The sequence below is a fragment of the Barbus barbus genome, assembly GCF_936440315.1.
Source record: "Barbus barbus genome assembly, chromosome: 39".
Lineage (NCBI taxonomy): Eukaryota > Metazoa > Chordata > Actinopteri > Cypriniformes > Cyprinidae > Barbus > Barbus barbus.
In genome coordinates, this window is record NC_136717.1 from 822,264 (window position 1) to 883,211 (window position 60,948).

At 39.7% G+C, this 60,948-nt stretch overlaps 3 protein-coding genes across 7 annotated transcripts; all 3 read left to right on the top strand.

Annotated features, from left to right (window-relative positions):
• Window positions 1-3,872: 3,872 nt before the first annotated feature.
• Window positions 3,873-15,095, top strand: LOC306858594 (uncharacterized protein). Of its 3 annotated transcripts, XM_079399192.1 has the most exons (5): window positions 3,917-3,975; window positions 5,290-5,401; window positions 5,951-6,090; window positions 8,857-9,018; window positions 12,402-15,095. In XM_079399192.1, exons 3-5 carry the CDS (start codon window positions 6,006-6,008, stop codon window positions 12,404-12,406), a joined length of 252 nt encoding a protein of 83 aa, XP_079255318.1. In that variant the 5' UTR covers window positions 3,917-3,975; window positions 5,290-5,401; window positions 5,951-6,005; the 3' UTR covers window positions 12,407-15,095. The 3 variants fall into 3 exon arrangements, with proteins under 3 accessions (XP_079255317.1, XP_079255318.1, XP_079255316.1); XM_079399190.1 differs by lacking the exon at window positions 12,402-15,095 and having other exon boundaries at window positions 3,924-3,975; window positions 8,857-10,579; XM_079399191.1 differs by lacking the exons at window positions 5,290-5,401; window positions 12,402-15,095 and having other exon boundaries at window positions 3,873-3,975; window positions 8,857-10,306.
• A 4,609-nt stretch (window positions 15,096-19,704) lies between these two features.
• LOC306858501 (membrane-spanning 4-domains subfamily A member 4A-like) lies at window positions 19,705-30,816 on the top strand (the record flags this gene model as incomplete). The annotated part of the gene is made up of 6 exons (XM_079399067.1): window positions 19,705-19,869; window positions 21,788-21,898; window positions 21,992-22,060; window positions 28,194-28,337; window positions 29,695-29,811; window positions 30,745-30,816. 6 exons carry the CDS (start codon window positions 19,705-19,707, stop codon window positions 30,814-30,816), a joined length of 678 nt encoding a protein of 225 aa, XP_079255193.1.
• A 6,300-nt stretch (window positions 30,817-37,116) lies between these two features.
• Window positions 37,117-60,576, top strand: LOC306858596 (uncharacterized protein). 3 transcript variants are annotated; one of them, XM_079399196.1, is made up of 5 exons: window positions 37,136-37,164; window positions 44,717-44,876; window positions 52,743-53,152; window positions 59,430-60,136; window positions 60,222-60,576. In XM_079399196.1, exons 3-4 carry the CDS (start codon window positions 52,813-52,815, stop codon window positions 60,134-60,136), a joined length of 1,047 nt encoding a protein of 348 aa, XP_079255322.1. In that variant the 5' UTR covers window positions 37,136-37,164; window positions 44,717-44,876; window positions 52,743-52,812; the 3' UTR covers window positions 60,222-60,576. The 3 variants fall into 3 exon arrangements, with proteins under 3 accessions (XP_079255321.1, XP_079255322.1, XP_079255320.1); XM_079399194.1 differs by lacking the exon at window positions 37,136-37,164 and adding an exon at window positions 43,675-44,315; XM_079399195.1 differs by lacking the exon at window positions 44,717-44,876 and having other exon boundaries at window positions 37,117-37,164.
• The last annotated feature ends 372 nt before the right edge of the window (window positions 60,577-60,948 follow it).

Consider the following 60,948-nt stretch of genomic DNA (forward strand, 5'->3'; position numbering starts at 1 on the left):
ACCATGCTAGAACATTGTAAAACTTTTTCAAACTTTCCGGCTTGGCTTTTTCAAGCCAACTTAGTTTTTCAATTAACTTTACCATCTAGTTCAGAATTGTTGTTGATCATTCTGATTTCAGAACAACAAATAAAGCCTATTTTAAAAGTTACAGCTGTTTTATAAAACGAAGACAAAGTATTGAAATACTAATGTAACTTATATGATAGCAAAATATAATTTAAAATAAAGGTCATTCATGAGACAATGTTCTTTTTTCTTTTACACAGGACTTTAATAAGTTTAATGAATGTTTATGTACATTTAATAAATATACTATATGATTATAGGCAATCATTTATGTATACATTTCATTATTTAACAAACATGTACATTCCTAAGTTATATTTATACATGTACAAATTCATAATTTCAAGTGTAGCTTGATATTTGTTTTTTGTATCATGTCTATGATCTTCGTTACTTGATTTATATTTGATAAATCTTTTTAAATCAAATACAAAATAATAAAAAATTTAAGTGTTTTATTTAAATAAGTACTAAAATTATATATACATTTATATAATAATTGATTTACCTTGCTAAAAGCGGCATCCACCTCCGACTTCCGGTTATTATGAACCCCCTCTCTGAAAAACACATACAAATAATAAAACGTGTGAGAGTTTTATTCTTGGTGAAATACATATTTAAATACATTATGTCTGACTAATATAAGATTCTGTCTAAACTTCAAAACAGGCATGTTTGGTGTGTAGTGCCAAAGCTACTAACCTATCTAAATAAATACACAAACAAACGTTTAAAAAGAGTATTTGTGTATTATATTTTTCCACATATGTGACCCTGGAGCACAAAACCAGTCATAAGGGTTAATTTTTTTAACTTCTATAATATCATCTGAAAGCTGAATAAATAATCTTTCCATTGATGTATGGTTTGTTATGTGCTCCAGGGTCACATATATTAATTAATTAATTAAATTTACTTATTTTCACTTTTATTCATTTCATAATTTTTGTCTGTGTCATCATTTATGTCCCCAGTTACAGTGCATGAAAAGAGCTGTATACGGACCAGTAAACTCCTGCACACACCACAGGGAGTATTACTGACCAGACACGGGAAATACCATGCTTCCTATACTATAGTACATAGTATTGTACAGTATACTTTATTGTCCTCCAGAGGAAGATTGCTGTGGACTACATGTTGTTGCTGCAGACATACAATAAACAGATAATAAAAACAATGATAAAAAGACAAACTCAAAATAAGATCAAGATAAACTCTTGTTATACAAACACACTGATACAGGTACAAAAGAATCCTTATATCGGTTTAACTCACACACTGGGATTTCATATCTTCTACCAGAGGGAAGAAGTGCATACTGTAAATACAAGGAATGAGTCTGATCACCAAGAATCCTCTCGACCTGATTAAGAACACATTCCTCATATAAACGCCCCACAATTCTCCATGCTGTTAATCACATGTGCATCAACTTAGATTTAAGCTGTGCTGACAGGTTACCAAACCATACTGCGATACGGTACCTAACAATACTTTATAAAACAGCAGCATAAGACTCTTGTTCACCTCATAGAGACGTAACCTATATAAGAGCCCTTACCGTATACTTCGTTTATTTTATTCATTATACTTAAAGCTGCAGTCCGTAACGTTTGCCTCTTTGTCGCCCTCTATGTTTGAGAACCTGGAATTGCAGTTTCTTGTGGAATTATCTTCGGTGCGAGGGATTGCGCTCCGGCACGGCTCCAGCGCGGATGAATCTAATGTTTTGAGGGGAATGTGTGGCTGTCAGTCTCCGCACCGGTGTGGATATTTACTGTACTTCACAATCACAGATTCTAGCCTATGTCTTGGAATATATGACCCAAATCAAAATTTTCCACCGAATATTGTCATCTGAACAAGTAACAAGTCTGCCACGTTTGTTCTGACCAACCGAGGGAAAAAGCATTACTATAAATCACGCTACCAACGGTGATTAATTAGCTCATATCACATCTAACTGCAAAGTATTATCATTGTTGTACTTTGTTCTACTTATTATTAATGTTAACAACATCAGCATACCGTGACTATGGGTATAATGTGTATTAGCATGTAGATTTAAACATTTATTTTACAGTATAATATCTAATTGTCATACAATTCAAATTTCAATCCAAAAAGCAAATTAATGTTCCTTCAAACTGGTTCTATTTAAAATACAAATCTTGTGTAATTTCCATGTTGGCTATCTGTAATCAGAAGCACATTTAAAACTGGAATATAATTTAATTTCATTCACATGTCTTTCATAAACTCATAATCCTTTCTGGCTCACAATCTGCCATCAGAAAGATACGTTTAATTATACTAGCTGCTGTGAGAAAAGGCTATAAATGATCGTCCACCTGCAGGATCCTCACATGCGATAGCCTACTAGCCGGGAAAACTTCTTCATGTTTACAGACGTGACGTAATGATGCGGCAGCATGCTCGAATTTCCCACGAAAAGCTACCCGTGCCACTCAAATTAGAAAACATTATTATAAGTTAACCGTTGTGAATCGGGCTAAAGTAAGGTGATAGTTTTGAACACTGGCTGGTATATTTTCAATATACTTGAACTTAAATGGAAGAGGTGTCTTTGGGGTAACCATGAGGTTTGGATAGCGACTGTGTATTTGACATTGTTATGTTTGGCCTGGTAAGGACTAAGTACTTCCCATCCTGCTTCTACCCTGTGTTTGGTATAAGATTAATCCCAATCACTACATTGCACAGTTTAATTATTGCAGATTTCACAGTTCCTCTCTTCTGCGGTGGTGTCCAATGCTTTGTGTGGGACAGACCCACAGTTATAGCAGTTGCTGCATTACACCGTCACCTCTTTTGTACAGCAGGCCTTCTGATCTCAAACCGGTGCTTGTGGCTTGTCCAGAAACCTGCTTCCTTCTGCATTTGGCTGCTATGTCTAAAGGAAAACATTCCCCTCTCTTTACCATATGGACATACATAAATGTGGAAATAAAGAAATGCTGACATAAATACATGCATAATAAATAAATATGACTTTAAAGAAATGTGGAAATAAATAATTGGTTGCATAAATAATGACACAAATACATAAATAAATTCAGAAATGAATAAAAGTGGAAATAAGTATTTAATAAATTAAGTAATTAATTAATATATGTGACCCTGGAGCACAAAACCAGTCTCAAGTCACTGGGGTATATTTGTAGCAATAGCCAACAATACATTGTATGGGTCAAAATTATACATTTCTCTTTTATGACAAAAATCATTAGGATATTAAGATCATGTTCCATGAAGATATTTTGTAAATTTCCTACCGTAAATATATCAAAACTTCATTTTTGATTAGTAATATGCATTGCTAAGAACTTCATTTGAACAACTTTAAAGGAGATTTTCTCAATATTTAGATTTGTTTGCTCCCTCAGATTCCAGATTTTCTAATAGTTGTATCTCAGACAAATATTGTCCTATCATAACAAACCATACATCAATGGTGTAGAAATCTCAATTTTGAAAAAATTAACCCTTATGACTGGTTTTGTGCTCCAGGGTCACATATGTGGAAAAATATAATACACAAATACTCTTTTTAAACGTTTGTTTGTGTATTTATTTAGATAGGTTAGTAGCTTTGGCACTACACACCAAACATGCCTGTTTTGAAGTTTAGACAGAATCTTATATTAGTCAGACATAATGTATTTAAATATGTATTTCACCAAGAATAAAACTCTCACACGTTTTATTATTTGTATGTGTTTTTCATGTGTATATATATATATATATATATATATATATATATATATATATATTTCGGATTGTAGACGCAGCAGGGTGTGAAAAGGACTTTTATTTTGATGTGGTACCATGACGTCATAAGGCTGCGCCGCACGTCTGTTGTGGTTCGGCTGAAGAAAGGTTTGTTTTTATTCATTTAAAGTGTTTAAATAGATTCGAAGCATTCAGTCTATTAATAGTAAAAAGATTCAGTGATTCGAATCACGCCTGCTGCTCAAAACGGAGGCTGTGTTTGAAATGGCATACTAGCTTACTGCATACTACTTACTGCCCAGTACACAGTGCATACTGCCTACTATTTTTTAAAGAATAGTGTGTGAAACAGTATACAATAAGCAACAAATATTTCAGTGTAGTATGCTTGTTTGTCACATGACAAACATAAACATTAATTCAGCACAGCTGTGAAGGTTGTTACCTTACAAACTAATGTGCTAACTATTCTTTTACAAAGGCTTGTTATTAAGGCTTCATATTAATAAACAATATTGAACTCATTTCATAATTGAATAACTTTACAGAGGCTATGGACTGAACTGAATGAGCTGTCTTTAACTGAACAATATGTTTGGCAGTTACACTAAGTGGAAAAAGTGATATAATCTAATTACACTAAGTGCAAATAATGATAAATTAAGTTTACACTAAAATAGCAGCATTTTCTTTAGCAACAGGTGTGTAAATAGTAGTTAGGTGGCAGATATTTATACTGTAGTACATTATAAAACAGTATGCAATAACATATTAGACAATAACATTTTAGAGTAAATTATCATAAATTTTATTTGATGAACGCCACTTTATTGGGACAAACCTACTAACAGCTAAGCACACTGTATTATTAATGTGGTGTTTAATCTCCACTTTTCAAATATTGACTTATTTTTTTATTGAAAATAAATGCCTTTCTGATCTGGTATGTGATGGGAAAGGAGTTGCACGAGTTTGAGAAAAGCCGAAATGGAACTCGTATCAACAGCAGCTGGTATCTGTTACTCTCTCCGCCGCTGATTCTACAGAAATACACGTGTCTTCAGCAGAGCTGTTTATCACAGACAGGCATTGGTGGCCGGAGTTCATGGAAATAGCCTCTGACAACAAATTGGTCTTTAGAGTAAATACACTCTAAGAGCTGTTTGCATCGGAATTTAATTCTGTTTGCTTAATTGAAATATTAATTCTAGTTATATAATTTATTTATATATTATATTACTGCAATATTAATATTATTATGTAATATCTTTGAAACGTATAAAACGCTATAGAGGTAAAGGTGACATCATTTGACTTGATCGGAAAAGTGATTAAAGTACAATTTATGTCCTACAAATGATATTGTTTTTAAATGCACAGCGATAGTTTGTAGTTTACATGTATGTGTATAAATGTGCATATACAAGTGTAACATTTATAATTATTATTCCCCGCCTCCAGTTCACTCACGCGTTTGAAGATGAAAGGTCACATGGAGTGCGTTGCATTCTGGGAAACAGTACCCCACGCAGCGTCTTCAGATGCATACATCAAATTTCAGCAAATATAGCAGGTAATCCGGGCATTCCATGCATACTGAAAATTCACATACTATTCACACAGCATACTGCAGTATAGTAGGAGTTGTATGATAGTATGCCATTCAGAACACAGCTTCTGTACTGACTTCAGTGTACTTGAGTTATATTTAGCAGATTCTGGCAAATATAGTAGGTCATCCGGGTATTTCATGCATACAGCAAATGTGCATACTATGAGCAGCATACATACTGCATGTTGCAGAAATAGTGAGAGTAGTATGATAGTATGGCATTTCGAACACAGCCGGAGTTAAAGAGCAAACAAACACACACCTGTATTAATCAATGACAACTTTAAACAAATGTGTTCATGAAAGTGTCATCTGTACTAATATATTAACCATTAAATGCCTAATATTAATCAAACTAAATATCAAGAGTCTAATTTCTTAATTTGATCTTTATTAATGAATTGGCATAGTTTGTGTGTGTTTCAGCTGAAGGCCATTAGCTCTCAGTTTGACTGACTCCAGTGATCTAGGGAGCTGATCGAGACTGTTAATTATTCTCATCTTAAACAGGACTCAGAAAAACTCCTGAAGAAACAGCTCAGATCCACACAACACTGTTATAAAGATGGAGTTTATTAAAGAGGAGAGAGAAGACATGAAGATCGAAGAAACATTCAGAGTCAAGCATGAAGATACTGAGACACAAACAGGTTGGTTTTTATTCTCAAAGCTGAATTGTTTTGTCCTGTTCATTCATTTGCTATTAACAGGTGTTTCTGTTCCATGACCTGCAGCTTTCTCTCTTATCTTCAGCTTCTTTTAAAGGGGTCATGCATCAGTTATTCTTCAAATGTTCTTATATTGTTATTAGGATTTCTACATCAAAGCTCTCATAATTTAGAAATAAAAGACTATTTTCTGATCTGATTTAAACACTACAGAGTTGTGTCCTATTTAATTAAATGTAAATGGCCACTGCTACAGTAACATCTTTGCATATGAAATAAGAAACTACATGTGGAAGTCTTTTAATAATAATAATAGTTTATTTGTAATGCATCTTTCTCAAGCACAAGGCGCTACAACATGTACAAAATAAACTAACAAATCAAACTAAAATACATATCAAAAATAGAATCACAGTAGTAAATCATAAATTAAAAACTTTACTAAAAAGATTTCTTAAGAAGTTTTGTAAAACAACTTTTACCTTTGCTGCCGTACCATGGGTGCAGCAGGCGCAGTGATATTACGCAGCACCTGAAAGTAGTCCCTAGCTAGGTAACTAGTTATGATACAGCTAGGGACTACTTTCAGGTGCTGTGTAATATCATTGCGCCTGCTGCACTCATGGTACGGCAGCAAAGTTCCTTGATTATTACGCCGGAATGAGAGTATAGTTCCTAGCCATATCGGCCTAGAAAATCACAACTTTTAATTTTCCATCGGTCTTAGTGCACGATGTAACTACAGAAGACTCAAGTTTTAAATGGGAAAATTATCGAAACTCTTTGGTCATTTTTGAGCGAGATGCTAATGGTCTAATCCGATTCAATGATCTATGCTAAGCTAAGCTAAAAGTGGTTGAATGGATTAAAAAAACGGTAAAACTCAACTGTTTAACTCTAGGGGAGTTGGAAAATAAGCCTCTTTTCAAAAAAAGTGGAGTGTTCCTTTAAATGACCCTTGGCCCACAGAACACGACGGTGCTTCTGGACCATGTTCACATATGGCTTCCTTTTTGCATGATAGCGCTTTAGTTGGCATCTGCAGATGGCACGGCGGATTGTGTTTACAGACAGTAGTTTCTGGAAGTATTCCTGGGCCCATTTAGTAATGTTAATGACAGACTCATGCCGATGAGTGATGCAGTATCATCTGAGGGCCCGAAGACCACGGGCATCCAACAAAGGTTTTTGGCCTTGTCCCTTACGCACAGAGATTTCTCCAGTTTCTCTGAATCTTTTGAAGATGTTATGCATTGTAGATGATGAGATTTGCAAAGCCTTTGCAATTTGACGTTGAGGAACATTGTTTTTTAAAGGATTCCACAATCTTTTTACACACTCTTTCACAGATTAGAGAGCCTCTGCCCATCTTTACTTCTGAGAGACTCTGCCTCTCTAAGACATCCCTTTTATAGCTGATCATGTTACAGACCCGATGTAATAATAATAATAATAATTCATTATTTATATAGTGCTTTTCTAGGCACTCAAAGAACTTTACATTGTGAGGGGGTATTTCCTCATTCACCACCAATGTGCAGCATCCACCTGGATGATGGGACGGCAGCCATATTGCGCCAGAAAGCCAAACACACACCAGTTTATTGGTGGAGAGGAGACATAGTGATGAAACCAATCAGTAGATATGGGGATGATTAGGAGGCCATGATGATCAGAGGCCAATGGGCAAATTTGGTCAGGATGCCGAGGTCACACCTCTACTCTTTTCGAAAGACATGCTGGGATTTTTAATGACCACAGAGAGTCAGAACCACGGTTTAACATCTTATCAGAAAGGCGGTGCTTTTTGACAGTATAGTGTCCCCGTCACTATACTGGGGCATTAGGACCCACACAGACCACAGGGTGAGCACCCCCTGCTGGCCTCACTAACACCTCTTCCAGCAGAAACCTAGTTTTCCCAGGAGGTCTCCCATCCATCTACTGACCAGGCTCAACCCTGCTTAGCTTCAGTGGGCAACCGGTCTTGGGCTGCAGGATAATATGGCTGCCAGCTACAGTGTATTGTCAATGAACTTATTTAGTTGCTAGATGTTCTCCCAGTTGAATCTTTTAAAAAAATTTTTTAGCACTTTGTTACCCCATGGCAACTTTTTTGAGACCTGTAGCAGGCATTAAATTTGAAATGAGCTTATTTAGTGGACAAGTGTAAAATTTCTCCATTTAAACATTTGTTATGTTCTCTATGTTCTATTCTAAATAAAATATTGGCTCATGTGATTTGAAAGTCTTTTAGCTTTCATTTTATTCAAATTTAAAAAACGTCCCAACATTTCTGGAATTCGGGTTGTATATGATTAAATTAATTAATTCTTGTCCACAAATACCAAAATAATTCTCGGGTCTGTGTTATCACAGCACAGATCTAATAGCACCTGAAGAAATGTATGTAATCATGATTAAATGATTACATGCACAGAAACATCTGTTTCTGTACTGCAATGGAGCTTAAATACTGACTGAATATGTTCAGAATTACTGAACATGGCTGAGAGGACAAAAATTTGTTTCAAATATTTTAGATGTAATCGGTAAATATGCGTTGTCCATAGTTAACCAGTTTTCCTTAGTCAAGCTGTTTCATACGTGGTTGATAACTGCCAGCTTAAAGTATTTGGGACATTTCCTAAAGAAAGCACAGAGTATCTAAATATCTAAATGTATTGATGTCTGTTGCTTTGTGCCATTAAAATGGGGTTAACTTGTATTGTTTTCTTTTTGCTTTAGACTTGATGTCACATAAAGTGGAGAGTCAAGAACGGAATGAAATGGAAGACAAAGATCAGTATGAGAAACATTGCGACTTCACTGGAGAAACCACCAATTTAAGTTGCTCAAAGACTAAAAAGACTTCTACACGAAAAAGAGCTCAAAAGACAAGAGCTAAAGGTAATTTCAGCTGCCAACAGTGTGGAAAGTTTTTCACTGTAAAAAGAAACCTTGAAGTTCATAATAGAATTCACACTGGAGAAAAGCCTTACAGCTGCCAACAATGTGGGAAATGTTTCATTAAAAAGGGAACCCTTACGGACCACATGAGAACTCACACCGGAGAGAGACCTTACACATGCCCTCAATGTGGAATAAGTTTCACTCAAAAAGGAATCCTTGAAAGGCACATTAGAATTCACACCGGAGAGAAGCCGTTTACCTGCCAGGAGTGTGGAAGAAGTTTCATTCGAAAAGGAAGTCTTAAAGGCCACATGAGAATTCATACTGGAGAGCAGCCTTACACATGTCCTCAATGTGGAAAGAGTTTTACACATAAACAAGCTCTTAATGTCCACATAAAAATTCACAAAGGAGAGAAGCCTTACATATGTGATGAGTGTGGAAGGAGTTTCTATCAACAAGGAGACCTCAAATTCCACATGAAGAGACACACTGGAGAGTGTCTTTTCACCTGCCAACAATGTGGAAAGAGTTTTACTAGAAAAGCAAACCTTGAAATCCACATGAGAATTCACACTGGAGAAAAGCCATTCATATGCCCTCAGTGTGGAAAGAGCTTCGATCAACAAGGAAACCTTAAAGTCCACCTGAGAATTCACACCGGAGAGAAACGTTTTACCTGCCAACAGTGTGGAAAGAGTTTCACTCAAAATGGAAACCTCAAAGCCCACATGAGGAGTCACTTAAGACAGAACAGTTTTATATGTCATGAGTGTGGAATGAGTTTCACGGACAGGAAGGAATATAAGAATCATGTAGTAACTCACACTGGAGAGACATGAGAATTCACTGTGAAGAGAAGCCTTTCACATGCTTCCCTGAGGAAGGAGTTTCAGATCTAAAGAAAACTTAACAGTCTCATGAGGCATTACAAGCCATTTACTTTAGAGATGCACCGACTGACTGGCCAGGGACCGGAATTAGACGATTTTTGGCATGATCGGCTCAGACCAGTGACCGGCCGGTCATTCCAGGCCAGTCTGTTTTGACGTCACACTTACGACGACTGATCATTTATGCTGTTACAGATGAGGCTCAAGCAGCCTGAGTGAGAGTGTGAGAGAGACTCATGCAGAAATCAAAGTAGTAAAAAAGGAAAGAAAGAAACTTATAATATAGGCTGATTTAGGTACGCAACATTGCATGACCAATGTTTCAATATGAGTGCAATGTGCTTTATACAATGGTAGTTCAATAAACAAGAAGTTAAAATGAATTGACTTACATTTCAGACACAGTATTGACTGTTTTTGCTCAGTTTCGGTGATGAATGTGGTTCCAATCAAAGCCACAGCAGAACTGTTTTGTATCTCTGAGCAACACAGCGGTGTTTCTTTACGGAACGAATACACGTTTTTGAACGAATCAAGTGAGTCAATGATTCAGTAAACTGTTCATAAAGAGGATCACTCACTGCTAGAGTGTAAAGTTGTTCTGATCACAACAAACTCAGAAACATGTGCCTTGTTCCTAGGAGATGTGTGACAAATGAAAACAATATGCTTTTTATAATTGGCTCAAAATATCAAACATTTTTGATCTCGGACGACTGGATATGATTTTCGTGCATTTGTATTCAGCCCCCCTGAGTCAATACTTTGTAGAACCACCTTTCGCTGCAATTACAGATTGGTATATGTTTCTACCAGCTTTGCACATCTAGAGTGAATTTTTTTCCCATTCTTCTTTGCAAGATAGCTCAAGCTCAGTAAGATTAAATGGAGAACATCTGTGAACAGCAATTTTCAAGTCTTGCCACAGATTCTCAATTGGAGTCAGGTCTGCCTTTGACTGGGTCATTCTAATACATGAATATGCTTTGATCTAAACCATTCCATTGTAGCTCTGGCTGTATGTTTAGGGTCGTTGTCCTGCTGGAAGGTGAAACTCCATCCCAGTTTCAAGTAGTTTGCAGACTCTAACAGCTTTTCTTCTAAGATTGCCCTGTATTTGGCTCTTCCCATCAACTCTGACCAGCTTCCCTGTTGAAGAAAAGCATCCCCACAACACGATGCTGCCACAGTGGGGATGGTGTGTTCAGGATGAAATGCAGTGTTAGTTTTCTGCCATTGAAATGAGTGAGTGAAGTGACATGTGGCCAAGTGTGGTGACCCATACTCGGAATTAGTGCTCTGCATTTAACCCATCCAAGTGCACACACACCTTGATCAAGGGTCTCAGTCGTGGTATTGAGGGTGGAGAGAGCGCTGGATATTCACTCCCCACCAACAATCCCGTCGGACCTGAGACTCGAACCCATGACCTTTGGGTTATAAATCCAACTCTCTATCCATTAGACCACGACTAAATTGAGCAAAAGAGTTCAATTTTGGTCTCATCTGACCAGAGCACCTTCTTCCACATGTTTGCTGTGTCTCCCACATGGCTTGGCAAACTGCAAACAGGACTTCTTATGGCTTTCTTCTTGCCACTCTTCCATAAAGGCTAGATTTGTGGCGTGCACGACTAATAGTTGTCCTGTGGACAGATTCTCCCACCTGAGCTGAGGATCTCTGCAGCTCCTCCAGAGTTACCATGGACCTCTTGGCTGCTTCTCTGATTAATGCTCTTCTTGGTGTGGCTTTGTAGTAGACGAGTCCGGGTGCTGGAATGACCTTCCTGCAGTCCAGATCTTTCATCTATAGAGAACATTTGGTGCATCATTAAACGAAAAATACGTCAAAGACGACCACAAACTCTTTAGCAACTGGAAACCTATATCAGGCAAGAATGGGAAAAAATTCCAACTACAGAAACTCATAACCTCGATGCCCAGACGTCTTCAAACTGTTTTGAACTAACCTGTTGACAATTCGGTAGAAATTGCTTCACCACACTCCTCTTACCAAACGGAACCCCCTACAAACTCTGTCTGTGCTGTAAAACCTTTAAACTTTAAGCATTTAATCATTTTCAACTTGCAAACAAAGCGTTCTCAATCCAACACCATAGTTTGTGTCAACAGATTTGTTCTACCTTGTGGGAAAAAAATGAAAATCACCTGTAATAGCATGGTGTAGCCATTAGATGGCTGTATAGCCAAATATATTTAGTGCTGCTATGTCATCCTTAGTTACTGAGCAATGTTTTCAGACAAAATTTTGACGCCCCTTCATTGCTTCATTGCTGTGCACTTTTTTCTTCTTTTTTTTTGTATTTTCTTATTTGTGTCTATTTCCCATTCATTTCCTATGGCGGCCATTTTTGACCGTAAACAACACAAGTGTGATTCTTTTTCGAATCAAGCCATAAAAGTCAGAGTTTCATACCATTCCAATGAAATAGCAATTTTAAAATTTCCAAACATTTTTTTTTTTCAGTCTAAAAAGACACCAGAGGGTTAAAAGGGCGGCGCTGTCCCAAGATGGTGAGCTCATTCCAGTGTTTGTCATCTCGGCATGGAAGAGATCTGGATTCCTTCTCTCGGTGACAGATCCTTAACACGCTATTGTTTTGTGCTTTAAAGATTGGTTTTCCTTACTTGCCTTATAGCATACCATATATATATATCACTCAAGAGCTCATGCTGTAGAAGTGTCTCGTTATAATTGTGCAGATTTTTGATCCCTAGATATTTTGTGTTTAGTGTTCATTTTGAATTGTTCACTTTTCGGAGCATAGGAGTGACCTGCCATTTAATTTTGTGGCGTTATTTGCAGTTTGTTTATTTGTAGGGAGGTAGGCATGTTTTTGTGTATTTTTTTGTTTTCTATTGGTTAGGGTAAAAAAGGCACTTCCAAAACTGTGGCAACAAAGATAGAAACATAATTTGTGTATTTAAAATGTGTATTTCCATCTCCATTGCAACAGTTTTGGACGCGTCTAAAATGACTGTACCCATGTACAAGTCATTGGTGTTTGGTGATGAGTTTTTGGCTCAAGGTCTGCATATAAAGTCACACCAGAGGAGTTCAGCTGGGATCAGGACTTGGCTTTCTGCAGACCAGTCAAGTTCTTCCACACTGACTCAATCAATCATGTCTTTTTGAACCGTGTCTTATACACAGAGGCACTGTTATGTTAGAATAGAAAAGGGTTCTGTCCAAACTGTTGCTATACAATTAGAAGCACACAATTCCCTAGAATATCATTATATGCTTAAACATTAAGATTTGTATTCATAGAAATTACTAAAGTAGTCAAACCTGTTCATTAGAAGGGGGTGCCAATACTTTTGGCAATATAGTGTATATATATCATATTATATATATTTATGTCACTTTATATCAAAACAAATTTTAATGTGTATAAATAAAAAATTGAACATCTATAAATACACTGAGAAAAACATATCTGACCATCCAGTAATGACTGTGTAAGAGAACAGAGTTTTGTTGTTTAGGTCATGTACAGCAGCAGTAACATGATATATCCTCCAGCACAGCTCTATATGCGCCGTGTTTGACCACAATCCACTCATTTATTTCTGAGAAATACTATGAATTTATAACAAAATATGAAGTGACTTCAGTTTAGCGTCAGGACGGACCAATCACAGTCGGGATGGTGTTTGTCATTTGAAGGTTTACAGGTGGTTCACAGGTGAAGCGAAACTAATGTTTGAGCTCGTCGTGTGATAAGACCTCATTTCTGCACTCTGTGAACCAAAGATTACAACTTCTGTCTTATTTATCGGTGAGTCCAGTATGTTCTTCTCATAATATGATGCTGTGTGTTTGTGTTTAGTACTTAAGTCGAGTTTACTGTGAGGTGTTTACTCAAGGACTCAGTTAATGAACAGCTAAAGTTTATCATAAAATGTGTTTATTATACATTTCTGTGAATTCTAATCCATTATGATTCACATCAGAGTCAACTGTTATATTTTCAGCTTTTACCCTGCTAGTAGTGAAAGTAGATGCATTTTCTGTTTACAAACAATTATGTATTTAATATTTACATGACATAGTACAGTGAAGGGCAGACGGGTAGATGAAGTTGTAGAGAGAGAATTCACCTTATTGTTCTCGTTAGATTGGGCGGGCCTTTTGTAAAATGTGTCTTTCTGCTATTTTTAACTGTACAAAACAGCTCGTTTTACTCCTTGATATTTCACACCGGTGTTCCTTACCATATTATATTAATGTATTGTCTTAATTATAAACACTGCTTTGTAGCACAAACAGTTTTGCAGTTTACTGCATCTTGCTATTCTTCCCGTGATCTCCCGCAGCAGGTAATGAACCAGAAGTCTCAGATATTAACAGAAAACAGCTCGCTTCTGCTTCTGCTTACTGATAAACAGTCCCACTGGATTATATTCACAACATTTCTTGTGTCGTTTTGCAATGAAAATATAAAATGTTTATTGCTTTTCTGACCTCAATAACCACTGGGTTGGGTCATTTACGAGAACACTGATAATAACTTATGTTTTTATGATTTGATGTGTACAGAGATATGAATGATGCAGGTATATGTGACTTCCCAGTGTTGCCAACTCATTTTCAGGGGAAGCTGCTAAAGGAAGGTTGATTTGTTGCTAAAAGACGTTGTGATGTCATTGCACGATGACATCATTGCGTTATTACGACGCAAAAATGTCACTACATCAAATCTCAGCAAAAAATTTTATATTTGTTAATTTAGATTTGTTTGTAAAATTATATAATGTTACAATATAAATAGGCTAACTATTACACTTACACAGTTTTGAACATTACAATTATTTATTTTTTTATTAGTAAACTAGTAAAACTACACATTCTGAACAATTCTAGTTTTAAGCAGTAAGCTAGTTAGTTAGTGTGCTACACGCTAAGAAAAGTCTTTAAAATTAGGGCACAATCTACTTGTTAATATTAAGGAATTTTGCAATATTAAGGAAAAAGTTGCTAGGGTAGTGTGAAAAGTTGCTGAATTTAGCAACAAAATTGTTAAGTTGGCAACACTGCTTTAATAACTGAAGCCTTTATCATATGATATCATCATGTTATTGAATGACCTTTCAGAAACACAAGTGTTGTCCTCTTAACCCTATAAAGCCTGTATCATTTTTGATGCATGAATTTCTCAAATAAAAAGATGAATAAAAGCCTGATGTATCCAGTATGCGACGAAACATAAAAACACATGCAAACTTTTTTCTTTCATATTTTGTTTAAAGGTTAAAAAACCTGTTGCCTTTAATTAAATAACAGTCCGAGAATCAAATATTTTTTAGTTTAGGCTTTACAGTGTTAATAACAAGTTAGTAGTTTTACAATATAATAAAAATAACTTTAAATATATTAGTAGCCTACTTTTGAAGAATACACTAAATGTATTGTTACTCAGTGTGTCCTTTTATCTCACACCGTTAACCCTATGATTACTCAGGACGGGGAAGGATAGTCAAATCAAGCCTAAACCCTGAAGCACTCGCCAGCAGGTTGAAGTCCTTCAGGAACGACGTAGAAGACTCACTTGTGGTTGTTCCTGTGTGAGGCTCAGTTTACAGATATAAAGTCTCACAGAAGGCAATCGTAACAATACAATCTCTTATTTTATTAGTTACAATACAAAGCAGTTAATGCAAAATAAAACACAGGGTGTCTGTGGTCCTTAAAATGTCTCGTTACCGCAAACATTTCTCCAATCTGGCAGACTCAGTGTTTCCCGCAGCCTTACACTATATTTGTGGCAGCAATCCCCCGCCCCATATATATATATATATATATATATATATATATATATATATATATAAATAATGCAGATTCATTAGAGGCGCTTTTAGAGTGTGAGAAGTAGAGGTTTCCGCTGTACACAAAGCAGCGCGCCGCTCACAAACGCTGCATTATATCAGGCATTACATGCAATATAAAATGAAAATGACGTCAAAAATTTTCTGAAGACAGTGGGATTCCTTCAGAAATACAGTGATATAAAAACACCCGTTTCGGATTTTGATTATTAAACATGCGGTGCTCATTTTTATTCAACGAAATCAAAGCCTCAGTTTTGATATTGTGGTGGTCTGCCACAAATAAGTAAATGTATGGGAAACACTGGTGACTGTTTACAATCATTGGACCCCGCTGTAGTTACTGGATGCTACAGCTAGCTGACCAGCCTCCTGGCTAAAATGGGTTAATGCAAGTTTACTGAAAAATGGCTTGAGAATTTTACTTGCCCAATCAGACAAATAGCCTGATTAAAATTTTAGTGACAAAACATAACCAAGTGAAGCATAAAAACGCGAGAATGATTCTTCTATTTTTATTACATTCAGCGTAAACAGTGATTGATAATGGATAGTGTATTTCTAGTATCGAGGTCGCGCTGTTTAGGCTCGCGCTGCCTGTCTCTTTGGAACACAAATTAAGATATTTTCTAATATATGAAATCTGAGAGCTTTCTGACCCTCCACAGACAGTAATACATGTGACATCAGTGGTTCAACTGTAATTGTCTGAAGCTACGGGACGGTCCTCCACCATTAAGGAGAGTACCACGATGCATGCGTGTGTGTTCCTCTGGTCGTAAACAAGGCTCAGTGTATGCGTGTTCTACATCAACAGCACCACATGCATGTTATACTCTCGATAATGGAGGCAGACTGTCCTGGCAGAGAAGAAATCATCGAATAAAGTCATTATTTTTGTTTTCTTTGCACACAAAGTATTCTCATAGCTTCATAAAATTACGGTTGAACATGGACTATTTTAACCATGTCCTTATTACGTTTCTGTGCCTTGATCATGGTAGGACCCTTGCTGTCTGATATTACGCAGCGCCTGAAAGTAGTCCCCAGCTATATCATAACTAGTTACCTAGCTGGGGACTACTATCAGGCGTACCTATGGTACGGCAGCAAAGATCCTTGATTATTACGCTGGAATTATTAATGAGAGTATAGTTCCTAGCCATATCGGCCTAGAAAATCACAACTTCTCATTTTCCGTCGGTCTTAGTGCACGATGTAACTACAGAAGAGTCAAGCTTTCAATAGGAAAAATATTGAAACTCTTTGGTCATTTTTGATGACCAAATACTAATGGTCTAATCAGATTCAATTATCTATGCTAAGCTAAGCTAAAAGTGCTACCGCCAGACCTGGAGATCGGCTGAATGGATTCAAAGACAGTGAAACTCAACAGTTTAACTCTAGGGGAGTTAGTGGAGTGTTCCTTTAAAGTCACATCCAAAATAAATATTCTCTGTTAAAGTAATCCGTATGAAACCAACGCGATGTCCAGTTTTTCCTGTCTCAACGCATTATCTCTAATGTTATCACGCCCACGAGCCGATCACGGTTTTCAAATTCTAAACATCCACGTGAGACGTGCATGGATGTAAACAAACGAGAAGAGTTCATCCCTGCTACTTTTTGTTTCTGGAAGAAGATGCGCTGAGAGAATTAACCCAGAATTTACCTCAGAAGAAGAACACAACACGATGTGTCGCACAGCTAGATCCAGTGGAGGACATCACTCTGATGAGTAGCCGAAGATTACTTGGATCTGTTATTGTGTTGTTTTACATAAGTTGTACACATTTTACTAGTTAGACATTTCCAACCTATAATTCCTGACTACATGAATGAAACCAAATGAAACATTTTGAAATATGTGTCATGTCTAAATGTCTCACAACATCAGGATGTTTGTTAACATATAAAACTACAAGATATAAAAGTAGTGTGAGTGTTAACACTATGAATGTTATTATAGTATAGGAATGTTTCTGCTCAAGTCTCAGTGTTCAGATCAGTATGGGCCGGCGCCAAGGGGAGGCATTCGCATACAGACCTTTCTATCACAAATCATGTCTTACAAAAGTTAAATAAATAACTCTACTACCACATCCAGTTCTCAAAAGTCTTGTAAACAATTGTTCTGTATGTGTTTTAGGGCCTTACTTCAGTGACTTATACATTTTTAGTTTTTCACTAAGCACGCATAAACTTTTCTCAAAAACACAAACATACATTCATGCTGCTCACATATTATTGTAGGCCAGTTTGTACTGAATACAGTGTTGTTAGACTTTAGATATTAATATGTATTTAAGATACTGAAAAAAGCACAAATGTCAGGGCATGTCAAAACGTCTCCAGACCCCCCAAACACCTTCAGACCCCAGAGGGTTAAATGATTGATGGTTGTTCAGGTCAATTTGGAATTTTGCATTTTGACTCTCTTAAAGGAACACTCCACTTTTTTTGAAAATAGGCTCATTTTCCAACTCCCCAAGAGTTAAACAGTGGAGTTTTACCGTTTTTGAATCCATTCAGCCGATCTCTGGGTCTGGCGGTAGCACTTTTAGCATAGATCATGGATGAATTCATGTTTTAAACAGTTTAAAGTTTATTGTACAGGTAGTTCTCCGCTCTAAACTAATGTGCTGCTACACTGCACACACACAAATGTTTGCTATTGTTTTCACAGGAAGTCTTGCATCAGCTGCGAAAGCTATGGAAATTATAGTTTAGAAGCGGTAGTATTGGTGTAAACTAGGAGCTGACACTAACTTAACACTACACCGAAAGGCGAGACACGTTGTGTCAAGGCACACAGATCCTGATTATAATCAGCCGTTCAGTAGTCTGAGCGTGAACGCTACATAAACGGATGCCGCATTCTCTGCCGGGCTCCACTCGCTTGCGCTACCGACAAGTTGACAAACTGATATAGAAAGTGTGTTTTGATGCATCCAGTGTAGAGACGGCGTTAACATGTGGCAGACCATTTTCTTTCGCAAGTTTCAGCTCATACATCTTTGGTGTAAACTCAGCTTAACCAAATGCCCCCCAAGAACACCTCAGCGCCCCCCTTTCAAAAATATTGCTTCCAGCACCCCCCGAAGCTCTCTGAAAGCCCCCTGGGGGGCAGCATTAAAATACTCAACTGTATTTTAATATTGGTCATAATGGTGGTACTTGGAAAGCCAAATATTTTCTGAGGTGGTACCTGGTGTAAAAAGTTTGAGAACCACTGGTCTAGAAGGAGTCTTAGTCTGGTCTCTGTCCTGAGTGGGGGAAGTCAACCTGAGGAAGTCTCGTGATTTCCCTCATACAGGTAGTTGTGCTTGTGATGATCATGATGTGTTGCCTCTTTGATCGTAATCTTGAATGCTTGCCGCAAATTTGACAATCTCTTCCTGAGTTGGAATTATCAATAAGTGTTCTTTTGTTTTATTGCGGTGAGCTGTTCAAAGCTGTGAAAGAGTTGGTTAGTTAGGCTTGCTTCAGACTCGTGGTGCCCCCGTATCCTGGACAAATAATTTGGCTCATTGCATTGTTTCAACACCTGAAATCTTGAAAACACCTAAATCTTAAATTGTCTGATTCGTCTGATATGCCACATCAATTTAAACATGAGCTGTTTCATAATCATATTGTTTACATGTTTTGATTTAGTAGTAGTAGTATAACTATTGTCCACCTGAGTGGAAAACTGTCTTTGGCTCACCAACACAGCAGATAACAACATACATAAAAGATAAAATCACAATAACTAGTCATGTACACACATAACATAAAAGAAAAGAAAAAGATACAGCTCAAGCCTCACTCAATGCTCAATTAAAAAGTTGCTGAATTAATTATTCTAATTGCATTGGAGATGAAATACTTCTTAAACACATTTTTACTACACATTTACTATGGTTTTGTACAGGTCAGTTGGAGATTGAGAAACCAGAATGTCCCACACTGCCATACCCATGAACTCTTCAACGCTCATCATCCAGCTGCAGCCAGCAACACAAACATCACCTGATACAACGGTGACCAATGCTCCTATGTCTGTTTATGTACCTCTTCAAGGACTTCAGGCATTTCTGAAAGGCCAACAGAAAGCCCTTGGGGTGAGAAATTTCTCATATACCCAGATAATTGTTTTTGTTTGTTTAGTTTATTTTTTTTTGTGCATGTCAGTGTAAGGTAATAAAGTGCATGAAAAAAAAATTAAACGAGAAGTGAAACAAACATTAACAAAGCATACACATTTTTTTAATTATTTGCTTTTAACAAACATGGAACCATTGATTTTGCATTGCAGTTGTAAGTGTAGAAAACAAGATTTTACACAGCCATCATTTCACATCATCATCAGCTGAATAATTGAAGGGGTCAGAGTGCACCCCTAATCTTGACTACTAAGACATTAAGAAGTTCTAAGTCAAGATTGTTAATTAAGGATTTTATTGGATTCTATATTTTTATAAATATCTTATATTCCAGCTCTTCTAGGGGTAACACATAACTTGGGTCTCTAAGCCAAATTTCAAATACAGGCACAGATTCAGACTTCCATTTCTTTAAAATTGCCTTCTTTGCTAAGATCATCAGTGTTGTGCAAGTTTCTTCCAAACTGTAATACATTACAGATGACTTGTTACTGTCATTTAAAAGTAATTCCTTACAATATTACGGTCTCAGAATTGTAATGCGTTACATGACTCCTGTATTACTTTTGAGTTACTTTCACCAAAATATCTACAGAAGTAGAACTTAACATACTAAAATGACCAAATGTACTAGAGCCCTGCCCTAATGACAAAGTGTTTATATTTCGTTCCGTTCTTTCTTAAAGTAACGACCAAGCGGCCAGCGGCAGGCTGATCATAGCTTATGTTTGATAAATTCAGCCTTCTCAAATCATCACGTCTTGCCTAAAATAAAATCTATAGATATACTAAAACAGTTCAAGCATATAACAATGTTTAAACGTTAAACCTAGATAAATGTGCGCTGCATCAGTAGTTTGTGTGGAGAGTGGAAGCTAAAGCGCAGGACATGGAGGCACCAGCGCAATCAATTGCAATTTTTTTTCAATGGAAACAACTTGCATTGTAATTTTTGCTCATAAAGGTAAGAGTAATACATCATTCGGAACTGTAAAGGGTCTACTTTTATTTGTGTGCACTCACAATACCAACAAAACATTGTGCAAAACGTCGTCACTAAACACCTTCGAGCCGCTCTTGACAGTCGCGGAAGCACGGACTCATGTTGTTTCCACCAGCGCCGCAATTTTTTTTCCATCAATAATTGATGGATGTCTAAAATATAAAGATAAGGAGAAGCCTAAAACAGGCCCGAGGACCGGCCCATGTCTGAAGTATGACGTGAATATTGGCCCGAAGCCTAGCCCTAGGGAGATTAAAAAAAAGGTCGTAGCCCGACTTTAAATTAAATAAATAAAAATAAATAAAATTGGGGCTAAAAGGGTGTTGTAACGCAAGCGTTACTGAACATGTACAGAGTAAAATATTACTGAAAATTGATTAGTAATGCCTTACACTACTGCGTTACAGCAAAAAAGTAATGTTACTGTAATGCATTACTTTTGTAACGCGTTACTCCCAACACTGTAGATCATGCATAAAGAAACAGCTTGTGACACACATTTACTTTCTATACCTGAGACATCTCCAAAAATAAAGCATACGCAATTTTTATTGAAGAGTGCGACTTACTGCCTTGGTGACACCAATATAAGATAAAGTTTATAATTTACAGAGTTAAATATTAAACTTTACAGTGTATAAGTCACACAGAAGAATGTTTTAGGAGTTGCAAACTATCAAAAATGTGAAGTAATTAAATCTCACACATCCGCAAACACAATGACATTCATACAATGATGGTTCCACACTTGCTGAATATTTTAGTCCAATCAATGAAGACCATAACTACATCTGCCATAAATGTATATTGTTCCCCTTTATGAAGACTCTCTCGTCGTACTCACACTTTCTGTGTTCTTCTTGTCCCTCACAGACGGTCCAGATAATGATCGGTCTGATGACTTTCCTGTTGGGAATCGTGCTTACAGTTCGTGGAGATTCATTCTTTGTCCTTACTGGCACTTCTTACTGGGGATCTCTCATCGTAAGAAACTATTATATAATTAAGTGTTCTGTCTTTTGTAATACAAGCTACATTTCAACACAAGTCAATTTTGTTCTTTCTCTCTCTTCTCAGTACATTACCGCTGGCTCACTCTGCATTGCTGCAGAAAATAAAATTAATTCCCCCTCCAGTTTGTGTTTGGTATGTACTACACAACACTTTACTTTTAGGGGTCCAAGCACTGTGCTGGAAGTACAAAAAATAGTGTTCTATTGTGTTTGTACTGATTTTTCTGTACTTATTATGATTTCTTGTCTTTTTTTGTGTCTTTGTCTTTTTATTAGTGAGCATAATTCGTAGAGACCCCAAATGTGCACATCTGTTCAGGCACACAGACAGACAACACTAGGTGGCGCAATAATAATATGATTTGCATTTTTGAGTTACTGCTAGAAACAATAACATTTTTGAATTTCATGGGGAAAAAAGGCTGTTGTTCCAATCTTCACTAAATTTTGCACACTTCATCCAGGGATGTTGGAGGCGCTGCATCTCCTCAACAGTGTAACATTATTACAACACACATTACATTACGTATTTCTTGGCACACTCGTTTTATGCGTATTTGGCGCCACTTTGGCAATTTGAGTGAGCCAATGAGGAGGGAAATTTTACGATTCTTTTTCTCTAGCATGGTGTTGCATTTGAAACTGGATCAGGTGTTCAAGAGAAGAATCTTCAAGATTCTTATAATGCTAATGTGTCACAGAGTTAGCAAAATGTAATGTAAATGAACAAATATGAAACGCAATCTTATTAGATATGAGATCCATCAGGAAAATCCACTCTCTTCATTATGCTGCGTGTCATTGCAAGGTGTGCAGAAGCCCTGAGCCGGAGATGAGGTTGCAAACAATCCATGATTTATTAGGCTATCAATTACATTTTTTTTAAACTACCATGTTTATTTTTAAAATCCACTGGTCACAATTGAAAGCCAAACTCAGAAATCTGTATCCATTAGGCAGATAATAATATAAATATTTAATAAGTAAAAATTAAAAATAAATAATTAATAAGTAAATAAATAAATAAAAGTACTGGAGCAGCAGCCAAACCAGTCAGCAGGACACTGGGATGCCGTTTATGTTTGGATCCAGTCGGGTTAAAAAATAAATGCAGCTGAGTCAGACTCGGGTGACGTGCGATTGATCTAAATGTCACAAACACCACATATTATGATCACATATCATCTGTCGTGTTATTGGGCATAGATTCAAGCGATACATTGTAGAGCAACTGAACAGCATTTATTAGTGCGTCATTTGTTCAAACTCACATTCATTTACATGACCCTGAGCACCTACTAGTTCCGGTACTTCCTGTTAGACGCTTCACAATAAAACCCCCCTTTCATAATAAAACCCCCACATCCCCCTTTCTAGGAGATGAATGCAGACTTAACTGAACATTTACTGCATGAATGAAAACACTTTTTTTTTTTTTCTCTTATTTTTTTACAACTTATAGAACACTTTCTTTTTCTGTAACTCTTTTGCATTCACAAGTCCAGTCTTTGAGGTTTTATAACACTTCTACCAGACCTGGTTCTGACAGGGCCTGGGGAAGCTGCTTTTGGAGTCTTAACTGCGGACTCTGAACAGTTCGGTGTGAGCCTGGCGTCCTCAGTTGGACAGACTGGTGTACTTGGAATTTGACCCGTTGGTGTGATTTCAGGCAATGGCAAAAGATGATGCCTATTTCTCCTGATGACTCCTGAAGGACTCTCCACGATGTACGAGCGGGGTGTAGAATGAAGTGAGATGACAGTCCCTTCACTCTTGGTGTCTGTGATCCACACCGTTTGTCCTGGTGAAAGCTGAGGAAGATCTCTCACACGATGTCTTTTGTTAAACACTGAACTGTCCTTTATTCTCCTTTCTCTCTCTCTCTTCACCACTGTAGCCTCATTTGGCAGGCTGGGAATGAGCAACGAGGGAAGCTGAGGAACTGGCGTACGAAGTCTCCGTCCCATTAGAAGTTGCGCTGGGCTGTATCCATTAGCCAATGGGGTCGCTCTGTAGGCTAAAAGTGCAAGATATGGGTCTTTTGCTTTCTTTAGTAGTCTTTTCACAGTCTGAACGTGACGCTCAGCCTCACCATTGCTTTGTGCAAATTTTGGACTGCTGGTTACATGTCTGAAACCATATGCTGCTGCAAAGTCTTTGAACAGCTGGCTTGAGAACTGAGGTCCATTATCACTGTAGAAAAGCTCTGGAATGCCATGTCTGGAAAAGATTGACTTTAGGTGAACTATAACATCTTCTGATCTCGTGGGCGTCAGTTTTGCTAACTCCACAAATCTGGAATAGTAGTCCACCACCAGAACATAGTTACTGTTGTTAAGAGTGAAAAGATCAGCTCCAACTTTTTGCCATGGTCTTTGAGGAAGCACACTGGGCATTAAAGGCTCCGCTGAATTGGCACGTTCCTTAATGCATGTGGTGCAGTTTTTTACAAGCTCGTTGATTTGGCCACTCAGACCAGGCCACCACACTGTCTCTCTAGCTCTCTCTCTGCACCTAGACATTCCCTGATGACCCTCATGTAGGGCTATGAGAACAGAGTTGCGCATAGTGGTAGGAATCACGAGTCTGGTGCCTTTCAGTAACAGTTCATCAAGTACCGTTAGAGTGTCTCTGTGTGGCCAATATGCTTTGATTGGACCTGTGAGATGGCTGTAATCTGGCCAGCCTCTCTGACACAATGACATGACTTCCAAACATGTTTTGTCTGTTTTTAGTTGTTCTTTCAGTTGTGAGATGTACGTTGAGCTAGCAGGTAGACTTCTGACTATTTCATCGACGTAGATGTTTGTGTCAGCCATTAAATCTGCTGCAGCTTTAGAATCTGAATCTTGTACGACAGGTGCGCGTGAAAGGGTGTCCGCTGTGAAGAGTGCTTTACCTGGAGTGTGTGAGATGGAGTAACTGTACCTCATGAGCCTGAGTCGGAACCGCTGGATCCTGGGTGGAAGCTCGGTTAGGGCTTGTCGACCCAGCAGACTGACGAGTGGCTTGTGGTCAGTTTCTAAGGAGAAGTGTCTCCCGATGAGGAAGTCTTTAAATCTTTCACATCCCCACGTTAGTCCAAGCGCCTCCTTCTCCACCTGTGCATACCTCTGCTCTGTCTCAGTTAAGGAGCGTGAGGCGTATGCTACCGGTCTCCACTGCTCACCTTCTTTTTGAAATAGGACTGCTCCGAGTCCGTAGGATGAGGCATCCGCAGACAGCTTAAGATCTTTGTTTGGATCATAGAGTGTGAGAACAGGTGTTGATGTCAGTTCACTTTTCAGCTGATCAAATGCTTTTTGTTGTGCATAGCCCCAAACCCACTGGTTTTTCTTTGAAAGCAGATCTCTTAGGGGCTTATCTTTTTCAGCCAGTCCTGGAATAAATTTACCTAACTGGTTGACCATCCCAAGAAAGCTGCGCACTTCGCTGACATTTGACGGCTCTTTCATCGCCTTGACTGCTCTGATTTTGTCCGGGTCCGGTTGGACTCCCCCCGCAGATAAAATGTGTCCTAGGAACTTTACCTCATTTTTGTTTAAGTCACATTTCTCCATATTTAGTGTGACTCCAGCCTCTTGCAGTTTGACAAGCACTGTGTGAAGTCTAACATTATGTTCCTGCTGGTCCTTTCCCCAAATGAGTATGTCGTCCATGTGACAAACCACTCCTGGTAGCCCATTGAGAATCACTGACATTCTCCGCTGAAAATGTTCTGGGGCTGAGGCTATTCCAAAAGGAAGTCTGTTAAAATGGTAGCGTCCGAAAGGGGTAATGAATGTTGTATAGTGTGCTGACTCAGGTGACAATGGGACTTGCCAAAACCCTCTGTTTGCATCCAACTTACTGAAGACGATTGCTCCAGCCAGGGATCCAAGTGTCTGTTCCACTGAAGGTAAAATGTACTTCTCTCTGCACACTGCATCATTGAGGTGAGTGAGGTCCACACAAATGCGCACTGAGTCATTTTTGGTTGGCACTGGGACCATACCTGAGCACCATTCCGTTGGCTCTTCAACTCTGCTGATTACTCCCATGGACTCCATTTTTTCCAGTTCCTGTTTCACCTTTCCCAGCAAAGGAATGGGGACACGTCTTGGTGTGGCCAGGGAAAAAGGAACAGCGTCAGGTTTCAACTTAATAGTATAAGGTTGCTGCATTAACCCCAAACCCTGACACAGTTTTGGATATTTCTCATTTAACACTTTCATGTCTATGCAATCTGCTCTAGACACAAGGTTTAGCTTGACACTTGCTGGCCTGCTCAACAGCGCTATGTGCAAATCTTTGATAACATATAAGTTTTCTTCAATTTCTTCTTCACCTTTGCACAATGTTTCTCTGCACATACCCACTACATTGAGAGGAGTGCCCCCAGGTCCAAACAATGGTCTGTCTGGTTTGTCACATAACTCTGTCACATTTTGATTTATACTGTAGTACGTCTGGGCTGGGATAACTGAAACATCCGCTCCAGTATCTATCTTAAATCTGACTTTGTGGTTTCTGATGGTAAGATCTGCATACCAAGGATCTGAACCTGCGTCCACAGAACCAAGGAACATGGGTGTGTCATAATTTTTCTCTGTTTCTACCACATGCACGGATTTAACAGACTTACACACCTTACTGAAATGTCCTCTTTTACCACAAGTATGACAGGTCACATCTTTCGCTGGACATTGAACTTTAGCATGTGCAGGTGTGTTACCACATCTGTGGCAGGATCTCTCATTTGGTGTTTTGGACTTTGTAGTGTATTTTGGCTGAGTTGGAGACTTGTATTTTGGAAACTGTTGTTTTGGATGCAGTTGTTTTTTATATTTCACTGACACAGCATCTATTTCCGTGTTGTTCTCTCCTCTAATGTCGGTTTGTTGCCTTTTTATAACTTCTGACTGTCGGGCTTGACTTACTGCCTTCTCCAGCGTCAAATCCTTGTCCATTTGTAATCTCTCAGCTAAGCTAGTGTCTCTAAGTCCCACGACGAGGCGATCTCTTATTAACTCATCGTGTAGTGCACCGTAGTTGCAGTTTTCCGCCAAAGCATAAAGCGCGGTGACAAACGAGTCAACAGTCTCATTAGCTAGCTGCACTCTTTGATTGAACCGGGCTCTTTCGTAGATAATGTTTTTCCTGGGCACGAAATATATGTCCAAAGTGTCTCTTACTGCTTGATACTGTTGTCTCTGCACATCCGATAAAGCTTGACCTCGAAGAATGTCGTCCGCTTCATCCCCCATACAGTAGATGAGCGTGTTTACCTGGTTAGCCTCTGAGCTAAGATGCAGATTGCTGGCTAGACGGAATCTTTCGAATCTCCGTATCCACTTTTCCCATTGCTGAGGCTTAGAAAAATCAAACGCTTCGGGAGGCTGAATGGTGAATGTGGCGTTCGGGGGTGGATTTGTGTTAGCATTGTTGCCGCTGTTTACCTGTAGCTGGGGCGATAGCCTGCGAGGCTGCGTGTGCGGTGCGCTTGCTCCCGCTTCCTCTGTATTCGACATTATTTTCTCCAGATAAAACCTTCTTTTTCACTCCCAGAACAGCTTACTTTCACTCCCCGGCGATTAAGCTCTTACTGCCGCCCGACTTCTGACACCATGTCGTGTTATTGGGCATAGATTCAAGCGATACATTGTAGAGCAACTGAACAGCATTTATTAGTGCGTCATTTGTTCAAACTCACATTCATTTACATGACCCTGAGCACCTACTAGTTCCGGTACTTCCTGTTAGACGCTTCACAATAAAACCCCCCTTTCATAATAAAACCCCCACATCATCCCTTACGAAAGTAAAAAGCTTTTTAAAAACCACATTTATTTTTGAAAAAGATACTTTTTAATTGTGTCACTTAATCATCCACTAAGGCATTGGTGCTTGAACCCTGATGATTGCTGCTTGAGGCTATATTTTATTTCCTTATTTATTTGTCAAGTAGTGCATTTTTATCACACTCAGAATACTTTTCTGTCTACATCAGGCCTGTCCAAACTCGGTCCTGGAGGGCCGGAGTCCTGCAGAGTTGAGCTCCAACCCTAATCAAACACACCTGAAGCAGCTCATCAAGGTCTTTAGGTATACTTGAAGCATCCGAGCAGGTGTGTTGAGGCAAGTTGGAGCTAAACTCTGCAGGACACCGGCCCTCCAGGACCGAGTTTGGACAGGCCTGGTCTACTGGACATTATCATGTTAACAATACGTTTTAAAATTCATACTAATTTATTCATCTGTTTTATGTTTTTTTTTTCTGCCTATAGGTGAACGCTTCACTTGGGATGAACATTTTCAGTACGATAACCGCAGGCATTGCCATTCTTTTTATTTCACTGGATTTCAGTTTAGGGCCATTGTTCTCTCACTGTAACAATATCGACTGTTTTTATAATGCGAGAAAGTATATGGTATGTCATTTACTTTTTATATTCACATTGATTAAGTCTTAATCTGCACTCATGTTCTACTCAGAAGTCATTTATAGATCATTTACAATGCAAGAAGTCATTGACATGAAGTGGTAATTGTAAACTCCAGACCTTTTAAGGGCCAGATTTACTAAAAGCTTGCACCAGTGCAAACCTTCTATAGGTGTTAAACAATTACTGTCAGCATTTACTAAAGACACAGTGAGAAATTAGTCAGAAGAAGGCATGGATGCATATGCCTTTATTATTGCATATGCATTTGGGCCATTCTATAACTGTGGGTACATCGCATATCCGTGAAGTATTTTTGGAATATATTTTCATCAATATAAAGCCCAAATGCTTAATTTCCTAGTAAAACATTACATTTTCCCTAATCACACTACTATATGTTGAAAAAGCCATATCTTTTGGTCAAAAATGATGTTGATATCACATATAACCCTGGTATTCAGCTGTCCGATTTTGTAAAGCTGCTCCTTCTACTCTGCATTTAAGCATGAAAATGACCTCAAAAATAAAGTATATAGTATATATATAAAGTAATTCCATAGTTTTGCCTTCAGTTAGATAGGTAATCAAGACATTTGGGTGTGCTCTTCAAAATTAATATTTGTTTATTGTGATATAACTTGATTTCTAAACATACCACATGCTCAGTAGTTCTAGGCTTCCATGTTGACTATAGGCCCAAAACACTCAAAATGTCAACCAAGTTACCTGTCAACTGTGTTACCCAGTAAAGGGAACATAGTGCACAGTAGCAGACATAGATGGTATGTTTTATGCACATATTCCAAAAGATCACCTTTATTTATATAGCAATTTATACAATATAGATTGTTTCAAAGCAGATTTACAGTGATAAACAAGAACGTAATGATTCAGTGATGCAAGAGAGTTAATTTACTGGTATTTGCGTCATTATTTACCACCCATAAAAAAAGCAAAAAACTAGACGCTAATGGGGTTATGTGCAATAGACTTCCATATTCTCTAAAATAGGCCAGTGTTTTGTGTGTGCTTTGTTAAATATGGAGCTGCTTATTCAAAGGAGGTACCAAAGATGATCATAACCAAAGTGTTTTATTCTTTTCACTAAAATATCAATATTAAAATTTAATAAAACCTCAACAAAAAACCCCAGCTGGCTAGGTGAGCTGATGACCTTAGAAGTATATAGATATCACCATTAGTTTATACGGCTCTTGTTTAGTAGATCTGGCCCTGAATATGTTATATTATCAAATAAACCTCAAGGATGATAGATTGACTGGAGTGTGCCGGTGTGAGTAGTAATTATCATTGATTGTGCTAATGTTGTATTTTCTCTCAGACTCTCTTCTGGGGAATCCATGGTGTGTTTTTGATATTCGCCGTGCTTGAGTTTATCATCTCCATCCGTCTGTCAAGATTTGCCTGTAAAGCTAACTCCTGCTGTTGTCCTCCTCAGGTGAGTAACATCAGTTTACAATCACTGATCATAAATCGATAAAATCATTGAATAAGTTCATCTATCAAACTCCAGTCCACCCTGTTAAATTAGTGCTACTTGCCCTTTAAAATCTTAAGCATATGCCCTAAATCACATGGCTTGCTAGAAGTGACATCATTTCCTTGGAGGGAAAGAAAATCCAAGAACAATGTATTAGTCATAAACGTTTTACACAAGGATTTTATTTTCTTTTAAAGATTCTATTAAAGACTTCTGCTAGCATGTTGTTGTATCCTAGCTAGTAATGGGTTTCATTAGCTTAAAACTTACACTCTGTTACACATTGCATTGCAAAAATGTTACATAACAGGGTGAACAAATTTACTAGACCACATTAAATATTTGTTCAGGATTATTAGATTATACTTGAATTTGAGGCGTGAGCTTGTCTGTACTAATAGTAGAAATCCACGTTTAACTGCTTCAAGAACAGCAACATTACCAAGGCATTGCTGAGAAATCCCATGTAGCTTTTCAGTTGTGAAATTATTTCCAGAAATCCAGATGAAGGCATAAGGTCCCACACCAGGACATTTTAGAAGCATTTCTGTCTTTTGCTTTCTATTCCATTTAAAATACAGTGAGGTTTATAAACCTGTAATACTGAAACTGTCTGCCAGTGTTATTGCATTTCTGGCACTTCACCGTGAGAAGGCATAACATATTAACATTTTTTCCCCCAAAGGTGCAGTTTGTTCCACAAGTTTTACTTTCACAGCCCTCTGATTACAGGCCAAGTCATTTCCATGATCTTATCAGCTCAGAGGTAAGAGAAGCTTGAACCCCAGTTTAATTGGACTTTGAGTAAAATGGTGCTAAAAGAATATATCATATTACAATAACATAAACATAAGCAAGGAAGCTGATCATATAACATGTGTTTTTTTGCAGATACCTGTGGCCAGCAGCTCTTCCATTCATCACCAGCCTGCGGACGCTCCTCCACAATACAGTGAATGCTAACCAATATCAATAAGTGGACAGTGTTCCTAAACAAACACAAAAACATATGGGAATGTATTAGAAAATACAAATATCGCGTTGTGCATATGGAAATGCTCTCACTTTCACTATTAAACATAGCCGTGAGTTCTACTGTTGTTTTCTTTGTACAATTTGATTTCAACGTTTAAGTGTATTTTTTTCCGACCACATTTCTTCGTCAAAGATGATGGTTCCTCACTGTCCTTCCAGTTTTTAATAATGCGTTGGGCAGTTCTTCACCCAATTTTAGTAGTTTCAGCAATTTCCTTGTTTTCTTTGCTTGATGCATGCCAATAATTGGACCCTTCTGAAACAGATGAACATGTTTCCCATGACCACAGGATGTGGTTGGTTAAGAAATGAGAAGACACTCGCTGCATCAGTTAGGGTTAAATAACATGCTGCCAGCTGAAAAATAATCATCCATGCAGTATCTATTTGCTTATATACACACACACACACACACACACATATACATACAGTGGTGTGTGTTTACTTGTGTTATCTTTGAATAATATTTAAATTTGTTTGATGATCTGAAACATTAAAGTGTGACAAACATGCAAAAAAATAAAAAATCAGGAAGGGGGCCAACACTTTTTCACACCACTGTAGTTGGGTAAATGTGTACTGGGATTGAAGCGATGTGGCTTGGTACATGTTTTATTGCCAGTGTAAAGGCTGATAATGGCTGAATTAAAGAATAATAAAGATTATGTCTCATACCTGGTGGAGATGTGAAAGGACTGATGGATGGGCTCTCTCCCTCGTCAGTGCGAGTTTTTAAAAGTCTTTTTTTACAGAATTATGCATTGCTGCTGTTTTTCTAACATTTCCTAACACATAGATGCAAAAAACAGTCCAACTGAATGGGTGAACACGCACATATTTACAGGATAACACTGCTGTTATGCAAAAACACATTTTATTTATTTGAGTTATTTGAGTTGTTATAATAGTTCTCTAACCCCCGGTTTCACAAACAAGGCTTAAGCCTAGTCCTAGACTAATATATAAGTCTGAGCTGTTTCAGCTGAAATAAACATGCACTGACTGATCCTCAAATATATCAGTGCCTTTGTTTTGTCTCAAGATGCACCCCAGTAATGTTTGTTTTCTAAGCATGTTTATAAAAATTACTTACAGTCCGCGTGAACCGGGAGTTTGAGACCATTTTTACTTCCATATTGTGACGTACTTCCGTGAGAAACAGAATATTGAATTAGGAAAATAGAGGGCATGGCTTGTTTTTTCTACTGTGAAGTGATTGGATGTAGGGAGGTAGGCGTTTCATTCAGAAATGAACTGACCGTTGGAGGGGTGTGGTTATGCCCAAGCCGTCAAACTGATGTCATCAGAGAAGACCCGTCATTTTAGAGGGGAGGAGCATTTTCAGATTTTGATTAAAGATTACTAAGACAAACCATTTTTGTCAGCGGATTAATTTGCACGGGTTAATTGTTAACATCAACACTAGCAATGTGTGATAGTAAAGTAAATAAAGTCCATTTTGATTTCATGCCGACTTGAAATGTCCTAATTGAACTATGGCCTAATCCTGATTTAGTCTAAGCCCTGTCTGTGAAACCGGGCCTAATTGTGTTAAAATAGATTAAATCATAAATATTTAACAAACATATTTGTATAATAAACTGGGGGGCCTTTCATCAGAGTGGGCGGGCCTGTGTCCGTCAGGCCGTCCGCTGCCCACGCATCTGACACACCCACTTCAGGTCTTGCAGTCGCCACTAATGAGCTGATGAGTTGAATCAGGTGTGATAGATGAGGGAGACAGAACATGTGCAGTGGTGGGGGTGCTCGTAAGATAATCTTCAGAACATCTAAGTGTACTCAAATGTGCTATTTTGAGGCACCGTGAATATGAATGAAAATGTGTTTTTAACATACCATCTCTGTATTAAATCTTCATGGAACATGATCTTTACTTTATATCCATGAATTTTGGCATGAAAGAAAAATAGGCAAAAATACATTGTATGAGTCAAAATGAGCTATTGCTACAAATATACCCCAGCGACTTCAGGTGTTGTGGTCCAGGGTCACATATGTTATATGTGCAGCAGCAGTATTTCTTACATGCTCACAGCTGCATGTTGTGGATGTATTGGCAGTAGTGAGTCTCTTATAGTAATGACTACTCTGCAGCAGCAGCGCAGCAGATCTATTCCGCCAAGACCAAATACATTAACATTGTCTTGTACATTACCATGCCAATCCCTCCGAGAGTTGTCATGACAGAAATATTATTTTATCTTGATAAGTGCTTTAGAGGTAACCATTCGCTCATCAATTGAAATTTCCTGGCCAGGGTGATAGTTTATTTTGCAGGCCTCCTCGCCAGTGATCAGTTATTGCAGGGAGTTTTACTAGACCCGTTTAAATGACCATGAGTGCAAACATATCCTGTAATGTCACCTCAATCCATGGGTCAGAGGGCTTTGAGTGGTGAGGTGATCCGAAGTCACTGGTGTTTTCAATTATTGTCAGTAACATGGAGTTTGAAAAAATAAAGAAATAAATAAAAAAACAAGTTGGAAAAGCTGGAAAACGGTGTAGGCAGCTGTACGTATTCATGAGCTGAGGACAATTGTATTGAGCTGCACAAATCTATATTTCATGCTTCATAATCTCTATTAAAGGAGCATTTTGTATTTAAAGTGTAAGTTCTTTGTAACTAACATCTCTTTTTTAAACATAAGTACATAGGTAAACACACCTAATATAAAGTGGGACCTTGTTTTGTAATATAATACTAAAACTATTGTATAAATCACAAGACATTTGAGGTCTAATACAGTAAAATATGATGTTTGAGAGTGAAGAGAGACTCAGTTTTTACTTTAGCTTATGACTATTATTTTTTTATCATTTATCATCAGTTTATGGCTATAAAAATAACACAAATAATGTCAATAAGTGTTGAAAGATTATTAAGATATAATAAATCTCATCAATCATAATTGTTTTTACATTTCATACTTTCAGGTATTTTTAGACTTGAATGAATTTTTTATGTCAGCATTTTTTAAATGAGAAAAACTAACTTTTTTGCATTTCAGTACTTACACAAGAATGAACTTTTACTTTTTAAAAATCAGATTTGTCAGAATCAGAATTATTGCCAGGTTTGTTTGCAAATACGAGGAATGTGTTTTAGTGTCATAATGTATATAATCCTACATTGCTCTGTTCATAATGTACATACAATCCCTACATTGCATTCCTATTTATATTCTGTATATACTCTGCTCAATACTGTATATAACAATTCCACTGTATATTCTGTAAATCATATCTTCACTTACTCTGCACTTATATGTATATAAAACACTATATTCTTGCACTTCTGGTTAGATGCTAACTGCATTTCATTAGCTCTGTATTTGTACTCTGCATAAATGACAATAAAGTTGAATCTAATCTAATCTAATCTAATAAGGGTCAATTTTTCAAAATTGAGATTTCTACATCATCTGAAAGCTGGATAAATCATCTTTCCATTGATGTATGGTTTGTTATGATAGTGTCACGTATCCTGTGGGTGTGCCCTGGTTGGCCACCAGATGTCACTGTCTTGTCTGAGCACATGGGGTTGTGTTGTGATTGTTCCATGTGTTCCCCGGTTGATTGTTTGACCCCGCCCTCCTTGTTATTCCCTAATTGTCTCAGTGTGTACACCTGGTTCCTCCTTGTTTGTCTCCTTTAAATGATCCTGGTGTTTGCAGTCCTGTTCGGCCACGTTGTCTAATGTGATGTGCAGTAAGTCCTGTGTGTTTCTAGATCCTGATCGTTGTATTGCTTAGTCTGCCTGTTTTTCCCCTCGGGGGAATTTATGTTGTGTTTTTGTTTCTTTTATAATTAAACCACCATTTCCCTGCACTTGAGTTCTCGCTTCATTTCACTGCACGTATCATGACAGAACGTGGCCGACACTGAGAACTCAGCGGGGAATGGATCCACACCATCCTCCAGCCGCTAACGTGAGGAACCCTCGCTACTCACGGATCCTCCAGGTCAGGACGCTGCGATCCCTCCGTCAGAGGGGCACTGACGTGAGGAGATTTGCCCTGACGTTCTGTGAGGCAGCAGAGGGTTTGGGCTACAACGATGCGGCTCTCAAGGACTTTTTTAACCTGGCCCTGGAGGAGCCACTCGATGAGGAGTGGATGAGGGGGCTGGGCCGCTTGACTTTTGGGGAGTTTGTGGAGTTTTTGGCGCATCTCCAAGCGGCGGTGCCCACTCACAGCGCTCCCGAGGCGGCGGTGCCCGCTCACAGCGCTCCCGAGGCGGCGGTGCCCGCTCACAGCGCTCCCGAGGCGGCGGTGCCCGCTCACAGCGCTCCCGAGGCGGCGGTGCCCGCTCACAGCGCTCCCGAGGCGGCCGTGCCCGCTCACAGCGCTCCCGAGGCGGCGGTGCCCGCTCACAGCGCTCCCGAGGCGGCGGTGCCCGCTCTCAATCCCCTAGTGGTGGCCGAAGATGCCGCAGCGGCGCCCCGCTCCCGGAGACGGAGGAAGAGGCGGAGGAAGGCCTTCTCCGTCCCACAAGGCCAGGAGGCTACCCAGGAGCTCACTGCTGGCCAGGAGGTCGTGCCAGAGCCACCCAAGCTCCTCGCCCTGCCGGCGCCACCCAAGCTCCTCGCCCTGCCGGCGCCACCCAAGCTCCTCGCCCTGCCGGCGCCACCCAAGCTCCTCGCCCTGCCGGCGCCACCCAAGCTCCTCGCCCTGCCGGCGCCACCCAGACTCCTCGGCCTGCCGGCGCCACCCAAGCGCCTTGCCCTGCCGGCGCCACCCAGACTCCTTGCCCTGCCGGCGCCACCCGAGCGCCTTGCCCTGCCGGCGCCACACGAGCTCCTCGCCTTGCCGGCTCTACCCGAACTTCTCGCCCTGCAGGCTCCACTCGAGCTCCCTACCCTGCCAGAGGCCGTTCCTGAGCTCACTGTCTGCCCTGTCACGGCCACAGAGGCCGTTTCTGAACTGACTGTCTGCCCTGTCACGGCCACAGAGGCCGTTCGTAAACTCACTGCCTGGCTTGTCCCTCCGGCCCCACCCTGGCCGTGCGCTGGGGTTCCTGTTGGGCCGGAAACCCCCTGGTCCGTCCCTCCGGATCTGTTCTGGTCTCCTGCTCTGCCTTGGTCTGCGGGCCCCCTGCCTCTGCACGGGCCTGGCCCACCATCCCTCCCCCTGATCCGTCTCTTGCCCACCTCCCTTCTTGACATTTTGTATTTTCATTTTTCATGTTTTTGTGTCGTCTTAGTGTTGCAGATGGAGCATCTGGGAGCTGCTCCTTTGTTGGGGGGTAGTGTCACGTATCCTGTGGGTGTGCCCTGGTTGGCCACCAGATGTCACTGTCTTGTCTGAGCACATGGGGTTGTGTTGTGATTGTTCCATGTGTTCCCCGGTTGATTGTTTGACCCCGCCCTCCTTGTTATTCCCTAATTGTCTCAGTGTGTACACCTGGTTCCTCCTTGTTTGTCTCCTTTAAATGATCCTGGTGTTTGCAGTCCTGTTCGGCCACGTTGTCTAATGTGATGTGCAGTAAGTCCTGTGTGTTTCTAGATCCTGATCGTTGTATTGCTTAGTCTGCCTGTTTTTCCCCTCGGGGGAATTTATGTTGTGTTTTTGTTTCTTTTATAATTAAACCACCATTTCCCTGCACTTGAGTTCTCGCTTCATTTCACTGCACGTATCATGACAGATAGGACAATATTTGTCTGAGATACAACTATTAGAAAATCTGGAATCTGAGGGAGCAAAAAAATCTAAATATTGAGAAAATCACCTTTAAAGTTGTTCAAATGAAGCTCTTAGCAATGCATATTACTAATCAAAAATGAAGTTTTGATATATTTACGGAAAAATATTTTCATGGAACATGATCTTTACTTAATATCCTAATGATTTTTGTCATAAAAGAAAAATCAATCAATTTTGACTCATAGCAACAATGTATTGTTGGATATTGCTACAAATATACCCCCGCGATTTAAGACTGGCTTTGTGCTACAGGGTGACATTTGCATTTTAATCTAATTTATACCTTGTAAGAAATGGCTTCTTCATCTAAACATTGCAGTTTTAGCTTTTAGACAAAATCTCACACTGTAGTAGTTTCCTAAATTGCAGCACATAATTGGACAACATACAATTAAATGTTTTTCATCAACACATTAAACTCTGAGTTTCTCATGTTCTGTGTAGATTTCTGTTCATTTCAGACAGCAGTGTTTTTAACAGGACTTTTATTTTGGCGTGGTGGCGTGACGTCATAAGGCTGCGCCGCGCTCTGTTGTGATTCGACTGAAGAAAGGTTTGTGTTTAAAGCATTTAAACCGTTCAGTCAACTTTAAAGTGTCATAAACGCTGTAGAATTGAATGTTTATTCTTCACTGTAACTTAACTGACTGCAGCCTAATACTGTATCTAAAACGCATATATTTCTAAAGGTTATTTTAAATATATTTTTTAACTCTGTCTCACATGATGCTCAAAACCTTTAAATCAACACAACAAGAAATACTAAATATTTTCATTAAAGTGCACTCTATTAAATCAGCAAGCCATACCAAATATAAGTCGTTAACTTTCATTATAAGTTCATTCATTAATTAGTACTAGTTTTGAGTGGCTCATTTACCAGTATGTACATTTGCATTTTTACCTTTTATAAAGTGTCCATTATCATTTAATCAGTGAATTAGAATAATAAGACATTTAAAGTGGCATTTAGATGCTTTAAACTGCAATTACAAATGCATCAATTTTGATATATTAAACATAAAACATTGAATGATATTTGAAATCATTTAAATAATAAAAGAAACTTTGAATGTGAAATTAAAGCCGCCAGTAGGTGGCAGCAAGCCACTGTTAATAAGCGAATCATTGCGATTGAAGCGAATCAGCGCTGTGACGGTGTTTGAATCATTTTTGTTGTTGAAACAGAGCAAAAACAGGAAATAATGATGGACAATTCCATGCAAAAGTCATCCTTACCATGAAAAAATAACGTTTTTAGCAAAAGAATAAAACCCAGTTTAACTTGTGCATATAATGTTAATTGTCAATACTATCTTATTTAAACATTCAATGTGTTTCAAATAACTTGTGTCTCAAGTCTATCTGCGCTGCATTCATTCGGAGAGCAAGATTGTGCGTGTTCGGCGCAAGAGATGTGCTGTGGGTTTACATTACTTGTCTTATTAGTTTTCTTCATTACAAATATTGTTTGGTTTTATTTTGTATCATTGCATGTTAAAAATAATTCACTATGCTATGCGTATGCTACAGACATTTGTGAAACATGGAGGTGCAAGATTATGAATGGCTTTAAAAGTGAGAAGTATTTTGTAGTTAATACGGTAATGGGGAGCCAACGAAGCTGTTGTAAAATGTGTGTGATGTGATGGATAGAGGGGGTGCAAGTGATAATACGGGCAGCTGAGTTTTGAACCAGTTGTAACTTATGGAGGGTTTTATGCAAGGGGCCAAACAGAAGGGAATTACAGTAGTCTAAACGAGAGGTGACTAGACTATGAACGAGAAAGGAAAGTGGAGTGAAGTGTGAGGGATGGATGTAAACGGTTGATGTTTCGAAGGTGAAAGTAAGCAGACCGAGTGACATTATTAACATGGGAGGTGAAAGAGAGGGTGCTATCGTAGATGAAGATACAGACTCTTAACCTGAAGGGAGGGGGAGATGAAGGAATGGGAATAGAGAAATTCTGAGATTTGTTTAATGTAGATCTTGTACCTATAAGAAGAAGTTCTGTTTTATTGCTGTTTTTGTATTTGAGTAAGTTTGAAGTGAACCAGGATTTTATATTAAGGAGGCAATTGGTAAGGGAGGATGGAATTTGGAGTTTGGTAGAAAAGTAGAGCTGGGTGTCATATGCGTAGCAATGGAAATGAACCTGATGTTTGCGAAAGATACAGAAAGGAAGAAGGTAGATAATAAACACCAGGGGGCCCAGTACAGAGCCCTGGGGCACACCTGTGGTGACAGGGACTGGATGAGAGGTAAATGATTTTAATTGAATGAACTGAGTGCGGCCAGAGAGGTATGAATGGAACCATATATGGTGATATGGTGTATGAAATATGGTGTCTAAAACGTAAGTCTCTTAATTACCTTCTTGTTTATTGAACCGTTGTAAGAAAAACGGCACTCTTCATGTAAAATTGATTAACTATATGAAGTTGTATGTAGCCTACATTTTCTGCTCCATGTCTTGAATTTTGTGATCATTGTGAATGTATTGTAATAGACTGAATCAAGCAGTGAAAGTACACGCTCTAGTCTAGACTTCATCACCTGATGTGTGCGTGCAGTCTGTAGGGGTGTTTTGAATGATATTTGCTAAATACTCAATAATGTCAAATCCCACATTAAAACAAAAATTACAATATTATCGCAGACAACATACTCACCGGACACTTTATTACAGGGGTCACCAACCTTTTTGAAACTGAGAGCTACTTCATGGGTACTGAGTCATACGAAGGGCTACCAGTTTGATACGCTCTTCTGAAATAACAAATTTGCTCAGTTTGCCTTTAGTTACATTATTAATAATACTCATCTATGTGAAGACACTAATCACGTAAATGATTTCTCACAATAATTAGCAACAATGACAATAAGGAGGGAAACAGATATGAATATTCAGAACTTTAATCTTAGTAATTGTTACATTTTTAGATGATCACTTACATCACTACATTTCATAGGAAACATTTCCCATTTTCACTAGCCACTGACAAACCCTTTTAACAAATCATGAACTTGATGTTTCAAAAAGTTATCAATTATGTAATGTTAGAAAAATCAACTTACATATTTTTAAACAAATCTTGTCACATTTTGAACTAATGACCAAATCTGTGGCATTTTTTAAAACACTTTTTAAATTGAACACAAAGGCGTGTTCTGTGTTTGTTCTTGATGAAGAAAACACTGATTCACAGAGATAGGTTGAACCAAACAGGCTAGCAACCTTCATAGCTGCTGTGCATGCTCCACTGTACTTCTCTGTGTCAACAAGGGACCAAAAGTTCGGTGCAGCCTGGTAGGCTTTGAGGTGGACGTCATTTTGCAATGTTATGATTTCAATCTCCACCTGTCCAGCATCCAAGTTGAACGTTGCACTTAGTTGCTCAGCAAACCATGTTGTGTTCACATTCATGAAAGGATTGGAAATGAACGACACACACATGGATCAAGCTGATGAAGGTCACAAAACCTATTCTCAAACTCTTGCCCAAGTCTGTTTATGACTTCACAGTACTTTTCTGCAACTTTATCAAATGTCTCAGATGCAGAAGCATTGTCTTTCAGCACCGACTGCACAGAGGGAAAGTGCAGCAACTTTTTTCTCTGTAAATCCACATCTTGGCTTTAAATGCATTTAAAGCACTTATCATATCAACAACAGTCTTAATTTTGCCTAGCAGCTGGCAGTTCAAGTCGTTTAGTTTCCCAGTAATGTCCGTCAAAAATGCAAGGTCAAGTGTCCACTCTGTGTCCTCTAGCAGTGAGACATCTTCGCCTTTGGACTGCTTGAACTCTTTTATTTCACCCAAAAGTGACCAAAAACTAAGTAAAAGTCGTCCTCTGCTGCGCCATCGGATTTCTGTGTGTAGCAGCAGGTCACCATATTCAGCTGACATCTCCTCCAATAGCATCTTGAAAATCCTGTGTTGTTTTGCTTTGGAGCGGATGTCATTTATGATTTTTACAGTGGGAGTCATCACGTATCCAAAGCCGATCACTTTTGCACATAACGCCTGCTGGTGAATGATGCAGTGATAATGCAGAAATTTTGAGAAGTCTGGGTCACTTTTACAGTGAGTGATGAAACCTGTATGTCAGCCGATCATAGCAGGAGCCCCGTCTTTAGTCACCTCTACCAGCTTTTCCAATGGTACCTTTTTCTGCACGAAAAACTCCTTCACCGTGTTATAAATGTCAACTCCCCTCGTAGTTGTCTTTAATGGCAGTAGTGTCAGCAGTTCTTCTCTTGTGGAGAAATCTTCAAACACCATCCGGATAAAAACTAACAGCTGCGCTGTACTGCTGCTGTCCACGGACTCGTCGCACTGGATGCTAAACCAGCTGCACTCTGCCAGATCCCGGTCCAGCTGATCGGCCAAATTACCAGACATATCTGACACTCGGCTAGCCATCGTAGATGCACCCAGTTGGACGTCAGAGAGAGTGGAGATTAGATCGGTTCAATTTTTCTCGTTAGAGCAATGATGATAATTGTTAGCAATTATCATCATTGCTTCTTTGAAAACTTCTCCGTCTGAAAATGCCTTCTTCTTGATCTGAAAATGTGTAGCTCTAAACGAGGCTTAGGTTGCTTTTTGTGAATTTTTCGCCGGCCTCGTGAAAAAAGACTGTTGTTTACCCAAAGCTGCCTTTAGCTCACAGGCTTTTTCTGTCCGTAGTGCACTTCCCGGTGGGTAGTTAGCATGGTAGCTTTTGTGACACGTAGTGAAGTGTCTCTCCACATTGTGCCGCTTTGCCGTCGCCACAGTCGCCCCGCAAATGAGACACACGCAGGTTTCTTTCACAGTCGTAAAAAATAATTCCTCCTTCCAATCGTTGTGAAAGTGATACGTTTTCTTCCTTTTTTCTGCCATGTTTTTGGGGCAAGAAACTTTATTCAGCTACCATCTTCGTTGCGCGCGCCCGCTAGCTTACTCTCCACGAGCACTGGTTTTGTCTCGCGCAAAATACTTTTGAATTAGAGTAGGTCAGAGTTCACCTAAACTTATCTAAACTCATGTATAATGAACATATTTTTAAGATATTGTCATTTTTAAATATATATAAATGCAAGTGTGATTAAAAAAGAATAGCAACAGAATAAAATTTAATTTCAGATACAGCTCACAAGTGCTATTTTTAGAACAGGCCTGCGGGCGACTCATGTAGTCCTTGGGGGCGACCTGGTGCCCGCGGGCACCGTGTTGGTGACCCCTGCTTTATTAGGTACACCTGTTTAATTGCTTAGTAACACATATTGCTAATCAGCCAATCACATGGCAGCAACTCAGTGCATTTAGGCATGTAGATGTGGTGAAGACAACTTGCTGAAGTTCAAACCGAGCATCAGAATGGGGAAGAAAGGGGATTTAAGTGACTTTGAACGTGGAATGGTTGTTGTTGCCAGACGGGCTGGTCTGAGTATTTCAAAAACTGCTGATCTACTGGGATTTTCACACACAACCATCTCTAGGGTTTACAGAGAATGGTCTGATAGAAGAGAAAATATCCAGTGAGCAGCAGTTGTGTGGACAAAAAGGCCTTGTTGATGTCAGAGGTCAGAGGAGAATGGGCAGACTGGTTAGAGATGATAGAAAGGCAACAATAACTCAAATAAACACTCATTACAACCAAGGTATGCAGCATACCATCTCTGAGCGCACAACACGTCGAACCCTGAAGCAGATGGGCTACAGCAGCAGAAGACCACACCGGGTGCTGCTCCTGTCAGCTAAGAACAGGAAACAGAGGCTACAATTCACACAGGCTCATCAAAATTGGACAATAGAAGATTGGAAAAACATTGCCTGGTCTGATGAGTCTCGATTTCTGCTGCGACATTCAGATGGTAGGGTCAGAATTTGGAGCAAAGAACATGAAAGCATGGATCCATCCTGTCTTGTCACAACGGTTCAGGCTGGTGGTGGTGGTGTAATGGTGTGGGGGATATTTTCTTGGCACATTTGGGGGCCCTTAGTACCAATTGAGCATCGTTTAAATGCCACAGCCTACCTGAGTGTTGTTGCTGACCACGTCCATCCCTTTATGACTACAGTGTACCCATCTTCTGATGGCTACTTCCAGCAGGATAATGCACCATGTCACAAAGCTCAAATCATCTCAGACTGGTTCCTTGAACATGACAATGAGTTAACTTTACTCAAATGGCCTCCACAGTCACCAGATCTCAATCCAATAGAGCACCTTTGGGATGTAGTGGAACGCGAGATTCGCATCATGAATGTGCAGCCGACAAATCTGCAGCAACTGCGTGATGCAATCATGTCAATATGGAGCAAAATCTCTGAGAAATTTTTCCAACACCTTGTTGAATCTATGCCACGAAGAATTAAGGCAGTTCTGAAGGAAAAAGGAGGTCCAACCCGGTACTAGCAAGGTGTACCTAATAAAGTAGCCAGTGAGTGTATATCGTACACCCCTACTTGCAACTTACATTTTTATAGTTTTTTACACAATAAAACACATTTTTACAAACTCTAATGGCCTCAAGCAACACAGGTTTGGAACAACTTTTGAGTGTGTAAACGATGACAGATTATTAATTTTTGGGTGAATTTACCCTAGGGCTGAACAATTAATCAAATTTCTAATCGCGATCACGATTACGGATGCCACGATTACGTAATCGTTCAAAGCTGCGATAACCAAAACAAAAAACAAGTACATTATTTTCATGCTTGAGGCGTTTAGAGCATGTGAAGTTGTGAGAGGCGAATCACGACTTTTAATAATAGTGTGTAGGCGTGTCCTTATCAACGACCTGATTCACTGTCATCGCTGTCATGTCATGTCAATTTCCTAAACGTGTGCTGATAAAGAAACAATTTCTGACAACTTGCAAAGTGTTGCTCAGAATCAAGCATTAGAGCCGAAAAGAAAAGCTTCATCAGTGGTGTGGAATTATTTTGGATTCACGAGCGATGATGTCGAGCAGTGTGTTATAGTGTGTAAGTTATGTCGAACAACTGTTTCTGCACCATCAAGCAACACCACAAATTTATACAACCATTTAAAATTCAACCACAGAGTGCAATATGAGGAATGTCTCAGCATGAAGAAAAAAGCACCAAGTGATGCAAGAACTGCTACACAGACACCCATCACGACATCGTTGTTTTGCGCTTCTCCGTACCTGGCAGGTTCCCGAAGGGAGAATGAGATAACTGAAGCGATCACGCATTTCATTGCAAAAGACATGACGCCAATTAATACAGTTTGCAGCGCGGGATTTAAAAAACTCATAAACACACTGGACAAGAGATATGTCATCCCTTCCCGCAATTATTTTTCTCAAGTTGCACTACCTTCACTCTATGCAAAATGCCAGGAAAGGATTGAATCAGATCTACAGAAAATAGAGTTCTATTCCACCACGACTGATTGATGGTCGAGTAGAACTGTGGAACCATATATGAGCCTAACAGTTCATTACATTGATGATGAGTTTCAGCTCAAAAGCAGATGCTTGCAAACGGCCTATTTTCCACAAGATCACACTGGAGATATGATTGCTCAAGGATTGAAAGAGATGCTGGCTGCTTGGGATTTAAAGGAGGAGCAACAAGTCTGTGTCACAACAGACAACGCAGCAAATATAGTGAACGCTGTTGCTATAAATAAATAGAGCAGACTTCAGTGTTTTGGACACAGGCTGCACCTAGCGATTGGTGAGTAGCCTACTTTACTACTTAATATTCAATTATCTAAAAATGTACACACAATACCATTATTATGCCATAGGAATATGTACTTGTCTAATAATATGCAGATCAGGGGTTTTCAAATCCTTTTCTCGATTATATATAATGCATTCAGTGATAGAACAGTGTAGCATGCAACAACGTCTGTGTTTTAAATATTGTCATACTAATAATGCTCTTATTTGATGTGAACTATAAACTATAAACATGTTTTTACAACTATATTATCAATTGTGCTATGTTACTGTAATTTGAAATTGTGTCTGTTTAATTGTAAATAAAATATATAGTTTTAGTAAACTGTGTGTGTGTGTGTGTGTGTTTGTGTGTGTGTGTGTGTGTGTGTGTGTGTGTTTGTGTGTGTTTAGAACATGCTTTGAAAGATGGACGGATTGACCATGCACTAAATGCCTGCAAAAAGATGGTGGGGTGCTTCTCCTATAGCTGGAGACGAAGGAGGGAGTTGTCCGAGGTCCAGAAAGAGCTCAAGTTACCTCAACACAAGCTCAAGACTGAGTGTCCAACGAGGTGGGGCTCAAAACAAGCAATGATTGCCAGGGTGTCGGAACAACAGAGTGCCATTTCTTGTGTTCTCTCCAAAGACAGAAAAGCCAGACACCTTGGGCCTCATTTACAAAACGAACGTACGACCGAAATTTGGGCATACGGTCGTTTCTACGCAAAACTTGGAATTTTTTCAATATAGACACGAGCGGTGGCTACGATCAAATCTCACGTCAGGTCTGAGCTTGTGTACGCAAGTTTTTGAGTTAGCCTGAACTTGCGTGCAGCATAGAGAATTTCGGAGATTGTATAATGACAGCATTTTGTTCATTTAGATTATTTTCCTAAATCGACAAACAAAGCTTATTTTTGTTTAGTTTTTTTTTCCTTTCGTGGGTTTAGCTTTATGCGCAAATAGCAGCATAAACAACAGACCGTGAGGAATCACACATCGTCGTATCACACACCTGCAGCGCTTCTGTGAACGGAGAAAAACATATTATAAAATGAATAAAATAAATATGGCTACACTAAATATATTTCTCTTAATTAACAGATTAACAAAAAAAAAACAGTGCGACAAGTATAGGCTACTTTCGTTTTTGGGACACTCTTAATTTGCATTTTTTAAATTTTATTTAACTGATTGGTGATCACGCAGGTGCCTCACACGCACACACACAACATTTCAGCGTTACTAACTTGACATTTCGGCCATTAATCAAACTAATATGTTACATTGCACAATTCACAAGGTCCCATGTAAAATCAGCGTTCAGCACTGAAACAAACATTCATTGCGCACGTGAAGGGTCATATTTTACGCGGATATTGGAACACAAGTGAAGTACAACGCCTTGTTTACATCATAGATAATAGTTTAGCAACCAAATGTTACATGGCAAAAATGGAAACATTTGGATGTTGAATGAGAGAGGCTTGTGAGCCCAGTGCCGTTTAGTTTCACTTTAATTCATTCATTTCAGCTTGATGTTGTATTCTGTTTATAATGAATGCCACTATAGCCTAATTTGTGTTTTACTTCATAGTTTAATATAAAATTTTATAGCTACTAATTTTTTCATTCTTGTTTTCTAATACCGTTAAATTTAAAGGGTTTGTTGTGGATTAAGGAGAACTAAATAAGTTATATAGTGTTTATACATTTTTCATTATATTTACTGGTATTTAATATACATATAAATTAATGCCATTGTTTGCAATTATAAGGATAACGGGTGTTTTTGGAGTAAGATCAGTTTCTCTTTCATGAGATTGCTTCCTCTTTTTGGCCGGTTTCTTCGTGTCGTAAACTCTAGGGGCGGGGCTTCTAAACCGGGGTGTTTTTAGGGGCGTAATATTCAAATGACGATTGTTTTCTGCCGCCACATTTATCAATGTACGATCTTTCGTACGATGGTATTGGCGGCATACGAATGTTTCATAAATCACACGTGAGCTCTGTCGTAAGTTGATTTGTGCGCTCGGATCTGCACTCGTTTCTACGTTAGATTGATAAATGAGGTCCCTTGTCCCCGCATGGCAGGATGTAGAAGTCCTTGAGGCGGTCAACAACTCCCTTTCTCCACTTGTTAAATTCACTGATGCTCTTTCAGGAGAGCAATATATAAGTGTATCATATGTGAAGCCTGTTCTTCATTTGTTCAACAATAAAATCTTGGCAGAGAAAGAGGGAGAAACAGAACTGTCAAAATGCATCAAGAAGAAGATCCTGGACTACCTGAATGAGAAGTATGATGATCCACAGACTCGAGTTGCTTGCCATGGCTTCTGCAATTGATCCCAGGTTCAAGCATAAGTATGTAAAGGAGGACAGAGTTGAAGCTGTCAAGATTTGTTTGAGAACTGAAATGGCATGAATATCTCAAGTTCAAGTTGAGCTTTATTGTCATTCTGCTACATGTGTGGACATATAGTGGAACGAAATGTCGTGTCTCGCAGGACCACGGTGCTACATACTAGTTAAACATACAACAATGCAAGTATAAAAAAAAAAAAATGGAGTTAAGAGTTCTCACAGCTTGGGGAAAAAAGCTGTTGAGCAATCTGACAGAGCGAGCTTTGATACTCCGGTACCTTCTACCTGATGGTAGGAGCTGGAAGAGGTTGTGGGAGGGGTGGGTGGGGTCTTTCACGATGCTGGAGGCCTTGCTGGAGCATCGTGCAAGGAAAATGTCCAGGATGGAGGGGAGAGGGGCACTAATGATCTTTGCGGCAGTGTTCACTGTCCGTTGTAGGGTCTTGCGGTCAGCAGCACTGCAGTTCCCATACCAGACAGTGATGTGAGGATGGGTGGTGGGAGACTCGCCCTTTTCAGCCGGCGGAGAAAGTGGAGGCGCTGTTGTCCCTTCTTGTTGAGTGACGTGACGTTGGTGGTCCAGGTGAGATCCTCTGAGATGTGCACCCCCTGGAATTTAGTGCTGCCAACTCTCTCCACGATTGAGCCGTCAATGGTCAGTGGGGGGTGGTTAACAGAGTTTCTCCTTTAGTCCATCACAACCTCTTTTGTCTTACATTGACAGGTTTTTAGCACCACACCATTTCGCCAGCTGTGCCACTTCCTCTCTGTAGAGCGTTTCATCGTTGTTGCGGATGAGGCCTACCACAGTTGTGTCATCAGCAAACTTGATCATGCGGTTGGAGCTGGACTTGGCAGTGCAGTCGTGAGTCAGCAGCGGGCTGAGCACACGGCCTTGTGGGGCACCTGTGCTCAGTGTGGTAGTGCTGGAGGATTTGCGGCCGACACGGACTGACTGAGGTCTTGCAGTTAAAAAATCCAGTATCCAATTACAGACCAGGGTGTTAAGGCCCAGCAGCACGTTTAGTTTGTGGATGAGCTGTTGTGGGATCATAGTGTTGAATGCTGAGCTGAAGTCGATGAACAGCATTCTTACACACGTCTTTCTGTTCCAGGTGAGTAAGAGCTAGGTGGAGAGTGGTGGATATTGTATCGTCCGTGGAACGGTTTGCAAAACTGGATTTGATGTGATGCATGACTAACCTCTCAAAGCACTTCATCATGATTGGGGTCAGTGCTATGGGACGATAGTCATTCAGACAGGACACGGGTGACTTCTTTGGTACTGGAGGTGGATTTGAGACACGTGGGGAAGACTGCCTGGCTCAGCGAGGTGTTGAAGATGTCTGTTAGGACATCCGTCAGCTGTGCAGCACAGTCTCTCAGTACACGTCCAGGTATGTTGTCAGGGCCTGCAGCCTTTCGTGGGTTAATCCGGGACAGGGTCTTCCTTACGTCGGCTGGAGAAAGACAGAGTACCTGGTTGTTTGGAGATGTGTGTAGTTTCTGTGCAGGTGTGTCATTCTGTATCTTAAATCGTGAGTAGAGGTGGTTGGAGATGTGAGTAGTTTCTGTGCAGGTGTGTCGTTCTGTATCTCAAATCGTGAGTAGAAGTGGTTGAGTGCACCTGGTAAGGATGTGTCATCATCACTGGCCTGTGGTGGGGGCTTGTAGTCAGCGATGATCTGAATGGCTTGCCACAGGGGCCGAGTGTCTTTACTGTCTGTGAAGTTGTTGTTGATTTTTTTTTAGCATATTGTTGTTTTGCCTTCTTGATGCCATGAGACAGATTGGCTCTTGCTGTTTTGAGGGCTGCTTTATCTCCTGATCTGAATGCTTCATCTCTGGTCTTTAGCAGCCCACAAACCTCTGCTGTCATCCATGGCTTCTGGTTGGCACATGTGGTAATGGCCTTGGTGACTGTCACATCATCTATGCACTTTTTGATGTAAGCAGTCACAGTTTCAGTGTACTCCTGCAGGTCTGTGTGGTTGTTGTAGGTGGCTGCCTCTTTAAAAGTCCCATGACATGCTGTTTTTATGGATGCTTTTATATAGGTCTAAGTGGTCCCTAGTACTGTATCTGAAGTCTCGTTCCCGAAATTCAGCCTTTGTGCAGAATTTCAGCCACTACGAGCCAGTCCCACAATGAGCTTACCTTAGGACGTGCCATTTCTGTGTCTGTAGATTTAAATGCTAATGATGAGGAGAGAGGCGGGGCAAGGTGGAGGGTGGGTGTGTGGCCTGCAGCTTGTGGCCACGGTACCATGCGCTAATGTTGACAGTGGATGTATCGCAATGGCTCGTAGACACGCAGTCGTTCAAGCTTTTCAGTTTGACCCAGAATCTGATCCGGATGGAGAAGCACCGGATGAAGAAGTTGCAACTCAGCGGCTACAGCAGGACGTCTCCGAATGGTTAGTTTAAAATATTGTGTCTGGATACGGTCAGTGTTTCCCACACATAGACTTTACCTGAGCGGACCACAACAATATCCACCGCCCGCTGCCATCAGCTCCCGCATCTCACACACACGAGCGTGACTTTAGAACAATATTTAGTAACTTTCAGACCCTTTTGGCGGCTTTTTTCCCATAACGGGTACATACTAACAAACCTAGCGACTTTAAGAAAAAAAAAGAAAAAAAACCTTATCATTCAGTTGGAAGATGTCTACAGTACTGCCCCGCGAGCGCGAGGTCTCTCTCCCGGCGCAGTGTCGCCTCTCTCGGCGTCTGTTCTGAGCAGCGAGCGGCAGAGAAGCAGCGCTTTCAGTTTGCCTTAAAGCAGCAGACTCATCAATAAATAATTTACAAAACAGAATTTACAAACACTTGTCGCTTACTGACTGTTTGGACTTTTAAATATGAACATAATTTGTCTGTTAATATGCGCATAGTTTATTACTCAGACACAAAACAGTAATGTAGCCAAAACCACTGCATATAGTCGCTTTGTAGTGTAAGTTAGATGTATATTGATTTTATCAGACGATGTTATGATTATAAATCAGGATTTAAGGAGTATAGAGTGATTCAGGGTTAACATGTATTATTAATGGATCATGTTTACTATTTATACTTGTTTTATGTATGACAACAGAAAATATGTAAATGTGAACAGCTTTATTGGGCATTCAGTTGTATTACAGTATGTCACAGTTCATAGAGTAGAACAGATCTGAAGTGCCAAAAAACAATGCTTTGCTCGTTTGCAAGCCATGATGTCTGTCGCTCTCCTCGCACGGTCGTAGCTCAGTTTCTCATGGGCGGGCAAAGCAGAGAAAGGGGAGGTAACCTTTCCCTGTATGACGACATAAAGGGAAGATTCCAGATTGGGCTATCTGAGCTTTCATTTTCTCAAAGGCGAAGCAGGATACCCAGGGCTCGGTTTACACCTATCGCCATTTCTAGCCACTGGGGGACCATAGGCAGGCTAGGGGAACTCATATTAATGTTAAAAAACCTTATAAAGTGACATTTTCATGCCATGAGACCTTTAAACATGTTCCAGTCTGTGCACTGAAAGCAGTCCTGTAGTGCTGAGGTGGCAATGTCTGGCCATACTGTGATCTGCTTTTGAACCGGTTTGGCGAGTTTGAGAAGTTGTCTGTATGTTGGTATTAGCATAACAGTGATGTGGTCTGAGTACCCGAGGTGGGGGCGGGGTTCAGATTTGTATGCGTTTTTCTCTGTTGTATAAACAAAATCCAGTGTGTTGTTTCCCCTTGTTGTAAAGTTCACATGTTGGTAGAACTTTGGCAAAACTGTCTTTAAGTTTGCGTGGTTGAAGTCACCAGCTATGATGAAAAAGCCATCTGGGTTATTTGTTTGTTGCTCACTGATGGCGCTATACAGTTCACGAAGCGCGTCCTTAGCGTTTGCACACGGGGGAATGTAGACCGCGACAATAACAATGACCGTGAACTCCCGCGGCAGATAGAACGGTCGACACTTCACAAGTGATGAACAGTGTTTTGATAATACTGCAGCATTGTTACACCAGTCTTTGTTGATATACACACACAAGCCACCTCCAGACAGTGATGAATCTCTATCCGCTCGGTAGATGGTTAGCCCGTGCTGCTGAATGGCGGAGTCCGGGATGTTGTCGTTTAGACATGTTTCGGTGAAAACAAACACACAACAATCCTTTGCCTCATGCTGTGTAGACCGACTGAGTTTAATTAAGTCCAGCTTGTTTTCCAGAGAGCGAACGTTTGAGAGCATGAGTGATGGAAGAGCCGGTCTTGTGGGGTTAGCTCTTAGCCTAGCTCGTATACCTCCGCGCTTCCGTCCTCTCTCACACCGCTTGCGACGCTGCCTTGTGAGGGTAGCATCAGTAGGCGAGGCCGCGGTCTCGAGGTCCGGCTCCAGCAGTAAACAAAGGCCTCGTAGCTTCTCAGTAGCCGTCGGCGAGAGTTGGTGTTTGTATGCGTTGCCGATATCCAAAAGACTTTGGCGATCATAGATGAGTTTTGGAGTGATTTCCTTACGAGTTAACGGTAAACTGACACTATTTGGAGACGAACAGACAACATTAAAAGACATAAAAGCACCGTCTTTGGGACCCGGAGTAGCCGCTGCGTCTGATCGCGCCGCCATCTTGGATCTACAGTCATGAAGGTAATAATTGTAGGTTGTGTGTGCCATGTATATAATATAATTTTGTTACTAGTAATAGTATATGACATATATTAAACTAAATGTTTACCTTTGTTTTATTAAAAGCCTCAACCATCTGTTAGTGTGATTGTTAGAGAGCAAGCAGAAGACCAAAATGCACCAGCACTAAAGAAGACCAAAAAAACACTGGACAGCTTCTTTAAAGTGGATGAGGACCACAGACCAGCACCATCATCTCTCTCCAGTCTCCAAGACATGGCCATAACTACTGAGCTACAGTCTTATTTGCTCTCTGCTGCTGTTGATAGAACCCTTTGGTCTGGTGGAAGGAACATACAAAACAATTTCCAGCACTCTCCAAGTTAGCACAAAAGTATTTGTGCATTCCTGCCACAAGCTCTCCCTCGGAAAGAGTATTCAGCACTGGAGGAAACATTGTGACTTGTTTGTGTGCATCCCTGAAGCCTGAAAGTCTGGACAGGCTTGTGTTCCTGGCCAAAGATCTTTAAAAGTCAAACTTGGTGTTGTTCCTGAAAACTTGAAGTGTTTTTATGGCTTGTGTTCTTGGCCAAAGTACTTAATAAGGCAAACTCAGTTTTTTTTCCCTTTCTTTCTACAGGTTATCCTAAGTAGGATACCTTAAGTAAAACCTTAAGTTTTTCCATGCTTTTAATTTTAGTTTTAGCATAACATTATTATACCATGCATATTGCATAGTTTTATTTAAAGAAATCAAACCAATGTATCGTTGACATTTGTGGCAACAAGAAAAGCAATAAAAGTTTTTCAGTTTTCAGCTTGTTTTTTTTAAGTTATGGCATGCAGTTGCTTCAAACAATGGTATAAAGCTATTTAAAACATCAGTCAATGTAAATTGTGATAATCGTAATTACAATTTCAAGGGAATAATCGACAATTATGATTTTCGTCATAATCGTGCAGCCCTAACTTACCCCATTAAGTCAGACATTCCACCGTGAGCAACTGAAATGCTTCTCTGCAAACTGCGTTGTGTTCAAAGGGCAGGTGTGAGCTCGAATGCTTGATATTTTAAAACCTATGCAGGTTTACCACATGCTGTGTTCTGTGTATAAAGGGCCTTTATGGCGCATGTTCCCGAGACTCTATCGATATGCAAACAAAGACGCCAAAATGCAATCACGTGCAAAGGAGCTTCTCTAATAAATGAAATTGATTTCATTATACTTGCTATTATTATTATGCACATTGCAGAATCTTTATTTGTTGATTCAACTATGTGTTGGCCTTATCAAATTGGACAAAAAAAGTTGAACAAATCTTGTCCCGTATTGATTTGATATGGGATGCATCATTTTACCTTTAAATATGTAGTATTTTAAGGGATGTGTGACAACCCTAGAGCTGATTGAGACGCACTTATTTAGTTTGCATTTATTTTTCTTTCTGTTATTCTTATCTTAAACAGGAAAGTGTCCAAACGCACAGAAAAACTCCTGCTGAAGTGACTGAGATCCATGTGACACACTATTACAAAGATGGAGTTTATTAAAGAGGAGAGTGAAGACATGAAGATTGACGAAACATTCAGAGTCAAACAAGAAGATATTGAGGAACAAACAAAGATGATGTTTATTAAAGAGGAGAATGAAAACATTAAGATTGAAGACGTATTCAGTATGAAACAAAAAGATACTGAGACACAAACAAAGATGGAATTTATAAAAGAGGAGAGTGAAAACTTAAAGATTGAAGATGTGTTCAGCATCACATATGAAGATACTGAGACAGAAACAAATATGGCGTTTATTAGAGAGGAGAATGAAGACACTACAAATGAAGAAACAGTCGAACATGAAGATACTGAGACACAAACAGGTTGGTTTGATTCTGAAAGCTGAGCTCAGTCATTTGATCCTTATTCAAATATCCAGCTCTACAGAAATGAAAGAATATCATATAAGTGTCCTAATTAAAGTGATTTATTTGACACGGAGTGGACAGACATGTTGAGATCACTTGACCAGACAAATACTAATGCTGGCTGTCTTCATGAGAACCTGAGAAGATCCTTCCTCCATGTTGTTCATTCATTATTATGACATATCACACATTCAATTAAGAAAAAGTTATAAATAATGCAAAAGTTGCTTAACAAAACATTTTTTCTTTGGTAACATTAAACCCAATAGGGTAAACGTACCTATTAAGCTCACCAAAATATACATTGAGACATTTTTAGTGCACATGATATTGGCTACAGTACAAAAAGTAATAATAAAATATTAATCTCTCTCACAAAAATATTAGATTTTATTTTAAATGACAAAAGAATTTCAATTAAGATATACATCATTAAATTTAAAAAGTCTGGCTGTGCTTATTTCTATACCCTTTAAGCACACCCCTGTTCCCATTAAGCTCACATCAAGTTTTATTAAAAATTCTTGTTTATTTTTAAGGATTTCAAGTCAATCACAAAAAAAAGCAGAACACTAAAATCAAGCAACAGTTCAAGTCGCTCAGTTATAGTGAAGTGTCATTAAAGCACATTGCAACATCTATACTAGTCCATATTCAGTTACGTAATCTAATAAAACATTTAATTGATGGGGATGAACACAGAAACTAGCCTCATTATGAAACCTCTTGTTAAATAGATGTAATCTCATCTCGAGTCTCTTAAGGCTGGAATACACATGATTTCTGCCTCAGTTTTCCACAGATTTCCAGTCTGGAGAAGATGATGCTAGTTACCAAAGATCAGAGCCAGTCTGCAGATTTGAGTCGACAGAATCCATAGAAAATCACTTAAAGTGACAGCCATCAGTTAATATTTAAAGTCTGTTTATGAAGTATTTATATAGATGTTCAATGTGGAAGAGCTTTAACACTGAGCTCAATGGAGCAGCAACAATGTTTAATACATTTCATGTAATATTTATTAAAATGACAGGATTTTTGCTAAATAAATAATCTAGGTCATGTATTAAGTTCATACATATTTGAATATGAACAACTATTATTAATGATATCTATGAAATTATTCTTTTTCTTATTGATGTCACGCTGAAGCTGTGATTTTCATAGTCGTGCACCCTTTAAACTCTCCTCAAAATAATATAAGTCAGATTACAGCACTGTAAAACCACAGGCCAGCAATAAACTCAATTTATAATATGGATGTAAAAGTAGAAGCCAGTAATGCCTGTGCAGTATTATATTAGCGTAGCACACAATCGTATACAGCTAGTCAGCTAACTGTGTTCTGTAGCATATGTTGCTAGCTTTTGGATCTAATGTAATTATTTCCCACATCCAAGTTCCAGGATATAATATGCTAAAGTCTGAACATGAATCTCTTAATTTTACAACAAGTAGTGAAACTTGCCCAAAATAAAGCCTTAAACATCTAAAAACCGCACATTTAAGGGGCTCCTCTTTTGGTGAAAGTTTTTAGACAGCTTTCAAAATGGCCGCCAGACAGAGTGAACACATGGAGACTCATATCTCAGCGTGTGATGATCTGATTGACTTACAGGAGGTATATAGTAACAAACATATTAGTTGGTTAAGATATCAGCTAGGATAATAAATTATTTACTTTTTATAATCTGATCTCAAAAATGGAAGTGTGCTTAATGGGTTAATCTACTTTTGAATTGAAAACAATGAAAACCCTTCATTTCTATCAATTAATTATGCAACACTTTCTAACAAAGACATTTATTTTGCGTATGGTGAACGTACATTTGGTTACTGCAGCTGTCCGCATTTGTTCTTCATTTAAAGGGCATTGATGAGCAAATTAAACCACCATTGAGCACTAATTTTAAAACAAACTTATTTTTTTATCAAACATCTGTTGTGACTTTCAGACCTTCTGTCAAGCTCAGGTGTAAATGTAGCATCATAAGTTGATCTAGGATGGGTGTTTCTTCACCTGCGTGTCACGAGTCCGGGCTGCAGTTCTTCCTTTCTCCACTAGAGGTCACCATCTCCCGTCCTCCATTCCCCTAACTCCACACACCTGCCGCAGATCATTCACCTGACACTCATTATTACACCCTCGGCTGTTCCCCATTGCCACAGACTATATAGGCTGTGTCCAAATTCAGGGTCTGCATCCTTCGGAGTACTCATTTGAAGGATGTTACGTCACAGCGCCGCGACGAAGGCTGTCCAAATTCGTAGGATCCTTCAAATGCGGCCCACAAATACGTCCTCCTTTTCCCCGAATTGGAAGGATGGGTGTGGTGGATCCTTTCCCGTCCTACCTATCCCATAATTCTTTTCGGCAGAGCGTAATGGCGGACGAAGCGAGCGGTAGCGGAGTGGGAGAGGAGTTTCTCTGACAAAACAAGCTAAAGTTTATGCTTCGGCTCAATGAATTTGTAGGAGAAATTAGTAGAATACTTAAAAACAAATAAAAATAGGCTATAATGGCTTACCTGGATGTGACTGTCTTGTAGTCTGATATAAAAAACTCTCCGACAACGAGCAAAGAAAGTATTTAATTTATTTAATTGCTTTATTTCTTCCAAAATAATTAAAATGAGGAGAATAACTCTTTGTTTGTCCATTTTCCCGCTTCTTGCTTGGCGCTGTCACGGTTGCTAGGCGACAGGATATGAGCAACGGGTAAGGGAGGGAACTGAAAGAAGGGTAGGCTGTCCAAATTCACAAACACCGACTTCCGGGTTTTGCGGACGTCGGAGGATCCCTCCTCCTTCAACCGGGTAGGAAGGATCCTAAGGCGGATGCAGACCCTGAATTTGGACACAGCCTAAGTGTTCCGTGACAGGTGTGTGGAGTTAGGGGAACGGAGGATGGGAGATGGTGACCTCTAGTGGAGAAAGGAAGAACTGCAGCCCGGACTCATGACACTGGGGCCTGATGTATAAAACAGGAAAGTCAAGAATTACAACATAACTAGGCATAAATCTGTGTACACAGTATGTGAAGAAGTGACTCTCAGAGCAGTTCTAGAGATCTTGTTCTGTATTTATGTCCTCATTTAGTGAGGCGGCAGGCGTTAATATCACCGCAAGCCTCACAGGCGCTTCTGTATGAGTAGTAAACAAAACCGCATGTCTGCACCATACATAACACAGAGACAGGCAGAAGTCATATTTAAATAGTCGTTTTGCGGCTTAATATTTACAAATACTAGTGGGAGTGTGCTCACTTGTGTGCACGTATGTGTGTGTGTGTGTGTGTGTGTGTGTGTGTGTGTGTGTGTGTGTGTGTGCATCGTGGCGGAACTCCGCTGTGCGAGATACAGAGAGAGCGAATGTAATGTAGAGACAGAAATAACATGCAGTTGTGTAAATAAGACAAATAACATAAGGCTATTTAGTTTGTTTAATAAAAGAACAAGGTATAGACCTGTTCTATAGGAAAAGTAACTTTAAATTACTTCTGTTGTGATCTGGTGCTATAGAGAATATAAAATTAAATAAAATGCTGAACTTGACCTTCAAGGGGGACGGGGGTGCGCCCCCCCTAAGATAATGGCAGGGGAAACACAGCCCATCATTTCTATTAACAGGTGTAAATACACTTCTAACATCGCGAGTATGGCGAGCAATACTCTAGTAAACTGTGGTGCTGAGTTGGCCTTTGGACTCAAGTGATTAATAGTTATGCTGGCCACGTATCCAGACGAGGCTGTTGTCACTGTTGTCAAAAATTGGCACAAAGGAGAGTTCGTTCTAACTATCTGCTTACTACCTTCTCTTAAAGTTCCAGATGCCATGATTTAACCATGTAAGTCCACTGTTTTACATTCAAGAGGATGTACATTATTATATCATTATAAAATCAGATTTATGGCTCTTAACGTAGTATCTTGGAATGTCAGTGGTTTAAATGGTGCTGTTAAAAGGACTACATTTTTGGACAGGCTTCTGTTGCACTAATACAGGAATCTCACTTGAAAGCATCCTTTTCAGAATAGGCATTACGAATTAGTTCTTCATCTGCTAAGAAAACTAAAAGGGATTTGATATTGGCAGTTCGGCGCCTTCCCTTTTCCATACATTGTTCTAAGGGTGATGCAGATGGTGGTATTACATACCTACTTAGTACATGGTCCAATATTAAATGCACTTTTGTCTCATATGTGCCTAGCAAGTGCGTTCTATCGACAACTCATTCGTACAGGGCTCTCAAGTCTCATGCATTTCACACGCTCTCACGCCACACCTTGTATTTCTCACTCCGAGACGGGATAACTTGTATATAACTTTTCTGTATGTACAATTAATAGATGAGGGAATACGGAGGGAAGTTCTCTGCCTCATGCCTCTGCCTAGTTCATAGCTGTCTCGAGTTATACAGAGTTAAATGCCTCCTGCCAGCCAATCAGAAATTAGTATGTTGTTGTTTCCGTTTAAATTACGTGATTCTGCCGCAAGTGCGTTCGTTACTAAGCAACATGGATGCACGCGCACATGGAGTGTAAGTTGGAAGAGAAAGATCCGATGAATGCTGTAGGTAACCCCTTTCTTTTTTTTAATTTTAAGATTCCTGGACTAAATCACTTGCCTGTGAAAAGATAGTGAGAGCTGATGTTGAGGATTATAGCCAAATTCATGCTAAAGTATTATTGATGCAGTCCAAAAAACTCTCCAACTACTTTGCAACCAGAAGCTTTAACTTAGCTTTGGCTTCCTGAAACGAAAGTACTAGAGATGTTATAACAGTTGGTGAATCTGATAAAAGACAGACAAATTCATCCAAATAAAATAAACACTTTTATATATTTAAAAACGGATCAAAAATACAAAGAAATTTGGCCCCAAACATGCCAACTGAATAGCAGTGCTCAATGTACATACTGTACACATACAGTAGGTTTACAGCACTTGTCCTGAGTATTTATATCAAGCTGTGTGTGTGTGTGTGTGTGTGAGTGAAAGAGGGAGAGAGTACACATTTCAGCTTAAGAATGTTTTGTTTTTTTTCCTGTTGTGTTTGCACATTTTGATGGCTTGATGACAGGGGTAGGGGGCTCCCATATAAAGGTCTCTGGCTTCCCCTCTCAAATTCAGATGCAGTGTGTTTTCCATGGTGGGTTTGAACAAAACTAGGAACAGTTTGACTCTGGTTGGAACACTATTATCTTTGACAGTGATTTATGTGGGAGTCCTCTACATCTGTCATCAGGCATCAAAATGTGCAACAAACATTTACAACAGAAAAAAAGAAACACAAGCTGAAATGTGTACTCTCTGTGTCTCGCTCTCTCTGTCTACACACACACACACACACACACACACAGTTTGACATACATCCTCAGGGTAAGTGCTGTAATCCTACTGTATGTGTACTGTATGTACATTGAGTACTACTGTGTAGTTGGCTCGCTTGGGGCAAAATTTATTTTTATTTTTGATACATTTGTATTTTTATTTTATTATAATGAATTTGTCTTTCATCAGATTTACCAGATGTTATCATTTATATTTGTGCTGGTCAATTATGAACAATAGGTAAAATTGAACTGCTAGCAAAAACTTGGATGCTGCAAATATTTGACTTGCTCCTCCCCTTTGTGTGGCCCCTCCCCTAATCTTACTCCAAACTTTCGCTATAACTTGAGAGCCCTGTTCGTATGATACTCATCTTTAATGACTATCACCTTGTGATATGTGGTGACTTCAATGCTGTGCATGACCCCTTAATTGATAGATCACAAATGTCTCAATCTGATTTGGCCTCCTCAAAGTTGCTGAATGACTTTATAGTTCAGGTCAATGTGTGTGATTGTATGGTGATTGAGAAATGACCGGACCGGTCCATTCTTCTCAGTTTGCTATAAATCCTTTTCTCACATTGGGTACTATCCAGTGATAATCAATCATCCCACTTACCTATTAAAGGGATCCCATTCAATAAATTGCAAATGGACACACATCCTGCTAGCAATTTTTTTAATTTGATTGATTTAAAAGATTGGAGGAGAATCATCCCACTAAACTATTATAGCGATCCTATTCAATAAATTGTAAATGGACACACATCCCGTTTGAAATTTATTGAATGATACAATTTCTAATCTATTTGAATCCGCAAAGGATATAGATGACCTACTGACACAGTCTCTAATTTGTGTTTGATTCTTGCTCCCTTCGCATCATGTGTTTTGTAGACTGCCCGCTCTGCAAATGCGCATATTCGCGGCTTAGCCAGCACCTGAGGCTGACCCACAGGGTGGTGAACCTTCAGGAAAGGAAGCTGCTTCTTGCCATCTCCTCCGGGAGGGTGGACTTCCGCAAGGGCACCTGCCCCGTGCCCACCTGTGGCAAGTTCACCTCCCGTGTGGACCGTCACCTGATGGGTCACACCGAGCTAACGGCGGCAGCCCGTCAAGAGATCATACAGGCTCTGAAGAGGAAGAAGATCCTACATAACCTTTCCGAGCTGAGGGCGAGCAACCCGGTCGTGCCCATGGCCTCGACCCTCGACCAGGAGGACTCTCGCAACCACACCTTAACTCTGGAGGAGGAGGAGGAGCAGGCCTGTGACAACCCCCGCTGCCAAAAGCTCAGGAATGAGGTGGCAGACCTCAACAGGCAGGTGGACACACTGAGCCAGGCCCTCAGAGACATGACCCGCCGCTACAGCCTGTTGAGGAGGAAATTGCGGCCCACCCCGTCTACCCAGGTCACTGGAAGAGTGCTGTCATCTCTTCAATCTCCTGAGAAGGGAGCAGAGGAGGAGGAAGGCGAGCCCCGTGCTGGGCCCTCGTGGGAACCGGCTGACCAGGGCCCCTGGGACCAGCCCCCTCCCCCCCAGAAACGGCGCAATCTCAGCAACAGGAGGAGCACCCCTTCCCCGACCACGTGCCGGCTTTGAGTGAGTACCATGCTCTGTCGCTTCTCCCTCTCACTCTATGGCCATTGTTCTGACCCCATTGTTCTTGTGAATTTTCTTTTCGCAGACATCCTCCTCAAGGAGTACCAGGGCAACCAGCAGAGCACCGATGCCACTTTGCATACATGGCGGAGGGGCAGACCGACCTGGCCAGCCTGGGCTTCCTGAACCAGACGTTGAGGATGCGGCACTGGCTCAACCAGGCCAAGATCATGGAGCTGATGGTTTACTATTACTCACATGGCCCAGTTCCTGGCCTTCCTATTGGAGACCCATGAAGAACATGGTGGCTTACACTGGACTCTCCTAGACAAGCCAGTCAATCTGTTTCAAGCCAAGAATATTTGGATTAGAGCTGCACAATATTGTAAAAAAAAAACTCATATAGCGAAATTTTGGTTCTTTTGGGATTATATATTGTGAAATAAAATAAAAAAATCAGCAGATGACTTGAATAGCTCTATTTGAAGAAAAAACTAACAAACAATGATTGGGGTGATTTTTGTAGGTGAGTAAATCAGTGTAGCAAATTAGCTCTAAAGGGAAATGTATATAAATAATTACAATTAATTATGATTTATTACAATTATTTATATCAGCTGCCAGTAGTAACTAGCAGAATTAAATTGCCATCAACTAATCTGTTCGTCCAGCGAACATTCAGTGTAAGTTCATATCAACTCTAGGAAAGGATATTTTCGTGGCCACAGAAAATACTTTCCTAAGTATTAATACATTAGAGCATGTAGTAAGGGTCGAAAATCGTAAAGATACATTAATTTGCAACACAGAAT

Bases quoted from the DNA above. Each gene is read 5' to 3' on its own strand.
- LOC306858594 (XM_079399191.1), top strand. From the start codon at position 6,006: ATGGAGTTTATTAAAGAGGAGAGAGAAGACATGAAGATCGAAGAAACA. The intron at 6,091-8,856 runs GTTGGTTTTTAT...TTTTTGCTTTAG, and splicing joins AGATACTGAGACACAAACAG to ACTTGATGTCACATAAAGTG.
- LOC306858596 (XM_079399195.1), top strand. From the start codon at position 52,813: ATGGAGTTTATTAAAGAGGAGAGTGAAGACATGAAGATTGACGAAACA. The intron at 53,153-59,429 runs GTTGGTTTGATT...TGTGTTTTGTAG, and splicing joins AGATACTGAGACACAAACAG to ACTGCCCGCTCTGCAAATGC.